Source organism: Glycine max, chromosome 8 (assembly GCF_000004515.6).
Source record: "Glycine max cultivar Williams 82 chromosome 8, Glycine_max_v4.0, whole genome shotgun sequence".
In the NCBI taxonomy this organism is placed as follows: Eukaryota; Viridiplantae; Streptophyta; class Magnoliopsida; order Fabales; family Fabaceae; genus Glycine; species Glycine max.
In genome coordinates, this window is record NC_038244.2 from 18,017,654 (window position 1) to 18,075,927 (window position 58,274).

Sequence of the window (58,274 nt, forward strand, 5' to 3'; positions counted from 1 at the left end):
AGTCCTAAGTACTCACTACTAACACGGCATATCAATATTTTTTTTTGAGAGAGAAAAATTGAATTTATTTTTAGGGGGGAAATGACAAGGAATAAGTGTACATACCGACCAAAATGGAGAAAATACCAACAATAAAAACATGGATCAAGCTATGATTAATTTCAGGGCTGCAAAAGCTATCGTCTACATAAGTAACAAAATGATTACAAGCATGAAAGTAGAAATAGTCGAGACAAAAACATAATGGACTCGTTTGGAGACGGCCACAAGTAGCATATTTTCTCGCCGTTTTTCCGTCCAAAAATGAGTTATGTATATATCTCTCATCTATTTGATAACTAGTAAGAAAAAAAACAAAGTTACAAAATACTGCTGTACGTAATTTAAGGAGATCGAAGACCTCACAAAACCTTCTTCACACAGTTAGCTGAAAAATATGGGCCCATTTATTCCATCAGAACGGGTGCTTTCACTGTCATTGTTCTCAACTACATCCATGTTCATGTTGCCAAGGAGTTTAGTATATATTCACTATTGTTTTTGTTTGGCAGATGAAGGTTGTGGTTGTGATTAGTAATTACCACTGATTTTAAAATTTATCATTTTTATTCCATCAACTTCTGGCCTTTTCTCTATATACACCTGTTGTTATTGATTTCCATTCTTGTTTGCTGATTACCGTTCAGTGGTGTATCATGACTTTGAGTTAAATGCGCAAATTATAATAACTGAAATTAGTCAGTTATGATATATAAAAATAGAGGGAATAAAATAAAAAAATATAAGATTTTACTTTGTAATTTTAAATCAAAATAAAATTTTATTTATGAATTTTTAAAAAATAAGGGAATGCATTTGTACACTTTTATTATGGTGATACTACTGATTCCGTTAGCTGGACTGACTGGTCAGGGTTCATGTGATCCCAATTACAAAAAAGAGAAGAGAGAAATATAAACATAATAGCATTGTATTTACTTAATTTTACCTATAAATATTTATAAGATAAAAATATATAAAAAGAAAATCACAAACTAAAATTAGTTTTATGTATAAGATGAAACTAAAAAAAAAGGGCTCACATATTAATTTATGTATAAATTAATTTTAGGTCATGAAAAAAGTTTATTTTAATTTTCTCTCTAAATACTTATGAAAAATTTATTGAAGCATAGCCTAAATGACATGATGTGAAAAAATATATATATATTAACGAAGTGTTTACTATAAGAGATCATTACTCTTTTCCCTCTTCTGGAGTGTCTACTCAACTGCCAACTGCTATACAACATCAACAGAAAAAAGGAAAATTTAAAATATTGTTATAGAGAAATAAAGGAATAGACCTACTTTTTCATTCTCCTCCACTATTTCTATATATTAATTAATGCCCTTCTTATTGGATGACTTGGTCGTATTTATATAACTCTCCGGGCCTTCACTCTTGAACTGTATGCGTGTGCAGTGCAGTGGTCCTCTCTCGTTTTTAATTTTCATGGCGAAGAAATCACAGAAAAGCCTCAAAAACAACAATAACAACAACACCACTAGGAAGCGCACACGCAAAAGCGTCCCAAGAGACTCACCTCCTCAACGAAGCTCAATCTATAGGGGTGTCACAAGGTTAATTAATAATTAAATCTCTGGATCTCATATATATATATATGTTCCTTCTTTCTTTTTCTCTGTTTTTCTTTCCCATGTTAATGTTTCTATGCATGTGGTTGTTTTAGGCATCGATGGACTGGTCGATACGAGGCTCATTTGTGGGATAAGAATTGCTGGAATGAATCACAGAGCAAGAAAGGAAGACAAGGTTTTCATTATTTTGCTCTCTATAATCTTTAGTTTAATTTTCTGATTTCCTTCGCTTTATATGATTTATTGTCATATTAATTATCTTGGGTTGGTTGACAATGGCAATGGAAAACAACTGGATGCAGTATATCTAGGTATGATTTGAGTGTTAATTAGTTTGCATAATTACATAAACCTTCATTATTTTGGCGTTGAGAATTTGAAAATACGTGCTAGTTGGATAGGATGGAGGACGATTTAATGATTGCATTAAACTTGGGTTTGTTAGGGGCATATGATGATGAAGAAGCCGCAGCACGTGCCTATGACTTGGCAGCATTGAAGTACTGGGGCCAAGATACCATTCTCAATTTTCCAGTAATTTCTCCCGTCTTCAATTCAAATTATTATATTTTTGCTAAAATGTGTTTATTCATAAATCAGATTTGATCTATATCACTTCATTATATATATGTTTTTGGTTCTAGTTATCAAATTATGAGGAGAAGCTCAAGGAGATGGAAGGCCAGTCAAAAGAAGAATATATTGGATCCTTGCGAAGGTTCATTTATTTTTAGTTATTAAATACATTTAGTTTTCATACATAATGCATAATATGGAGCTATTGAAGCCGTTTCTTATGATATTCAATTTTCATGAATAAATCGCAGAAAAAGCAGTGGGTTCTCTCGAGGAGTTTCAAAATACAGAGGCGTAGCAAGGTACTTGAACCCTGCTCTGTTCACTGCAAAATGCTAGGTTTTGCAATTTTTCAATCTGTTTTACGGTAGATCATCATGGTCAACAAAATAAACCATTGATATCTTTGTTGAATTCAGAAAGTGGGGCGTGCACGAATATATATATACACACACGAGTGTACGAAATGTTTTTAGAACATAAAATTGTGGTAAATTAAAAAGAAATTAAAGTAGTAGTTGATTTAATAACAAGTCAATTTAATAAGAGAGCTGAAAAGAGAAATTAGTGGTTTTTTTGGGGGGTATAGACTAGAGAATAGTTTAAATAATATAAAATATTTTTATTTATTTTGTGGCTTACAATAAATGAAATTTTAGGTTGTAGTTTGTCAGCAGAATCCAATATTCTGCGGAGCAATATTGAAAAAAAAAACTGAAAATGTATCCAAATGGACGGATTCGGATAGAGAGAAGAGAAATAGAAATAAATAAAAAAGTAGAGAGTAAAAAGGATAAATATAATAAAATGTGATAAAAAAGAAAAATAAAATAAATGTATGTATGTTTATATAATTATATCTTTCTGAATGATAAAAAAAAGTATGTTTATAATTGCTTCAGCAATATTTTAGGGAAAGAACTTTAGTCAGCCCTTACCTGTGTAGGTTCTTTCAAACCCATGAAATCCATAAGTTCGGTCATTAATGATGCACATTCATTGAATATGCATATTCTAAACAGTTCTGATGAAATTTGAGGTAACTATGATCAAACTGATAATTCTTTCAAAAAAAAAAATAATCAAACAACAAATTGGATGAAATTATAGTAGTAATAATATTTATTTAATAAGTTTTACTAAATCGAATCTTATCAGTTATCATGTTTCTGCATACTACAATATACTACAAGTTACTCAATGTCTCTAACTCTACAGTTCAATCCCATAGAAATTTGCATTTCCTCTCCATATATTTCTGTGTAAATAGTTAGTAGATTGGTGGAAAATGCTCTGAATTTTAGTTTTAAATGTTTAGACACCACCATAACGGAAGATGGGAAGCTCGAATTGGAAGGGTCTTTGGCAACAAATATCTATACCTTGGAACTTACGGTAATCTCATTGACTATGATCTAATGTAAAGAAGGCGCATGCATAGATGGATGTTATTTCTTATTGAAATTTTATGTGAATTTCGTTAAATAAAGAATAAATTTAGATTATTTAGTGTGACTCACATAAAATTTATATGGTAATAGAAAAAATGTGTGCAAAAAATATATTATTAACAGTTTTCAAAAGTAATTTTCCCGCATTACATTATTGTTATTCAAATCCCAAGATGCCTCAAAATAAGAATATTGTTCGTTATTTTAAATAAAAAAATTGAATACGTGATTTTAAAGTGTGCGTCTATACATATAGTTTGTCAATTATATAGTTCAGGGGACGAAATGTTTTTTAAAATCCTAATCAAAATGGTCGTTTTCTATCCATTTGATGTCCAATTCTCCTTAGACAGAAGCATATGGCCTTACCTTAGCATTTGAATGCATTTACATGCTTCATATATAGCATTTCACAATCATCATTTATACAGTACTTTGTTATATTTGCTACGAATCATAAGACATGCATGTGATATGGGTCTATGTCAGCACTCTAAAATAATGAACAAATTAAATTGTATGTTTTTGTATTGGTTGAAGATAAACGAATCAAACTAGCTAATATAGGTGTAGCGATGTTTAATTAATCAAGAGAGGATGTACCCATACCTGAAATTTTGAAAATGTATTTGACCATTCTTTCCAGTTCTAACAAGAAAGTACCTACTTGGTTTCAACATGGTCCCGCGGATCAAAATAGTAGGACAAATATAAAGGTCAACATATGCAATCAAATCACATTGGTTGCGATATAGATCACCAAACTCCAACTGCTAAATTAAGCTATTTAATAATGATATCATTCTTTTCTAGTCTTTTTAATATAAACCAAATCGGAAGAAGAAAAAGAGAAATCCTAGACCGACATATGAATACAATACAATTAAATTAAGTGTCCTTTGCATTTGCTTACAAGTGTATGTCCATATGTTATTATGTTGTATTGCAGCTACACAAGAAGAAGCAGCCGCAGCATATGACATGGCAGCAATAGAATACAGAGGACTTAACGCCGTTACAAACTTTGACCTGAGCCGTTATATCAATTGGCCACGTCCTAAAACAGAAGAAAATCATCAAAATACTCCTAGCAACCAAAATGTAAACTCTAATGCTGAACTCGAGCTAGGTTCGGCTAGTGACGAGATCACAGAAGAGGGCGTAGCACGATCTTCAGAGTCAGAGTCAAATCCTTCTCGTCGCACATTCCCTGAAGACATTCAAACAATTTTTGAAAATAATCAAGATTCAGGCATCTACATTGAAAATGATGATATCATTTTTGGTGACTTGGGCTCGTTTGGTGCACCAATTTTTCATTTCGAACTTGATGTTTAGAATTGGAGGACTTCTTCTGGCTAATAGGTTATTATTTTTCAACCAAAAAAGATGATAAAGAAATTAGGGGGGTAAGAGTAAACAACTTAGAGATCGAGTGGAAGATTCTTTAAAAGTAACATACGAGGGGGGGGAAAGGGATTGGATCATTTTATTTGTGATAGAACAAGATGCATGACATACAAGTACAACGTACTGCCTCATTTTAACAATTTAGTTTTATTATGTATGTCTCCACGAGCGTGGGTAGATGTCACAAAATTTAGTTTATTATAAGAAATAAGAATAATATTTTTTTAAAAGATAAATGTTAAGAATATAAATTATTGAATTATATTTTAATTTGTTAAGTTTTAAAGATAAATTTTTATATGATTAATTATTGTTTAACTTTTAACTTTAACTATTTCTCTATGCTTATATGATTGTATTATTCACACGTACACACACAATTTTTTTTAATTAATCATATGCATGATCACCAATTATTTTTTAATTTTGGTCACACAAAATTGTATTACAAACACATTTTGTCTTTTTTTATGCAAATCTGTAACGAAATAATTCATGTGTTTAAGGAATCAAACCCAAAACAAAACCAACATAGTTTTCTGTCACTTTAACATTAATTTACACACAGGCGCACAAAAGCTTGTTACTTTCATGTCACTTTAACATTAATTTTCATTTTTAACTATACATGTTTGTCTTTGTAATTATCAATCATAACAGCATTAATCCTTATTCAAGTGACAAATTACTGTCTTTTAACTAGATAATTAATGTGTTTAAGGGATTATACCCAAAACAAAAAAAACCAACAATTTTTTTTAATGAAAAGCTAGCATAGTTTCATTTTACTTTAACATTAATCTTCAAATTTTGTCTATAAACGTTTGTCTTGTAATTATGAATCATAAAACCATTAATCTTAACATTTAAGAAGTTGTTTTTGTTTTTTACCAAATCTTAAGGAGTTGGTTGAATAAATGACAACACGAGATTCAACATTCAAATCAATTAACATAAATTGTTTCAATTTTATCTGTTATTTTGAGTTAAAATTTTAAGTAAACAGTTGCATTAAATATTATAAAAAAATATTATTCTTAATAATTCTATCTAATTCGAGAAAAACACTTAATCATATAATTAAAAAAAAAATCAGAACATAAGGCTGCAGGATAAGTCAGCAGTGTGTTGGCAAAGGAGTCAGCTGATGTAGAATAAAATTTGATCCCTTCTGGAGCAATGTGAGAGTTTCACGGAGTTATGATTTTTACTATTACAGAAACTCTCAGTTGAGGAAAGGGCCAGAGCTATTATTACAAAAAAAAAAAAAATCAAAACTTTCATTTTCTTTCCTCTCATCCAAGAGAGCAAAAAATCATTTTAGATTTGGACTCTTTATATATATATTGTGTCAGACAAATATAACATCTTACAAATTCGATTTAAGCTCAAATTTTATTAGCCATCCGCTTACCCTTTTCAATATTTTTTTCTCGTACTTTTTTCACATCTAATGGCTCACGTCTTTTTGTGAAAACAAAAGAATCCTGCCAGAAAACATTTCTGCACCTCTTGAAAGAAAAAGAAAACGCAGGCACGCACACAGAATGCTCAATGCGAGACTATTTTCAAGCCATTCACTTTCACAGGTTAAAACAAAATATATATATATATATATATATATATATATATATATATATATATATATATATATATATATATATATATATAAACGTATTTGGCAAATATTTGTTAAGATGAGAAAAATAATAAGTAAATTAAATCAAAAGTATATTCCTAATACTAGTGTCAAAAAGTAATATAAAATACGAAGAAATAACCGAAAATAACAAGGAAAAATAATAGCGTTAGAGTGGAGACAACGAGAAGTGATAAGATGAAGCCATGAAGAGCCGTGAAAAAAGATAAAATAGAAAGAAATTAATAAGTATGGTGAGTTTTTTTTTTCGCTTAAATTTCACCTCTAAAATTAATCACGATCAATAGGAACGACAAGTTGCGTACGTAGGTTAAAAGTTGAGGAGATATATTGGCATATGCTTGTTGCTTCAATTCACGTACAGCCAGTATTCTGAATCAGCTCCGAATAAGGACAAGTAGAACGAACCCTCCAGCCCCCGATAAACAAATGATAAATTGAAACGTTGCTACCAGAATATTACACTTCAATTCATTAAAAATATTCAACGTATAATTTTGACAGGGATCTATCAGTAGATGGATGTATTGTGGAAGCTTCAACAACGTCACTGATCTTGGTTGTCAGAGTCTCTAACGTCCAAAATCCAAATACTTGATCAATATAGTAGAGGATAAATGTATCTAGAGACCAGGCGCCAGGAGGTGTCGTAGTTGGGAGAGTGGTTCATCAGAGAGGCTCAAGTTAGACATGTGTAAAGAATAAAATACACACTTCTTCACACAAAAATATGAAAAATCACACAATTAATGGCAAGACCACATTAATAGAAAGGATAACACAAATTCATTTTTTTGTTTAATGTTGTTGGATCACGTGTGTTGTGTATTCCAATTTTGTTTAACATGATTTAAGTTCTCATTCTTATATCTATAATCTCATTAAAAAAAATTTAGGTCAACTTGTTAAATCTTTCCTTCTTTCCTTCTCACTCTTGATACTCATCATAAAGTTGGACGTTTCTACTCATCTCTTTATCTTAAATGAAAAAATAAATTTTTAATTTACAAATAATACATTTAAATTCAAACAGTGCCCTAAAGATGATAAAATAATATTCTATAGATTTAAAATAAAAATTGAAATTATTTTCTAACTATTTCTTCCTCGATTAAAATTAAATTTTGAATATTAAACTCTTGATTATCACCGATGCTTGTAGTGGGTGCTTGGTAAGTTTTCCTATTTGTTTCATGAACATTAGAGATCCCATACGAATTTACCATCAACTTCTTCAAGATGAGAAATCACACAATTAAACAACACCATAAAAAATAGAAAATATTACGTAAATATGTGTCTAGTGTGGTTCGGATTTTCATCCTAACATCTACAACAATTTATTTAATTTGTTTTACATGATTCAACTCCTCATATCTACATAAACAATCACAATTTTATTTAATGTGTGTACATGATCCATAAATCTTACGTGACAAGAACGCAAACACCTGACTCTTAACAACTAGGCTTTTCAACACACCGATTATCTCTAATATAACTAATATTCAAATGAATTTGAATATCTTATTTATTGGTCGATATTAAATTATTTATAACGCACCACATTATCTATAAGGTATGATTATCTTCTACCTTTATCTATAATTCAAATGATTATCTCTAACATTATTTCTAAGCTTTTGACTATTATCTATAACTGGTTGGAAATGATCTATAAGATTATAACAGCTCCTACAAACAAGAACCAACAATCACGTTTGAACTACTATAAATATAAGTTCTATCGAACCCATTTACATGACCTGCTCACACACTTAGCACACGACAAAACAAGCATGTGCCTCTCTCTTGCTCATATAAGCACCATTACAACATACTTTTTACTCTCCCTACACACATTCTTACTTAAGCATCGGGATCCTTTGTTTTGCAGGTCACTCCTCCTGTCAAAGGTATTTCTCCAAGTTGTCATGTGAAGTTGGGGACCCCACTTAGCTATGTTCACCTGATGTGCTATGTTCCGAATTTTAGTAAGAACAATGTGTGTAACTCTTCAGCTTGGAGAAAGAAATTTTTTGTGATTGACAATGCTTGCTTGCAAGGGTGCAAGAGTAATTTTATAGGTTTATTTCTTTTAAATTAAACAAATCAACATTAAAGTTTATTTCCACTCTATTTTTTTAAATTATCTCTTTATTATTTGTATCTTCTCTATTCCTCTCTTCACAATCAAATAAACCATTACAAAAATGAAAATTGAATAATAAGTTAAACTTTTAATTGCTAATGAAAAGATAAAGAATAATAAGAATAAGAATTAGCAAAATTTGAAAATAAAAAATGTTTGTATTAGAAAAAATATATTGATATAAGCTTATTATATAAAAGTAAATTGAAATGAAAAATATTGATGGGAAAATGAGACATGGAAGATAAGACAGGATGAATATGCAAAATGATGAAGCGAAAACAAAATAATGGGAAAAGGAAAAAAGTAAAAGAAAACCACGAGGCGAATAAAAAATAAATATAAAACAGCAAAAATCGTAAACACTAATTTCACGTTTGATTGGTTATCGAAATTAGACGATTAAAATTGAAACACGAGAGTAACTAGAATAGAAATCACGATCAGTGGAAACGACAAGTCGTGTGGGCATGAAGAGAAATGTTGTGGTGGATAGAAGCTTCCCCAGTAACGAGTGGCTGGGAATATCGACAAACTCAGCTCAACAATTGTGTCTGCCCAAACAAACACGCTAGTAAAATGAACCATGTTGATGTTGTTCGCCGCCACTGAACACTGAACACTGATTACTCACTCCTTCATGGCCACTTCGCTGCTATCTTTCTCCATTTCGCCCACAACCTCAGCCTTCAGATTCAAAGCCTCCGCCATGGCTACCACCATCGCCGCCCCTGCTACCAAGGTGGCTCCCGCCGTCATTGTCGGCGGCGGAAGAGTGGGCAGGGCCTTGCAGGACATGGGCACCGGCCAAGACCTCCTCGTTCGCCGAGGAGAGTCCGTACCACTCAATTTCGAGGGCCCCATTTTTGTGTGCACGAGGAACGATGATCTTGAATCTGTGCTTCAATCTACACCTTCTTCTAGATGGGGTGGTAAGTAGTTTTTTTCCTCCATTGGGTTTGGTTGGACAATGCTGTCTGTATTAAGGAGTTGTTATTGGTCGTGCCTTAGATTTGGTGTTCTTCCAGAACGGAATGCTGGAGCCGTGGCTTGAGAGCAAAGGTTTGGAAGATGCAAACCAGGTGTTGGCTTATTTTGCTGTGTCCAAAATTGGAGAAACCCCTATTGATGGTAGGACTGATATCAATCCTGAAGGACTCACTGCTGCATATGGCAAGTGGGCTTCTATTGTAGCTGCTAGATTAAATGCTGGAGGCCTCTCTTGCAAGGTTTCTTCTTTTTACTGTCATACATACTAGTTAGCCCCTGGATTTACGTAAATCTTCATATTGAAATCCCTGCGGTTAACTTGGTTATGTATGTTTAAAAGCCAGGTTCTTGACAAGGAGGTGTTTCAAAAGCAGATGTTGGAGAAGCTTATATGGATTTGTTCCGTTATGCTTGTTGGAGCACGTCATGGAGGGGTTTCAGTAGGTGTCGTGGACAAGGAATTCCGCACTGAAGTAAGCTTTGCTATTGACATATTCTCGAAGTTAATATGCAATTCTGTTTGGATCAGCTTCTCTATAAATATTTATATAGGAGAATAAGATAACAAGCATAGAAGTTTATTCTGTAAGCTAAATTTAACTTGTGCATTAGTAAAATGAGCTTTTGGAGAAGTTAAAATTAGCATATTAATATTCTGTAACCTGCAGGGGATGGTTGGATTTTTTGTATTGGGTGATTGGTCCCATCTTGTATATAGGTTGGGGCACCCTTTGTGCCCTTCATATATAATACAAATAATTTGCTGAGTAAAAAAAACAAAATTGTTTGGCTTCTTCAAAAAGTTGATTTTAACTTATGGGAGAAAATTATTTCATTTTTTCTTTTCATTCTCTTCTCTTATAAGTGTTTATGGACAAACTTATCCAAACATGGTCTTAATCAATGATATTTTGTTTGATTGGAAAACAATATTACTTGTACATGATTTGATTAAAATTGGGTAGTTAATAGGATGGTTGGTGATTGCATCCGTATCCTCTTTCTCATATGTATATATATGATTTCTTCTTTTGGATCTTGAAGAGGTGTCTACTCAGTGGCCTTCCTCAATGAATAGGTAAATGGCTATGGCTGAGTCTTGGGTGAAATCAAGTTAACATGAAATATCTTCAAAGTTCAATTTATTTTTTTGTTAGATGTGGTATGCTTGAAGGGTTGATCCTGGACTAAAGGAGCTCTGTCCAAAATGGGTGACCTGACTTTGAACTTGATTTGTTGCCTTGAATGAAACCTACGAGCTACAAATTCTAGACAAACTATGTTTGCCATGCAAATTTGGGCCATAATAAGAGAAGGAAGAAAACGTAGAGATTTTTTGACAAACATCTTGAGCTAATATTGATAATGTATTTAACACTAAAAAAAATAACACTGCAATGAGAACTGACTGATGTTTGCACTTTCAGTTGTCCAGCCTTATAACAGAACTGGCATCAGCAGCATCAAGTGAAAAGGGGTTAACATTTGAAGAGGCCATGGAAGAGCGCTTATGTGCATATTCCCGAGCCGTAGCCCACTTTCCCACGGCAGTTAAGGAGGTAAATGATACAATTTAGTGGAATCAATATTGGATTCACTAGATATCTAGATATCTCTGATATACAAGTTCTTATCTTGGTTATACTTGCAGTTCAAATGGAGAAATGGTTGGTTTTATTCTCTCTCTGAGAAGGCTACGGCTCAAGGCAAGCCAGACCCATGCCCTTTGCATTCCCAATGGCTAAAAGAGTTGAGAATTGTATGAAGCTTAAGTCTTCAACCCTAGTGTGTGGTGTGTGATGTGTGGAGTGTTGTAATTTTAATGTTTATTTTAAAAGAATTTTTTATTATTATTAAAAAAATTAATTAAAAAATATTATAAATTATTGATAACTAACATAATTTGTTTTAAATATTGAAGATTTTGATAATTAAAGAATATTATAAATTATTTATAACTAACATCTTTCCATTATGAGTTCATATTTGTTTTAACTCACTAACATTCACCAACCACCAAGCATAACAACCCTTGTGCCCCACGATATCGCACCACATGTATTGCCAAACAGCCAATGGCACCACGTACACATAGTCATATTCCTTTGCCATTCTTTCCAAAAAAAAAAAAGTGCTTATTTGAGGGGAGGGTTGCGTGAAACACAGCGAATAATCCTATTAAGAGGGTTTGTGATTTTTTACTTCAGCACCAACATGCACCAGGGTACCAGCTTGTAAAAGTTATGTAGACTTAGGATGTGTTTTGATTTTTCATTTCATCCAACGTAATGCGAATTCAACTTTCCCCTTCCTTTTATTTATTGGTTTGGAATGTGTAAAACATCCGTCCACTAACGAGTGATATAGTTTCCTGAGTGTAAGTTTAATTTAGTTTATAATAAAGTCGAAATTTCATTTCCTTCCATTATATCGCTTCAAAACTACTGTGTACTCGAAATTTCATTTCCTTCCATTATATCGCTTCAAAACTATTGTGTTGACGTACACAGTTGAATCCATAAACAATTGACGCGTTTTTACTTATCTCTTTGAAAGGGAAATAAAAAAGATTTATAAACACGAGAGGTTTTATGATTTAAAAAAGCAAAGGGAAAAAGGAAGGGGCATAGTAAAAACGAACAATCAGACTATTGGTAACGGCTTATGTTACTACTTAGCAATTGTACAATACTATTTTTTTTTTGAAAAAATATAAATTATATTAAACCCAAAATGATACAACAATAAATGGGGCATATATTGTTTGTCTATACATAAGAAACTTAATCTTGCTAATAACCTCTATTACAGAAAATTGATAATATTTAAAAATCAGCTTGTTCCTAGACTGCCAGATGCAGTAGACTGTAATTGCTATAGTCAGACAACAAATTTTTCTTGAACACCTGATGTGGATCTCCCCCTAATTAAAGAGTCAGTAATGCGCTGCAAAGAAGTGAAACGCCTGCGAAAAGGAGCCAGATCACGAATGTGAACCCAAACTTGGAGAGATTTCCTGCAAGAAAAGAACAAATGAGCATTTGACTCAGGCTCAGTTGAACATAAAGGGCAGAGGGAACCCTTGTTCAAAAAAGCAACTTTGTCAAGGGTAAGCAGCCGGTTCTTTTTAGCAAGCCACAGAATGAAAGACATCTTAGGGGAGATTGCTAGGTTCCATATAACAGAACACCAACTAACAGTAGGCTTAACACCTCTAATGTATTCATAGACTTTGTCAATAAGCAATTGTTCATTGGTGCTCCAAGATTGAATTCTCTTTTTGGCCTCTTCCGTACTTAGCTCTTTGGAGATAATAAAGTCCCTTATTTGAATGATTTTCTTTATCAAAACTGAATCTGATGAAGAAGTATTGTAATTTCACACATTGCTCCCTCTGAAATAGTAATGGTGAACCCACCGAACCCATAGAGAATCTTTCTTACAATGAAAGTCCCACATGACATGGGAAAGAAGTACAATGTTCTAGTCCTTGAGATTAAAAAGGCCAAAATCCCCTTCTTTTTTCGGAGAACAAACTACTGACCAAGCAACCAATGGCTTATTTTTGCCAATATCCGATTTGCCCCACAGAAAATTACAGTACAAAGCGTTGATTCGGTCCATAATAGATTGAGGCAAAAGAAAAATCCTTATCTAGAAATTCACAATTCCTTGAATAACTGCTCTGATCAACTCTAACTTACCTGAATCAGGCCAGTAATCTTGGAAAGTAAGGGAGCATAGTGACATACATTTAACCTAGATGATAAAAGGGGAACACCCAAACATCTAAAAGGGAAGTCACCCAAATTGAATTTCATAAGCTGTTGAATATAAGAAAGTTCATGAGGTCTAATACTGGCTGAGTATATGACAGATTTATCATACTTTTTTTTTCGGGGGGAAAGGGGATGGAAACGGGTTTGGAAGACTAGATATTTAAAAAAAAAATTGATTAAGATTGATTTTGAAATTATGTAGTTATGTTTTGAGATTTTTATTTTGAAAATAAGTTTAATAGTATAATTTTTTTTATCCAATGTAGAAACTACTTTAAGTTTCGATCCCGAAACAATTTTGAATCAAGAATTATTTTTTCAATATAAAATTAAATATGTAAAACTTTATCTAAAATTGCATTGACAAAAACATGAATACGGAAACAAACTTGATAGTCTTGAAGAATTCAGACTATCTATCTTTAAATTGCAAGGATGTGATAATTCTTGGATTAGGCAACTACAATGACTAATTGAAAAATCTTTTTTGTTTCTTCTTGTGTTGGCTCTTGTCAATCGGTATTCCAATCCATTGTCAAGGATCTTTGGATTGATTGAACCTTGATAGCTTCCTATTATCAAACTTATATTTTAACGTGATTCTGAAGAATTTAACGTATACTAAATATGCACTTAATTATGTTCTTTATTCTTGTGAGACAACATTGTCTTCTGCCAAGATCATACTTTGTCCCCCCGGAATAGGCAATTACTTCCTGCACTTTTCATTTTGCATTCGGAATAATCGTTCGGTGCAGAAAAAAAAAAAGAAGAAAAAACACCCCAGATAATATTGTATCTTAGTTGCTTTGTAATGGTATTTAGGTCCAAGTGAACCAACTTGACTACATGTTAATGGACATATGTGTTGGACCAAAAATAAATTGGGCATGTGTGAAATTATCGGCCTCGAGTTCCTTCACCACCAATCAAGACAAGAGTTACTTGGCCACTTAGTTCAGCAATTCATTGTAATTGCCCATAGTAGATACGCTCAAGTGGATCCTTCTTAAAATAAAGTGTGTTTGTTTTTCTGAAAATTGGTTTTCTAGTATGATTTATATATTAAAAAAAAACAGTGTATGAAATAAAATTGAAAATCTTTGGATAGAATGATTCTCGAAACAATTTTGAAGAAAAAAAATCTTTGTGCAGAAAATTTTATTCCTTCTATCTTTTCTAAATATGTGACGTAAGTTCTTTATTTTTAATTAAGAAATTTTTTTCTTTTACTTTTAAAAAATTCACGATTTTAATTCTCCTATTTTTTAATTAAAACATTTGTTTTTCACTTTTAAAAAATTTATAATTTTAGTCCCCTTAATTAATTTTAGAATTGTTGATTGTGTATTTTTTTAAATTTTTTAACAATTAAATAATTTTAAAAAAAATGTCATGTGCATAATAAACAAATAATTGTTGGTCAATATTTACAAATGGATAAAATTGTAAATTTGGTCTCCCTATTTATCTCAGAATCCGATTTTGATTTTCTATAGTTTAATTCACGAATTTATTCTCTTAATTTTTTAGCATCCTCTTATTTTAGTTCCCATTTTCCAACTCCGAAATTAGAGGTTGACTGTCACATGTTTTGTTTTATTGGAGGTTAACTGTCACATATCATGCTTTTTATTGGATGTTAATTTCGTGTACCTAATTAATGTCAACATCTAATAAAATTAGCAATTAATGTTCAATAAAAGCCTGATGCGTGACAATTAAGGTAAACAATTCATAGTCAATGTCCAATCTTAGAAGTTGAAGATTGAAATAACATAATTAAAAAAAAAAGGACTAAATTGGTAAGTTAAACAATAGGGAGACCAAAATTGAATTATGAGATCAAATTTATAATTTTACCTTACAAATTATATAGATCAACGTTTAAAATTGATGACAAAAACTAAAATTATCGATTTTTTTAAAGTGGAAGACAAAATTGTCTTAATTGAAAAATGAAAAGATTAAAAATACAAATTTTAAAAAATAAAAGGAAAAAAATTATACTTTAACCATACAATTAAATAAAGGCTGTCGCCGCCAGGAGACATTGGCATGACAACTTAAAAACAATTTCAATGTGCGAATACAGGTTGGAATGGAATTGATTTTGATGAGATAAGATTGTAGGCGTAATATTATACATAGTAATAAGTTATTATAAATATAGAAATAGGATGAAGACTTGAAATCATAGCAACTGGAGATTTGAGTATATATTGAAATAGGATGAAAACGTTTATAATTGCAAATAAATAATTGATTTATTAATAACAAAATATTATTCTTTCTAGTTTTGATTTGAAAAAGGAACGATAAGTGTTTCATTTCATTTGTTTCCATTTTAATTTTTTCATGTATAAAATATATTTTTTAGTGTATCTAACTAATTCAAGCTAATGTATAATATATTAAATAATCATAAGTAATAAGTTATTGGTTAGAGTCACAATTCAATCCTTTTAATTAAGATGCCAAATTCGAGATGAAAAAAAAATTGAAAGTGAATCTCCACTAAAAGTAACCGGTATTATACAAAAGAAAATTGGTGTACTGTGAAAAGAACAAAATGCTAGATAGAAATCCGTGATTAGATAGAAAAGAAAAATAAGGGTAGTTTAAGTTTTAGGAAAGGTAGGGCCATGCCCGTGCACGTTGAAGAACAGAAAGGGAGTTTGCAATCTGTCGTATTGCATTTTGCATCCAAAATACATTGAAAATGTAAAATACATTATTGTCTAATATTAAATTATATATTATAATAATTATTTTAAAAATTATAATATTTTATTAAATAATGATATAAAATTATTATACGTTATATTAACCATTAAACTCATAGCTTCACTGTTCAGCTACATCATTATTATAATAATATTTACCAAAAAAAATCCTTAATATAATAGTAAATAATTAATAATATTATAATTTATAAATGAACATAACATTCATTTCCTTTTTTTTTTATTTGAATTAAATGGAAAATTTTGGTCAGTTTGGTAAACCAGACAAGGCACAAATTTGTTGGGGCTCTCGTCTGAACCTTTCACTCACCGCATTACAACCTTAAATTCTCCGAGCGAGCGAGAAACAGAAACCTATTTTTATTTTCTCTCTTTATATCACTGAGAGTGATAGTGAGAGTGGTAGCTTTTGTATCCATGATATGAATATGATGATTATTGATTTGATTATGCGTCCAGATTTTCAGTTCAGGTAGGTAGGTATGCTCTCTTTCTCTTTATAGATCCTTCTTTTCTCCCAAATGGCAATTTCGGCGTCTTCGTTTTCTACCGCTCCTCTTTTTCGTCAACGCTTGCTTGCTTCTGAACTCTTTCCATTTGTACTGTATTTTGGATTCTGATTTTGTTTGCTGAGAAAATGCCCCTGAAATTCAGAATAACGTTTTACTTTTACTATTACACACATTGCTTCTACCCAGCGTTGAGATCCCAATTTCATTCTCTAGATCTCTTGTTGCCTTTTCTCATCACTCTCCGCAGTAACATTTGACTTTTCTCCCGCAATGTGTATCACATCGGTGCTGTGTGTGAGTTTTCCCCCCGAAATCGTATGGTTCCCCTGCAAGTTTTCTTTTTCTGTATTTTTATGACTTTATTCCATGCTTGATTAGTGGCCAAAATAGTGGTGGAAGCTTCCTTTTTTCCAATAATATATTTGATTTGATTTTTCAATCCTGGGGTATTCTTTAATCTACCAAAAATTAAATGCCAGCTTGTTCTTGTGCATGACCTCATGCAATTTCCGTTTTTTAATTTGGAAAAATGGATCCAGGGTCTCTTGCTTCCTGGATTACAGATTGGCACAAGTTTGAAAAAAGTGGGGCTTGACTCTTATGAATGTTGACCTGCTTGTTACTCTTTCCTCCTAGTGTAGGGTTTTTTCGAGAAAACAAAATGGCGCTACAATTCATTGCTCCAGACTCCATACTACGGACGATTTCTCTTGCCTTCTTCTGCCCTAAAAACTGTTCCACTTCGGGAATTTTATCTTAGAATTTTAGTGTTAGCATTCCCTCATTCATTCATTTAAAATCACTGTACTTTTGGTTGGAAGATGCATGAAGTTTATGGGAGGACAGGAGATAAAAAAACTGTATAATTGAATGTGTGTGCATAAAAAGTTGTAGACATGCCCACTTATATAGGTCAGTAATTATTTAAGAATTTTGGGTGTTTCTTCATTCTATAGGTTCGTTGATCTTCTGGTAATGGCAATGGGGAGTTGATATGCTCTTTATCTTCATTTGGGTTGTGTGCATGCATTGAAGTATACTAGGAAGTTGACTATCATATACTTTGTTGGCTCTTTGTAATTATTTCTGGTTAAAGTGTGATATGTAGTACAAGATTTGCTTGCTCCATGTGGGAAATGGCTAGTTGTATACTTTGGTTGCCCATGCCACCTTTATGACATTGTGTTCCCTTGAGTGTGTTAATTTTAGACATGACACGTTATGTTCCCAAGGCCATGCTTGGCAATCCGCATAATATTTATGGCAACTAAGTATCTAAGGTGCTCTACTTTGTTCTAAACCTTATGCTCTCATCACTACATGTGCGTTTTGGTTATTCAGTCGTAATTGAGCTTTCCATTACTTTTTACTAGGCGACAAGGAAATTTATTGCAAACTGCTAATTTTGATTGAATAATAATTCCAATCCCTTTGGGAATTTCATTTTTTTGCAACTTTCAGGATCACTTTGACAGTTTGACTTGTCCAGCACCAATTTCTGGTATTACTGTTGTCTGAGTTCTCAAGAGTTCTTTCACAGAAGGTAGATGGGTTCTAGAATCCCATCTCATAAGCTTAGCAATGGCCTCTATGTATCAGGGCGGCCGGAGCAGCCCAAAGAAAGAACTCCAACAATGACATCAACAGCCGTGCCATATACCGGTGGAGACATAAAAAAGTCTGGAGAATTGGGGAAAATGTTTGATATTCCTGTTGATGGCTCTAAATCTAGGAAATCTGGACCAATAACAGGTGCTCCGTCACGGACAGGATCTTTTGGAGGAGCTGGTTCACATTCTGGACCTATCCAGCCTAATGCTGCTGCTCGAGCCGCCTATACTACTTCAGGTCCAATGACTTCTGGTGGCATGGCTGGTTCAACTTCAATGAAGAAATCGAATTCTGGGCCACTGAATAAGCATGGGGAACCTGTTAAAAAGTCGTCTGGTCCTCAGTCTGGTGGAGTTACACCAGTTGGGCGTCAAAATTCCGGACCTCTTGCTCCCGTTCTACCTACAACTGGTCTCATTACATCTGGGCCCATATCATCTGGCCCACTTAATTCTTCAGGGGCTCCTCGGAAAGTGTCTGGACCTTTAGAAGCGACAGGTTCAATGAAGCTTCAAGGTTCTGCTGCTGTTCACAATCAAGCTGTGACTGTTCTTAGTCAAGGTGATGATTCCTTCAGAAGGAATTTTCCGAAGGCGGTGTTATGGTTATTAATTCTGCTTTTTGTGATGGGTTTCATTGCTGGTGGTTTTATTCTTGGAGCAGTGCACAATGCTATTCTCCTTATTGTAGTTGTGGTTCTTTTTGGCCTAGTTGCTGCATCTTTCACTTGGAATACTTATTGGGGAAGAAGATCTATTATGGGCTTCGTTGCTCATTATCCAGACTCTGAGCTTAGAACTGCAAAAAATGGGCAATTTGTGAAGGTCTCCGGGGTATGTTTTGCTTGTCTTGCCAAATTTATTGGCTATTCTTGGAAAGTTCATCTCCACTTCTTGGGCTTATGATTATATTCTTTACATCAAATCATGCTGTACTTATTTCAAATGTTTTTCTTATTCACGTGTCTTTGCATCAGTCTGATTTTGCTTTTTATTATAAATTATAAATTGTTCTTCTCCCGCTTTAGAAGTATTTGGGGCTTGTCTTTTAATTTACAGGAGCTTTTCAAGAATGCGATTTTTTTTTTCATGAAGGAAAGATTGAAAATCTTAAAGCATACTTGATGTGTGAACCCTACTATTTTTTGTCAATTATAAAAACTTACATACGTCTAGTAAATAACCTTACCTGCATTAGGTTTACAGCTCGGATTTGTATCAGTTACTTCCACAAACATGATTTCTCTTTGGTTTAAATGAATGAGTCTGTTTAATATTGAAATTTCATTGTTTTAATTTTTTTCAAAGACATGACATCATTTGTAAGCAAAGCAAAATAAGAAAATAAGAGTAAAAATTGATCGTGGATGTAAAGCCTTTAAGTCATTCTTTATAGCTGTTTGAAATAATGCTATTTTCAATGAATGGGCTTTGGATGATACTTAGATGAGAGCATTTTGTTTCATCTTCCTTATTTTCATGCTATAAACATATGTTGTATCAGTAACACTACTATACTTGTGCCTTAATAGCAGTGTTTTCCCGGAGAAATAATTTCGCCATAAAAATCCAATTATGCAAATGAGAAATTTGCACTTGATTGATTTTTCATTCTATGCATCCTTTTTATAACTACAATACAAGCTTAAATGACTGTAATCAAATATGTTTTGCTGTGGTATATGAAGGTTGTTACCTGCGGTAATGTGCCTCTTGAGTCATCTTTCCAGAAAGTTCCCAGATGTGTATATACGTCAACAAGTTTATATGAGTATCGAGGATGGAACTCAAAAGCTGCCAATCCTACACACCGTCGGCTTACTTGGGGCCTTAGACTGCTGGAAGTAAGTTACTGACTATTTTTTCTGGGTTAGTTATTATGGAATTTAATACTTTACTCTGACATCCTTTGTACAATTTTACTTCTATTATTGCCCCCAAGAGCGTGGCAGTGAAGGACATGCTTCTTCTGATTAAATTTCAAGTTGAATTTATTGTTTTGAATTAATTTTACTATCATGTTCAGGAGAAGGGAAATTTTTCTTTTTAATATGATGCTATTTTCCTTCTTAGTAAATGATTCCAATTTACCTTGGACAAGATTTTGTTTACTAAGCAAAGGATGTATTCAGATGGGTGTTCTACCCTCAAGCCAGTTACAATGTATTGAGTATGAGTGTAAAATGGATGGTATAGATAAATTGAGTTGGATTAAAATTGTTGGGTTAGAATTAAACATCTAGTATTCTAGTCCATTTATGATCCATTAAAAGTGTATTGTAAAAAATTGATCCATCCATAACTTGTGTAAAAGATAACCATCCAACCTATCGATAAATAATTTTTCATGGATGGACATTCAATCCATCCATTTAAAATATATATATTCTTTACTTGTCAAAATAAATTCTTTCTCTAAAAATTTTCTCCTTATGAGAACTGTTTCTAGAAGACCCTTTAATGAGCCTCGGCTGCAATAACCATCATTGATCCAATATCTTGATCCATCTGGTTTAAAAAATATGATGTATCACCCCATTAATGGTTGATGATTCAATCCATCCAATCCATTAAGTTCTATTTTCTTGATTCAGTGGATTGGCTGAATTTATGCATGGATGGATTGAATGATGGATCCACCCCTTTGACATTTATTTTCAAGTCCTTTGATGGCACTCTAGGTTAAATTGACCTATTTATGTTGTTATACATGGTTACCTAATATTTGTATCCCCTTGATTGGTTACTGTACCATTTTTTTCTATTATTATATATTGTTTACTGAACTTAATTGTCTACATGAGCCTACATTTAGGACCGCTATTTCTTTCTTTTCTTTTTTTTTGTGGGGGGGGGGGGGGGGGAGGTGGTGGTCAAGAAAGTCCCATGGGGAGTCTGTGCTTAGGGACTGGTATTGCTATTGGTAACTTGTTTTTCACTTGATTGACTGGAATGCATGTAACATGACAGAGACGCGTGGTTGACTTCTACATCTCGGATTTCCAGTCTGGTTTAAGGGCACTGGTTAAGACTGGGCATGGAGCACGAGTGACCCCTTATGTTGATGACTCAGTCCTCATCAATGTAAATCCAACCAAAGAAGAGCTTCCACCAGAGTTTCTCCGGTGGTTGGAAGAGAGAAATCTTTCAAGTGATGACCGCATCATGCGTCTGGAAGAAGGGTAAAATTTATTATTTCTTGTTTTCCTGCATTTTGATCTTTTTGAATATACTAACCTGGGTTTGTCTTTGGATGGGTGTATAGAGTGTCAGCTTTGATTTGGGGGTTTCCCAACTAGACAAGTGTGAATTAAATTTTGTATACTGAGTGATTCAAATGTTTTAACCTGTTGATTTTATTTAGCATCGTAGCTATTTCTTTGATTTGAGAGATAATATAACTTGGTATTTGTATTCAGGTACATCAAAGAAGGAAGCACAGTAAGTGTAATGGGAATTGTTCAGAGGAATGAGAATGTTCTTATGATTGTTCCTCCGCCAGATCCAATCACTACTGGTTGCCAATGGACCAAATGCATTTTTCCAGCTAGTCTTGAGGGTATAGTTTTAAGATGTGAAGATGCATCCAAGAATGATGTGATACCAGTTTAACAGTATGTGCTATGAGAATGCTTGTAGCATCTTCTAATTGGTGTTCTTAGATAGTATTCTTTTCCCCTCCATTATTAGTGGTGGTGGAATATCATAGTGACAAATTATCATAGATTAAGATGGCAAAGTTGTGTGTGCGCGCGCCTTATTTTTCTCCTTTAAATTGTTGTATAGTTCTGGTTGTTTTGATGTTCTTCTAGGGTTTGTTAATGTTTGGTGCAGTAAAATTTCTTACTTGTACGAGCATATTGTGATTATGCTAACATGCTAAATAGAATACAATCTTTCTTGTGTTTGCAAATCTTTTCATCATGCACTGAATTTCTCTCTACCTTGTCGAGACAAATATATACGTTTTGGACAAATTGGCAATTACATTTACACTGGTAAGGTAAGGGACATACTGTAAGCACGTGAATTTGATGTGAATGTGGGCACATATGGCCTTTAGGCGCGGTCTCATTGCTTGCAACAATTCTGAACTTATTTTTTTTTAATAATATTCATTTTGCCTTTAAAAAAAGGATAAAAAAAATTATGCCTCATTGGAGTTAGATGATATTTAATGTGTATTTTCCCCTCTTTTTCATTATTATAAGTCACCACTTAACAAACAATATTTCATTCATTTGCACGGGAAGGAGAAATTATGAAATGCGCTTAGTGTGAAGATTATGCAACCCGGCCGTTGTTATAGTATTATTGAAGTTATTCAAAAATAGTTTTTTTATAATGTTTTGAAATTTTAGGCGAAATGGGGGTATCAAACACGAATTATAATTCGAAACTTCTTGAAGTGTTGACGTTCTAGAAGTTTATTGATTATTGTTGTGTATTCATGTAAGACACTGATTTATAAATTTGATTTATTAAACAAATGATCTCAAAATTTAAGTTTTAATTATATTTAAAATTTTCAATTATTTAGGTGCAAATATCAAAGCAATTTTTATTGTAGGAAATGCAACTTATTATCATGAGCAATTTACTATATATCATGGTGATAAAAAAGATGGAGAGATTCAATCAATCTACCGCAACACAATTTTAATATCATGATTTTCCTCTAAATAAATATATTATTTAGACTTATATCAAGATTTAATACCAGGATTCTAATATCTCCAAAATAAACGTATCATGATTTTAATACTTACGATTTAATATCACAATTTTAATTTCCTAAAATAAATTATTAATATTATAACCATGTTAATATATTTTTTAAACAATTATATACATATCTATAATATAATAATATATACTTATATAAATAATTGAAAGGTATGTTAAAAGATAATGTAAAAATTTATTCAATAAAAAAAGGATAATATAAAAAATTATAATTTATACGTGCTGATTGCACTAATACAATATAATCTCATGTAATCAATTATAATTGATAATTGATTGATATAAGATAACTGTTGAAGAGGAGAGGATTCTTTCTTCCTCACGTATAATCTGTTGATGGACTATCAATTATATAATGGTAACTGTTGAAGACCAGAGTATTCTTTCTTCCTCACGTATAGAATCCAAGTGACCATTCGTTATTTATTCTTATGCTTTATGTGCTTTCTTTCAGTGAACATAACAATATTGCAGCAGTCACCACCCTATATGCGGGCGCCCAGAAAAATAACTACCCATGAGGTTCAATGGGTACGCTACACTTTTTTATGTTATTGCCATTTGGCCTCTTCAATTTGTACTTCATAATTACTCTTTTCTTTTTTCTTTAAGAACATATATCATTTGTATAACCAGCCCCACCCCAATGCCATTACAAAATACACCCTCACTTTAGGACCTAACGTGTTACAATTGGTTGGTGTTCTACTACGATCACCCCGATGCTAGTGCAAGACTTTTTCATCAAGAAAATGTACTCGTATTTCACAGAATTGTTCATTAATTTGTCCTTTATCTTTTAGGCCTATTTTGAATTATTACATTGAATTTTTTCGATGTCTTTTCTTATCCTTGTAATGATTGTGACGTTAAGAATCAAGATGTTATAAACCTACATAGACTTCAAGAATGAAGATTTTAATTTGAATGGCCTGTTATGACACATTGCAGTATCTTGATGAGAACAAGAAGCTGATTGTAGCAATAATGGAAAATATGAAACTTGGGAAAATTGATAAATGTGCCGAGTAAGTGACCTCTTAATTGTATTTACATAGTGTTTTATATTTTATCAGTAATTATATGTGTTGACTTTTGGTTTGAATTAATTGGTAGTATTTAAATGCAATCTCTTTAATTTTTGGTAATTCAAGTATTACTAGTTGATAGAGACACTATTCATCCTATTATTCTTATTGTTTGCTTGATTTTAATCTTTATTTTGTGTGTTAATTAACTTGAATTTTTTTTGTTTGACATTTTAAGCTTGTTAAGCAATTCATATGAAAACATGATATTGTGCTGAAGTTAGGAGTTATTTTCTACAAATAACATTTGACATTATTTGTCCTCTACCAATTCTAGCTTAAAATCTTTCTGCAAGGCTAATTGTTGTCATATGCTTGTTTTTATGTTTTATTGAGATTATCTTCCACAAGTTTTATGTAATGAAGTGGTTGTGGATGCTTCGATGTCTTAGGTACCAAGAGAAAATTCAACAGAATTTAATGTATTTAGCTACAATTGCTGATTTGCAGCATTCACAAACACTAATCATGCCTCCACAGGTAAAAAAATTAGCATTTTTTTATCCTTTGTAGTCTATGATCAGCTGCTCCTAACCTTGCTTTGATTGCCTCATTTTGAATACTTGCAACAGATGATTCCACCACCCTCTAGGATGCAACCAGAATACTATATGCAACATCCTCAGGGTGTAGCAATGGTTCAGCAACAAGGGATTTTCCCTCCAAATATGCAATTGCAATTTGGTAATCCACAACAACAACTACACCAGCACGCCATTCAAGGGCAGATAACAAGGATAGGTAATGGAACGTATCCCATGCATAGTGAGAATGTTCTTGAAGGTGGCCATAGTGGTGGCTCAACTTCAACTGCAAGTCCAAATAATGCATGTGGTGGAAGCATGCAAGGAACTTCTGAAGATGGAGATGGTTAGGGCAACAACTCAACTGTTGTGCATAACCTTAAGAATGTTGTATCATCTGACTTGAAGGACTAAATTATTAGTTTCATTTTTAAGTTATTCCTATTAGTACATTATATTTTTCTGTTAACATTGGTTAAATTAGTAGCACTAAATAAAGTAGACCTTTTTTTATTAAGAAAATAATAATAATTAATGGAAACCCAAGTTGTGCCTGTGTGTGCATTTTAATTTTATGGTTCAATTTTTCTCATTATGTCGTGCTTATATATCTTCATTTTTATTGTATTAATTTCACAAAATTTATTTCTATATTAATTTTCAATTTAATATTTGTTTTCTAACATACACCATGTTTTGCTTCTTCCTGCTTAGAGTCGTATTTTTTCTTTAGAGTAAATTACCCTAACACTGCTCTCTGTACTTTTATCAAATTACAAATAACTCATTCTTTTTTATTTTCCTATACTAACTCATTATAAGTTTAAAAGTATCTTTTTGCAAATATAGCCTTTATTACTACTGATATTTGAACTCGATGCCAAACAATCTTTAGCCGTTGATTGTAGTATAATTAACAAAATGAATATTTCCGGGAATAAAAAAAAATACGGTTATTTTTTATCTAAATGTGTAGGATCATTAACAGAATAACAAAATAAATTTGTTAGGATTTTTTTATTTTTAGAAAATAAAATTTAATTTTTTTTACGAATTTATTTACGATTAGGATCGAAAATTACTATTTAACAAAAAAAATTGAACACAACCCATGAAATTGCTTGCTTTATTTATGAATTAGATTAGATTAGAAGAAAAGTTAGGGTGAAGGAAGACGCGTGCGTGGATAATATAGAGAATAGTAATGTAATGGCAGAGCAAAGTGGTGCAGAGTTGATTGATCGATGATTGATGATGGTTCGGGCGTCGGTGAAGGTGGGTTCCGCCAAGTTCGTAGTGATCTGCGTGGGGCTTTTAGGCTTCGCTCTCGTCGCCGACTTTCTATGGGCCTCTACCTCTTCCACTCTTCCCACCTCCACCAAACCCTCCGCATTTGTGGTTCCCTCCAACCACAATAAGAAGAAATATGAGAATGCCACTGCTTCTGGAAGATTCCTTGCCGCGGCTTACGCCGATTTGGATGCGCCGCAGCTCAAGTGGCAAAAGATGGCTCCTGCTCCCGTCCCTCGCCTTGACGGAGCCGCCATTCAGATTCGGGATCTCCTCTTTGTTTTCGCCGGCTACGGCACCATCGATTTCGTAACTACCTAACTACTTCGCCTTTTTTTCGCTTCCAATCTCAATTAATTGCAATTCGTAATATATGTAATATAAATTTGTCTTTTTTTGTTTGGTTGCATTGCAGGTTCATTCTCATGTTGATGTATATAATTTTACTGACAATACTTGGGGAGGAAGATTCGACATGCCGAAAGAGATGGCGCACTCGCATTTGGGAATGGTGACCGATGGAAGATACATCTATGTGGTGACTGGACAGTATGGCCCGCAATGCAGAGGTCCTACTGCTCATAACTTTGTGCTCGACACTCAAACTAGGAAATGGCGGGATCTACCTCCTTTGCCGGTACCTAGGTTTGTTTCCTTCTTTATGTTGTTGCTTCAGGGACTGCTGAAGCTATTTTATGTTGATCTCCCTTAGTTTACATGATGATTGTTGTATTTTGTAGCTTTGTGTTTCATTGCTATGGGGGATCCTATTATGTAAGCCGATGGGTTATTCATCATTTATTTGCATTAGTGCTTTTAAATGATTCACTAACCTATTGCTGCAATATGTATGGTTTGGCTGATTTATGTTCCTTGTACTTTTTATGGGTATATCTAGTACCCATTCTTAATGATATATATATATACTTGATTTGCCGATAAAAAATAAATCATGTTAAAAGAAATTGCAATGGGTAGAAGAAAATGATGTGCCCTGTAGTTGTTAGCATTAAACATAAACAACAGATTCAAAGGGAAGGGGAAGGATCTGGTCAAACTCACTTATTCCCACCTTCTTTCTTGGATGCTGGCTTCACTCTCTGCCTTTGTTGCTTTTGGATGCTCACTGTTTTTGGCTCTAAGAAAATCATGTATGTAATTTGTCTTCCCTGTATCATGGTTTTGGGGGAAGGTTATGACAAGTGACAATATTATTATATTCAGATATGCACCAGCAACTCAACTTTGGAGGGGTAGACTTCATGTGATGGGTGGCAGTAAGGAGAATCGACATACACCTGGATTAGAACACTGGAGTCTTGCTGTGAAGGATGGAAAAGCTTTAGAAAATGAGTGGAGGAGTGAGATACCCATTCCCCGTGGAGGACCTCACAGGTTTCTGAACTGATTCATACCCAATTTGATTGATTGAGCTAATGATTGGTGGTGTACTACTACATTATAGATATAACATGTTTGTTGTGCTACTGACTATTGAGTGTTGTTAGAGCCATAAAAATATTAATTGGAATTTGTAAATAATTGTATTTTTTTTCTCAAACCAGTGTTTTACCACTATTGTTATCCGAATGTTCTTTGATTAATTGTTTGTTTATTTTGCATTTCTAGGAAAGCCACATCTTGATAATTTTGAACCATTTGGGTCTCTTGGGTAGCCTTTGAGATTAGAGAAACTTCATTGCTTTCTCCTTTACCCTTCATTCATTTTAACTTCTCAATTGGATTTTATACTCCTAATTCTGTGCCCTTTATGATTTAAGTGTGGCCACATGGAAGCTTATTTTATTTTCTTGTCTTTTCTGACATTATCATTTTTCAATATGTGCTCTTTACTGTTATGATTCATATAAGTTTTAACTTGTATGCCGCAAAGTGCTGTAAACTTTGCTGCGTTGAAGAATGAAAAGTGATACAGTTTTTTGATGGTTTGGGGTTCCAACACATTATAATCTAGGTTTATTGAAATGCATTTTATTAAGTGTATATGCTACCTTCAATTTATTACATATTAATGTCTTCGTTCAGGGCTTGTGTTGTGGTTGATGATCGTCTTTATGTTCTTGGTGGTCAAGAAGGAGATTTTATGGCCAAACCTGGGTCACCTATTTTCAAGTGCTCACGCAGACAAGAGGTAAGCCAAGGATAAAATAGTTATTTTTCTTATCTTATTTGCTCAAATTATGGACAACTTAGGTATCCTTCTACTTGATATCAATTCTCTGAGCCGAAGATTTTTTTTTCTTGTGTGTTTTATTTCCTTTTCTCTAAATTGAATTGATATTACATATGATTAACCTCATAATTTTATTGATGATAAATTATGTTCTTCCACGATACTGACCCTTGGTTTGGCACTCTGACTCGTTGTTCATTCCCATGTCAGGTGGTTTATACTGATGTTTACATGTTGGATGATGATATGAAGTGGAAAACGCTGCCTCCAATGCCAAAAGCAAACTCACATATTGAATTTGCTTGGGCGCTTGTAAATAACTCCATTGTCATTGTTGGAGGCACAACAGAGAAGCACCCTATAACCAAGAAGATGGTTTTAAACGGAGAAGTAGTCCAGTTTAACTTGAATACTTTGGTAACAACTTCTTCTTTTTAAAGCACTTAGGAAATGAGTCTGCATTTCTGCATATTTGTTCATATTCAACCGTCATATACATTTACATTCTCATACGCATATTACTCTTTTATACATGACAAAGCAAATAAATGCTCCATTTTAGTAATTTCCTTGTGTTACCCTCCACTGGAATTGGGATTTGACAACAAAAACTTGGGTTCTCTTCCATTGCCATTATGTTTTTGTAATTTGATATTAAAGTAAACTCTTGTTTTTCACCTGTTGATTTTCCCTAGTTTTAAGATTGAGTTGTTGAAGTGAGATTGTGAAGTATCTGATGAAAAATGGGCTTGTATTCGAAAGAAAAATGGGCTTTGAAGTGTAGGATTCCACTGAATTCATATTGCTATTGTTAGAGGTTCTCGGATGCCTTTTTATTCTGTCATATTCACAGTGGAGTGTCAGGCTTTCTCGGCACCATTTTGCACATTTGGTGCGAATGGTTCTTCTGCAGCTTTAATTCCTTTTTAATGTTGTTTTCAAAAAAGCTCTTTTTTTTGTTTAATTCCTTTTATTTAACTAATGTAATTAATTATGATTTGTCGAATCAAACGTTTTTCTGCACCATATTTAGTGCATTATGTAACTGAAACGAGGAATAATCCGATTGGTATAATTCATTCTGACATACTGTACTAAAGTACCGTCAGTAATCTCCTTATGAAGGCAGCAATATAGATCTAATTGCAAGTAGGAGCTTTATGCTATGTTGTTACTGATTGTTTAATTTTCTTGTTATCAAATCTCAGAAGTGGTCAGTGATTGGAAAATTACCATACCGGGTGAAAACCACTCTAGTTGGATTTTGGAATGGATGGTTGTATTTCACTTCAGGACAGAGAGACAAGGGACCTGATGATCCATCACCAAAAAAGGTCATTGGGGAGATGTGGAGAACAAAATTAAAATTGAATGAGTGAGCAATTGCTGTAGAAGCGTCTTTCTCCTGAAGCAGAGGTGAAGAGGCCAAAATATTGCACATTCTTTGTCAGTACAATATTCATTGTTGTAATTCACTGAGAATGACTGTAATTTAATTCGACATTAACAGTTGTCACCGACTCTTGTATTTCTTTACCAATCGGCTTTTGTATTTCTTTCCCCGCATATTTTTAGCTTTTAGGTATCCATCTATTCAAGTAAATATTGACAGATGAACTTCGTTTATGTCAATTGTAATTCTTATAGGCTTATTATTAAAGAGAAGAATATGACATATGTTCATTCTACTTGGATCATCAAATAGGTTGGAAGAGTTCTTTCTCTTGAAGCAGGTATACTTAGTAAATTAATATTTTTTTTATTTGTGAAAATTGGAGACGAAGTCAGAAGATTTATAATAATTTATATACTTTTATCTCATCAACTGAGTTAAATCTCATTGACACTTACTAAATTAATATTGAGTTTAATTTAAAGTGTCTAATACATATCCTGTGTGACATTTAACTCAACTTTTGAGATTTATTTTAAAACCTTGTTTTATGAAAATAAATTATTGTAATTATAAAAAGTTGATATTAATTTAATTAATCTATTATAGAAAAAAATGCATAATAAAGGGAATTTTAGTAGTTTTATGTGATCATGATTTTGTGCATTTGTGTTGAGAAGAAACTTAGGCCTAAACAAAGGGAAATAGCATCTTAGTTTTCCAATCTCCGTCGAAAAAAAAAATCCAAGCTAATGGCCTAAACAAAATTTTGGCAAAATTTTCTCAGCGTTACATGCATAATAAATTTTAGTAGTTTTATGTGATCATGATTTTGTGCATTTGTGTTGAGAAGAAACTACGGCATCATTTTATGAATATTAACGGTTAAAGTATTTAGATTGTAGCGTTAAAAAACTATATTTAATGGCCAGCTGCAATTTTATTTTACAAGTTTATCATTTAAGTAATTATTAACAATCTACCTCCAACAAGTCATTCGTCATGTTAAATAAGGTCTTAGATTCAAATTTTGTGGATAAAAAATACATGAGTGAGAGAAATAAATGACAAAAAAGAACATTTATTTTTTCAAAATTATGTAAAATTTAAATTAATATTTCAAAAGGAATAAGTGGTAGTGCTTAATTTACGTCTTCTAAATTAAAGGTCGTATTCCATTGAAGTTATACAAAATTTTACGATTTCATTTTTTTTAATACGACTTTAAAGTCGTAAGAGATTTTTTTTTTCTCATGTATTTTTTCCATATAATTTAAAGTCATAATGGATTTTTTTTCTTTTTTAATTAAAGTTGTAAATAATTTTTTTCAGAATTTTTAATGAATTAATTTATTTTTTTAGTTTTATTTAATATTCTCTATATTTTTTTATTTTACGTTTACCATATTTTTAATATTGTTTTATTTTCTATATTTTATATTTTTATATTTTTTATTAATGTTAAGATTATTATTTATTTTGTAAATAAAAAAATAATGCAAAAGAAAATATTAATAAGGATTATTTCTTATTATGGTTTCTTCACACTGAACAAATAAAAATATAATTTAGCAATAAAAATATGAATTATTTACCGCATCTAGCATTAAATAAAAATATACCGAAAAGATCGTAAAAATGACTACACTGAAAAAATAAATAATAATTCTTAAAATTAGTATAAAAAAATTATTAAATAAAAGAATAAAAAAAATATATACAATATAAAATAAAATATATATTAATTCATTAAATAATTAAAATAAAAAATTATTTACGATTTTTAAAAAAAAAAATACTATGCAAAAGAAATTGAAGTCATAAAAATAATTTATGACTTCAATGGAAATGAAAAAAGAAAAAGAAACATTACAGCTTTAAATTTGTGTGGAAAAAAATCTCTTATGACTTTAAAGCCGTGTTAAAATTTACGTCTTCAATGAAAAAAAATCATAACACAATTTACAACTTTTAATTCAGATGTCTAGATTATCCTACAACATACCTCCATTTGATAATTAAAAAAAAATATATTCTTTCGGTTGTTGGCCCGATTGGATGAGGAAACTCTATTAAAGGTGTTCAGTTAAATTTTCTAACAGATAATAATTGTTAGTAAAATTGATGGATATTCCGGATCAATAGTGATAAAAGAAAAAAACCTTAACATAAATACATAATCTACCTCATTAAATAAAACATCAATAAAACAGTGCAAACGATTTGGTAATCTTCAGTCATACTATTGCTTTCTAATTATGTAGTCGCAGTTCATACAAGATATTGACACTGGCTGACCAATATAGCTGCTGCTATTTTACAGCAGCTAACACAATAATAGCAGCAGCAAAAGGCACTACACTATGACAAGATAATGGTATGTAGTTGGAAGATACTGTGCACAATACAACAGAATGAATGGTCTCAAAAAAGAGGCATTAACTAGCTAGAGGCTAGAGCTGAAGCACAAGCTCCACAAGAAAGAGCTCCCCATCAAACCTGAGTCCAGAAGGTTCAGCAGGCTGAAGAAAACCATCCACCATTCCACCAAATACATACAGATAACACCCTGATCGGTCTGCACACGCCCGGTGAAACGATCGAGAATTTGCCGCATGTCCACTTGATTTCCACCGTTTCCACATTCTTGTCAACACTTTCTTTGAGCTCACTGTGATTTGCTGAGTGATGCTGCAAGGAGGGTAAGGGATGGCACTGATATCTAACACCCAAAAATCATCTTTCCTGTGTCTGTATGAGTTTTCTCCTCCATAAATCAGCAACCTCCCTCCCAAAACCAATGTAGCTGTGTGACCAACTCTTGGAAGGGAAACACCATCTGGTATGCTTTGTAAATCATAAACTATTTGAACCCATTTCTGATAACCTTGGTATGTATCCAATAACCAAACATCATCAAGCACCTCGTAACCCAAGCCTCTTCCTCCAAATAGTATTGTCCTGCTTCTTCCAATGCATGTCAATGTGTGTCCTGAACGTGGTGGAGGTGAAGGGTGTGACACAATCTCATGCCAAGTACCAAAGCAATGACTATCTGAATCTGACATCTCCAAGACCCATGTGTCCCCCAAACGGAGGCCATTAAGCCCTATACCACCATGGATTATCATCCTCTTTTCATCAATGGAACATGCAGCATGAGCCCCTCTAGGAGGTGGTGCAACATTCCCCACAGCAAGCATTTTCCATGAAAATGTTACACCGTTGTTCTCACTGAACATGACATGCCCCAACCATGTATCGTTTTGACGGTTGCCACGGTCGTCGATTCCTCCAAAGAGAACAAGACAATCACCCATCTCCACACATGTATGCCCAAATCTCCCACTTGGAATGCCTGAATGGACTGTCTGCCATTTCAACATTCTTCGGAAATCATTGCCAATGTATGCCACCCATGTGTCATCAAGATGTCGTCCTAAACAGCAATAAGAACAAGGAACAAAGATATTACAAGGTAACACTTTAGTCAAGAGGCATAGAAACTTCCTATAAATGGAAAAATAAACAGTATTCAAGTAGAATGCTTCATTAAAGGGTTCTTCTGGCTTCTATCTGGCAGAGCAGAAATTGGGTTTTAAAAGCGAACAAGAACAAAATAAGCTTTTTTATACGCTAAAATCTTGAGTATAAGTTAAAAATCAGCTTTGGGAGAAACTAATATGAAAAGGTTTCTACAAATTAGCTTAGCTTATGCATAAGTTGATTTTAGTTTAGGAAGAAACTTATTTCATTTTTCTTTCTTATTTATTTCTCCTATGACAAGGAGAGGCTCTACAGAGTGGCAACAAATAGAATGTGGCCTATTAAATAGTGTTTGCTAAGTCAATAGTTCCCTTTCCCTAAAAATTTACTTATAGAATGAGACACCATTTCATTGATTTCTCCATCAAGCGGTCATAAAATGGAAGGCAGAAAAAGCAGTGCGAAGGGAGAGGGAGAATTCAAGTCAACCTTAAATATAAGGCAAATCACCTAAACAAGTACGAAGCAACTAAAATAGCGGAAGATGTAATGGTTAGATATGGCATAATAATAAAGCCGTACAAAAATGGGTTGGTGTTGAATTGGATTCCTTTTGTAGTGGAGGAAAGGACAGAAGTTGTCTCCCTTTTCTCCATATTGCGAACAGTAATCGAATCCAATTTTGTTGAAAGATGGAAAGAAAGAGAAAGTAACCAACCTCCCTCACAGCCGCCACCAAACAAGACAAGACAGTCGGAGACAAAGTTGAGAGAGTGAGAAGCTCTGGCTGCAGGGAAATCCAAATCTGACACCAATAGTTTATGACAGCAAACAGAATCCATCAAAGAGACTTGCTTGTAGAGCCTCATCCATGGGAAGTGATGATGCTGGTTGTTATTGGAAGAGTTGAGTAGTGAGTCAACACAAGTGGAACCAAAGTCCCTTTTGCACAAAGATCTCCATAGTGTGTGTGAGGAACTGAGAGCCCTGAATCTCTTGCAAGTCATGGATAGGGAGAGGATTGCATCTATGGGGAGGAGGAGGAGAATAGTAAAGAGGTAGTCTTGAGCCATGTTGCTGATTGCTGATCCACTGCTGCTGCTGCTGCTGCTGTAACTCTGATTATTCCCACTTCCACTCCCCTCAGACTCTTCCATACTTCTTGGATTGGAACAGAACAACCAAGTGATGTTATTTTATATGGATGCAGGGAGAGAGGAAGAGAAGGAAAGGGTTTGTTTGTTTAAGGCAAATGACATGCTGGTGAGTGTGTGTTAGAGAGACAATTGGTAATGGGTGATTGGTAAAATGAAAGATAAATAGGTAATTTGGTCCATAAAATCATGACACACGCATAAATTGGTCTGATGAAAATTTTAAATTTAATTTTTAAATATATAAAAAAATATGATAAATTACTCCATTTAATAACAAATTAATTTTTAAATTTTATAATTTAATGTCAAATTGATTCTTCAAAATATAACTTATTATTAAATTCATCCTTAAACATTATAACTTAATAATAATTTTTCATACTTTTTACCCACATAATAATTAAGTTTGTAATTTTCATCTAATCAATTTATTATCACATCATACTTTACAAAGAAATTTAACTATTTACGATAAATAAATGAATGTGTTTTGTTGTTTGTGTGATGGGTTGAAGTTGAAGGGAATGGTAAAAATGGTGATGTGGAAAGAGATTGATGGTGAGTGGGGTGCCCATTTGGTTTGTCGTGTATGTGAAATTATGAGCCTTGCTTTTTGTTTCTGTATGTTTTGGCTATCATATGCCATCTCATGTTTGTTATCTATCTGGACAAGACAACCAAAACGAAAGAATGAGTCAGAAGGATCTTCGTGCATAATAAATTAAAATATAATGGTAATGATCCAGGACACAGGCACAACAAGATCTTCGTGCATATTATTACTGCTACATAGGATTAGGAGGCTTTTGCTTCAACATAATTGTACAGAGTGTGGTTCGTTCAGTCAACTATACGTGTCCACTTTCTTTGTCTTCACTCTACATCTGAATGCATAACTAACTTCTACATTGTTCAGTTAACGGAACTGTGCTTCCCATCTATGTTACACATAATGTATATTCCTTCTTTTAAATACTCTATTTGGTTTGAAAAAGAAACGGGAAAGATAGTAGATTGAAGAAAAGGATATGAACAAAAAGAAAGTGACTAAAAAAGGAGTAAACTTTAAGAGTTATATTTAGTATAAAAGAAATATGAAATAAATAAATGAAAAGAAAAAATATATATGATTTTCTTCAATCCTAAATTATATTTTTTTATTAAAAAATGAATTGTAGATAACAGTAACTGTTTTAAGAAAGATGTACAAAAAAAAGTTAATTTTTATTACGATAATTCCTCTGTTTTCTCATTTATTCAACCATGACAAATTTTACTGTACTAAAACCAACGTTAATTTGTGTTACTCTCATGCAGCACCAAATGTAAGAAACGAAGGTTAACTGCGTAAATAGTGAACACAGTGAATTCGGATCAAGAAACAGACAGCTCCTGGACTCTACCCGGAAGAACTCTACTGTGAAATAAGAGAACAAAATCATTACAATCAGAAAAACCAAGGGGCGAAAATATTACTCTTTAACTAAAATAAAAATTGTGACACAATATAAGCAGATAATTTTAATCCGAAATCAAGAATGTGTCATGTGCATTTATCATGTTCGAATTTATTTTTCTGAAAACCAAAAAGAAATAATTTTCAAAAGATATTTTGAAGAAAAAAAAAACATAAAAAAATTCCAAACTTGAGCTACTTGTCTAACTCTAACCTTTTAAAAAAAATGTTTGTAACATTTAAGAAATTAGCGGAGTGTTTCATTTACAAACCTATGATGATTGTTTACTATCAGCTAATATAGCACGCAAACTTAAATAAAACTTGGCAAGCATTTTACAGTCCACGCATGGAAGGGAAATTCAAACAAAGAATTTAGAGAGAAAAAATCATAATCTATTATTAACGTTTAGATATATTTGTCATACTTTTTACACTTTCGATGACACATTGACATCTTATGACAATACCCCTATGTTGATAAATATGTCTCTATGCTAATAATTAGAGATGTCCAATTGAAAAATTTGTCCCTCTATATTTATTAACAGTAACGAACAGAATTTAATGATCGGTTATATTTGTTGCACATTTTACATTTTACGAGATTAAATTTTGTATTTTCATCCTTCAAAAACGCATTTGTCAGGAAATTATACATTCAGAAACAAAAGTAACTATTTAGCCTTTAAGAAATTACAGGTGTTTCATTTACAAACCTATGATGATGGTTTACTATCAGTTAATATAGCACGCAAACTTAAATAAAACTTGGCAAGCATTTTACAGTCCACGCATGGAAGGGGAATTCAAACGAAGAATTTAGAGGGGAAAAAATCATACTATTATTTCATGAGTTCTGATATATTATTTCTAGTTTGACTATGGTGGTATAGCCCACAATAAAGCCCACTCTTACCAAAATATGCTTTCAAATGCATGAATATAATACACTTTCTGGTGCATGTCAACCAGGCAAAAAAGTATAAAATTAACCATTCTAAAAAGGTCCCATTAGAAAGTCGCATGGTTCCATATATTGTCTACTCTATAGCCAAAAGGAGAAGAGGACATCCCATCCAGCATCTTATTTCTGCAAATTGTACACTTTTCCTTTGTGTATTAATTTCCGAAGAGCAGCTTTAGCTTCTTCCAATGTTTCTACACTCTGCCCTTCATCAAATGATATCCTCTGAATGTTGAACTGCATACAAGACATTAAATCATACAGACAGCAGCTACAAATATTAGTATTAGAAAGCCAAATCTAACTATTGTCAAAAATGCATACCTGAGCACCTTGACGGACCCTAATATCAGTTCCTTTGCTGTCTATAGATATGAGTGCAGCGTCATCTACCTCAGTCTCACTAGATAGAAGTTTCTTTAGGGGTTTTGAGAAGATAGCATTGAGTTCCTATTGTTTCAAACATAAAAACAAAGCAATTACGTGATATATAACTCTAGGAACCCCACAAAACCAACAACCCCAATTAAGACCTTGAATGTGCCACATGTTATACATCCGTCTTCAACTTCTAGGCCAAAAAAATTAGGATGCCCCATCCAAACCAATCCCATAAATTTCTTCTTCAAAGTGGGAGAAGAGAGTTTACGAGCATATAAAATTGTTTTTAAAATAATGTTGTTTACTTTTGCCCGCGCAAGTAAGATATTATTTCCTTTAACTCCCAGAGTAAGAAATCAGAAAATTCACCTTTAAATACTGTTCACCACCATCAACTGCAATCTTATCAGGTTGAAGGGTTTCATATTCCTTTACATCCACCCAAGCAACAGTACCAAAGCCTCCAATGAAATATATGTCACTGCCAATAATGAACTGATTAAATTAGCTATGCAGATTGATAATGATAGAACCAAACAATATGATGAATTTTAATTTCCCAATTCTTCATGGATTCTATTGTTCACAAGCACTACATTTTTGTCAAGGAATTTTTTATGGAAAATTCAAAAGGATACAAAAAGACATGGCCATGTTCTTGATGCTTTACCAAATACCCAAAATATGATTGTTTCGTAATTCAACAACAAAAAAGGAAAACTATTTGTCTTGCCAAAGTCTAGGATATTGGGTGCTTCGACTAATATTGACCTATATAAACTGGGCCCAGGTAAAATGCCCCAAAAATGTGCAATAGAGTTTGCTCAAAAGATTATTTGTTCATTACAATCAACTTGGCAGCGTCTGTTTGTGTGTGTTCAAGAGTGTATGCAATATATCAAAGGAGAGGGTCATTTCTATGTGAAAATGAAAGGAACAAATATTAAACTATTAAATCTTATAATGAATGATCAATGTTGAAACTCAAGTCATGTGATTTTTTAACAAGTCACATGACTCTAAGTGATCATGTGATTTTAGGTAGTCTTCAATCTTGACTACATATAAATAGCTGGAAAGGAGCCAACCTTATATTCTGCATCCTAAAATAGTAGAAGTTGCCCCACTGTTGAGAAGGACCCTGTTGATGTTTTGCAATATACTGCTTATGAGCCCATTCCTGTTAGTACAAATAGTCAAATAGATATCATGCCATGCACAAATAAACCTCTAATTCAGAAGTATCCCTATATGAACAATTAAAGGTACAAACAAGTGCACATTTGCTGATCCACAAAAACAAATTAATCAGCAAAACAACCTGTTGATCTTCTGGAAGTGGATAGACATCCCCAAAAAGAGTTACCCTTGCATTGGACAAGCCACTCCATCCAGGTATCTAGTAAATATAACTGTCAATAAAACCTAAGATGGAGAAAAACAAGAATCAGAAATCTAAAAGCTTAGATGAGAAATGTCAAATTGCAAACCTGGACAACCAGTGTGCATCTTGGGTCAGCCAACAAATTCCTTGTGTGAATTGCAAGAGGAGAAAATGAAAATATTGGATCTACAAATGAAGAATATAAGGCATGATTTATAGATAAACACTACAAACAGACAAGCAAACCAAAAGTGTTCCACAATTAACACTGTTCATCATGAGACAGACAATCAAGGAGCACTTTATAACACAAATCTTGAGGTGGACTGTGAATCTTTTATGTATTCTTTATTTTTTTTATGTTGATGTAGTATCAACAATTATCAATTAGATTGGAATGTTCTGTAATTCATGTTCATATTCCAACTAAGCAGGAACATGAATCTCATTCTCATTCCCCAGTACCCACAAACTCATAGCACATGTTTATGCTACCAAAAGAAAGATGGGCTAAATGGAAGTGATGAGCTGCATATGTAAGAAAGGAGAAGCAGGAGGGGAATTGGAGAAAATGGAAGAATGCCCACTGCAGGGAAGAGTCCAATAGAAGCACAGATTAAAAACAATAGACCAGCTGGTTCAGAAAACTGAGGGTATGAACTGGTTGTTTTGATTTTTTTAATTTTTAATCCAACCTTAAATACTTGTTTAGCCAAATAAGGTCCACTGGCAACATATAAAGGATGTTACTCATGTATGAATTGCTAGCTTTTCATTATCTTGCAAGACAAATAATACAGTCATTTTAAGCTAATTTAAAATTTTACCTGAACTGTGGAAAGGCTGTAACAACACAGATAGCTGTCACATGTTGAGTGGTGGTACCTGAACTGTGGGCATGAGGGTAAAGAGGGGGAAGGAAAAGTGTAAAAGTAAGAATTGAGTGAGGTTGAAAGGCTCGGGTGGGCTAAACTGATGAAGTATTCTGTTCTGCTGCACAATCTCCATAGTTATCTTCCTGTTTTCTTCCATATTTTAGTATTAACAGAGGGCTACTTCTGTTTGTAAGGTGCTTGGTCTTCCTATTTTATATCCTAATTTTCAGTTCCTACCATATTCTCACTCTTTTCTCAGCAAGGATCAAAACTAGATTGAAATCATCTGTAATGCATGCCCAATTTACAACAATTTAATTATCTCTACCCCATCAACTTAGCCGAGTCCATGAAATGCTTACTATCATGATTGTTACATATATGGACCTTGGGGCAGAACCCCTAACTTAATCTTCTATTTGAACCATGGATAAACAACTAGGCATTAAAATCCATAAGTAAATCAAATATTCATGACTGAATGGAAGAAACTAATCAAACAAATGAAGAATTGTTGACTTACGACCCGTTGAGTCTGGTGCAAAATCAACCAGAGAACCAAATGGATATCCTTCTCGTCGGTGGTGCATACGAGACATTACAGTGCACAAATGAGCAAATCTTGCCTTGAATAGTAGAAGGAAAAGGCAACCGAAAATTAATAAAGGGAATCCGAGAAGTCAATTGCACTAGATTCTGTTCTACAGTTGAAAATACAACAAGTAATTCAAAGTTTTGCCATAAACAAAGACCAGCAGCTTACCTGCTCCATCAAATTCCGTACTGCTAAAGCCGGTCTAGGTAAACCGTGAGCTGAGGTGGCACTCTGCACGCCACCAGAAATGGGTGTTCTGAAAAGTCCAGCCCTGGTGCCACCACCGGATCCACTTCCAGCTGGGGCTGTGATCGTTGACCACGACATGTCCATTTGTGGTGGAGCATCTTGATCATCTTCGGAACTCTCAGTCTCAGAATGGCTTAAATTTTCCTTCAGAATATGTTGATTATGATGCATAAGATAAGAACAAAAACTGAATAATGATCTCGTTTTGGAACAAGTTGATTAAAATGGGCAAGCAGAATAGAATAGTGGATAGGGTTGTAGAAGGAGAAAGAAAATAGTTACCTGAGGATGAGACGCTAAAGCGAAGTCGTTGGTGGGTTCATCGGCGTCGGGGTTAGGGAGGGCAAAAACGCGAAGACGGAGAAGGTGAGGCGAGTGAGAGTGTTGGGTGGTTTTGAAGAAAGCAAGTGGCGGCGGCGGAGTTCTGACAGACGAAGAGGAATATGAAGAAGGAGTGCGAAGGAGAAGAGAACAAGAGTCTTTGGGGATGATGAAGGAGAGTGCTTCCATGAAGAAGAAGCAAATTGGGTTTTGAGAAAAGGAAATAGAATCCGCCAATGCCCAATGAACCTTAATTAGCGTAGAGAGAGAGAGAGAGAGTTTGGTGTTGGTGACACTGACAACAATATATATATACAATTTCTGTACTAGAGTACATGCATCGTTGCAAATCCTATTCCTTTGATTGTCCGTCTGTTCCTTTGGAACCCAATTTTGTTTAGATTGATGACTCTCTCTGTGGGCTGAAGAATGAAGAATGAGATTGCGATGGCTTTTGCTTTGCCAACTCTCACTCCCCAATGGATCCCTAAACTTCGTTTATTTCTTAATTTTAAGATCCAGATCAGATTTCTTTATTAAAAAAACCATAAAACTGTTTTTTTTTTTTTTGAATTTGTAACAAATCACTCGATATTTTTCTATTTTATAATTTTTAAATAATTAAAAAATTAAAGATAGAAAGTCAAAAGTATAGGATAATATATACAGTATTTGTTGAAATATTTTATTGATTAAGTATGTATAGTTAAACTGATATTGCTGAAATATTCTTATCATCGAAAACTAATAATATAATAAATAAAAATCATTTAAATAGTAGTTACTTAAATAATATTATATTTTATTTAATTATAATCAATATTGGTATGAAATATATTTATTACGATTTAGTCTTTTTAGGAAATATTTAACCTTTTTTATGAGATTAGAAATTTAATCCAATATTGGTTATCAACAATAGATTAGTGGTAGGGACTAATTATTCTCATGAAAGATTTATAAGGGAAAAATATTAGGAAAAAGATAAACGTATTATCTTGTAATAGAAATAAACTTTTCTGTTTTTTTTATTTATCATTTACTTTTTCGTTTTAACCTTTTTCTTTATCAACTTTTTTGTTTTAACTAATCATATTTACATACTAAGAAAAAAATCATGAAATTTAAAAGGTTTTATAAGAATATAACAACTTATAAGATTTTTTAGAGGACTTTTACAATCTAAAATTTTATAGTTTGAATTTTAATAATTTATAATATAAGAATCATTAAATTGAGAAAATTTTATGGATTTATAAGATTTTAAAGGATTTTAATTTTTAAAAAACACTTAAAATTTTCACCGATAAAAAAAAACCATTCAAAGTTACTCGAATAATAACAAAGATAACTAATAAATAATAAGATTTAGATGATGATGATAATATATATATATATATATATATATATATATATATATATATATATATATATATATATATATATATTCGTGATAATCACACAAACCAATACACAAGCAAAGGTTAAGGCTGAAAAGGTGGAACTACACGTTGTATTAGGAATTATGGCAAACAGAAAGCAAGCATTTAACTGGAGTGAAAACAGTGAGTGCAGTCAATTCTTATTGCATTATCACAAAAACAAAAGAGATATGGCATTTGCAAATCAAATAGAAATACGGTCCTGAAAGTTGGAGACCTATATTTTGGAATCGTATGGAAAGTAAAAGGGTGACATAATCAGGCTTTGTGTAGGTTTCTGCGTTTCTTGCCTTTTCTTCCCAACGTTACCACCTTCAAAGAAGAGAGGAAAAATTTCACGTGTATTGAGTAAAAAGAAAAGTCTGGATCAAGATAAATACAAAAGTCTCAGGAGTTGATATTGTATTTATATTCACAACTAAAAAATCATATAAAATTCATTATAAAGAATAATTTATCAAAATTTATATGATTTTAAATATTAAATGACTTTTTTAAGCTAAAAAAAATTCAATTGAATATTATTGGATTTCGTTGTCCTCTAATTTTTTTTTGATAATCTTGATTAAATATTAAAGATTCTTTTTATCTTTTAAAAATTCCGATTGAATAAATTTTTTATATAAAAAAAAAACTTTTAAAATCCTTTAAAACTCCAATTAAATACAACCCCAATTCCTTAAAGTTTTGGTGGCCATGTACAGTGGTATCATTTAATTGCAACAAATTAAAGAACGTCATGTTGATATGATTTTGTCTATATGTGATTTCCATGCCATCCCTGCAATGCACGGACTTGCATTGAGTCTGAAATAATTTCAAATCAAATAAAATGTTAAGAATCAATCAAAGCGTAGAGTTCACCATTTTCTTCTTGAATCTTTTGTGGAAGGTTAACATGATGCTCGAACAAGTAGCATTAATTCAGTGAAACCAAAGAACAATAACGAAAGAACGGCATAGATAAATTGATAACAGCCAAAAAAAAAATAGCCATTTACCTTTGAATGAGATGGAGTGATCGACTAACATTTTATTAGTGGAAAAATTGTACATGTAAACTCCCTCTCATCACATACCATTTTCACTAATTTTTTCATCTCCAACGAACAAATGTTTCTTGTTTTCAGAAAGGGTCATAATAAAGCTTTCAAACTTGCAACCCTTCTTTTTGTTGCCTTCCATTTCAAGTTTTCAAACGTTAGGTACAGGTTTCAACATCCTTCACCTTTTTTCCATTCTTGATCACATTCACACCTTCTACACTGGTTTTTTACCTTACTCCTATCGCCTTTAAGTTGAATTATTGATCCTCATATTATCATTATAGATTTTTTTTTCTCAAATGTGCCTTAGTATCTGCCATCTTTATATTTGTTGGGATTCATTAGTATTTGAAGACTTCATCTATGCGTCCCCCAGATCGAAGTCAGATCAAAGGCAAATTTTGTTGCTGAAACTTCTTTCATATGAGATGAACTTCTTCATGGCAACCAAGTTGATCTGAATTTTAATCTTTCAAGAACCTCTCTTACATCCACTTCAATGAGAACATACAAATTTCCATGTAGGGGATTGGATTATCGTCTATGCCTTCTGATTTTAGCTGTATGTTTGGTGTTGTATGGAACAGTTTCAAGATTGAATACTCCAAATGTTTCTTACGTTACAATGTCTAAGTTACGGCACCTCAATCCTAAGCATGTTATATCAAAAGGAAAAGGGTACCCTCCTGTGCTTGCATATTGGATACTTGGCAAAGAGTAAGAAGATGTTGAGGCTGCTGAAGGCTTTATACCATCCAAGAAATCAGTACCTACTTCAGCTTGATGATCGTTCCTCTGAGTCTGAAAGGATGGATTTAGCTATCTCCGTTAAATCCATTAAGGTGTTTGAGGAATATGGAAATGTGAATGTCATTGGGAAAAGTTATGCCATCAATAGGATGGGATCTTCTGCTCTTTCTGCTCCTCTGCATGCTGCTGCTTTGCTTCTTAAACTCAACCCAGATTGGGAATGGTTCATCACCTTAACTGCTTCAGATTATCCTCTCATGACTCAGGATGGTAAGTGTCTTTGATGTAAATGTTTTATGTGCTATAAACTTGCGTTCTGAAGTTTTCTTTCTATTAATGGTACGCATCATGACTTGAGTTCCAAATTGAGGTCAATTTGATATATTAGATGACTCTGAATTCAATAACTCCAACCAAGTAAAAATAGCCGATTGCTAGAAATATTAGAATTGCCCTCTTCCAAGTTTGTGTAGTTATGTTGAGATCTAGAAAATTTGAACTATATCAAGGATGCTACAATGGCTTAACATATGCAACTGCTCATGATCTTCTTCTCGAAACCTACATATTAGTGTTTCAGAAATTGTGATAACCAACGCCTAAATCACTAATTTTAGAGCCTGAGTTCTATATCAATGTGCCTTCAATGGGATAACAATTCAACCGTGTTTTTATTTATTTCTGTGCAGATATCCTTCATGCTTTCACATTCTTGCCAAGATATGCCAACTTTATTCATTACACTAACAAGACAGTTCGCAACAAGTAATCCGCAAATTAAGGTCTGGCTTATTTCCTTATCTATATGCATATTATAAAGTTTTAATTAAATAATCATAGTGATAACTATAGCTGCTAAAATAATAAACTAGTTACCTTTATTTGTCATGTTTGAGTGGAGAGCCCTATATTACCTATCTGCAACAGAGAAATCATCTAATCCCAACTAATAATTGTGGCTGTCAAAGAGATATATGATATCAGGGTTTCTTTCTTTCCAAATTCAGTCATCATCTTTTCACTTGTTGGGGAGGACGAATAAAGAATACTATTACTGTTAATCATCCAAAGAAGCGTACATTATGATCTTAATGAAAATGTGTCCAACCCTTCGTGTTGGTAGCATACAATAAAGGAACAAGCCTTTTCAAATGTCTCCAGTATTCGTCTAAAGAGGTTTATAAAATGGTGCATGACCTGATGCAGGCAACGAGACATTAATCAAATTGTGGTAGACCAAGGTTTACACTACGAAAAGAATAGTCCACTTTTCTTTGCTGTGGAGTCCCGAGATACCCCAGATGCTTTTAAGCTATTTCGAGGTCAGTTTAATTTCAAACTTCATGCCTTGGTTTCCTAGTAAAACAAAATTGATCATTGAATTTTAAGAATAAAATTCACCATTTTTAGTTATTAGTTTCTCTTGTCTTTCATTTATTAGGTTCACCCTGGATGATTCTTACAAGATCCTTTATGGAGTAATGTGTTAGAGGATGGGACAATTTACCAAGAAAACTACTAATGTTCTTCAGCAATGTGGCTTATCCTCTGGGACACTGATCCATCTGAATCCCAATTGCTTGATATGTCACACTATGATACAATGCTGGAAACTGGAGCCGCATTTGCGCGCCCATTTGGCGAAGGTGATGTGGTTCTGGAGAAAATTGATGATTTGATTCTTAACCGATCATCTAATGGGTTGGTCCAAGGAGAGTGGTGTTCAAACTCAGAAATAAATAAGACTACAAAGGCTTCAGAAGCTGAGGAAGAGTTCTGCTCACAATCTAGCAATGTTGATGCTGTAAAGCCTGGGCCATTTGGCATCAAGCTTAAAACTCTACAAGCAGAAATTGTGAACTCGAGGAAATTCAGAACTAGCCAGTGCAAATCCTTTGAAAGGTGGTGACAGAATAGGATGTGGCTAAAACCACTTCATTTGAAAATAGATCCTTTTTTATCCATGCTAACTGAATCCAACTGGCTTTATGAAATTGCTCATTGATATTATTTAGGCCTTGGGAGTTTGGAACAGAAGATTCGAGATTGTGTTTGCTCAAAGCTGAGTTTGTTTCGATTTCTCTACACTCACAGCACAATCCTTTTTGTTCAAATGTAATTTTGTTCCTTTTGGTACTTTTTCCCATGAAAAAGTTTGGGATTGGTTTGGCTAAAAACTTACTACTAAAGGTAACATTTAAGCTGGGTCATTTGTAGTTTATCTCTTCATACTTACAGTTGAAGCAATCAAGCTCCTAGAGTAGTATGTGAATTGTATAAATCACAAACTATCTTTCTATTCTATTTAAATAGGAAAAAATTGCATGGACACCAAACTCTACTTAACTTAATATTAAGAGAGGGAAAGAGGTAAAAGAAAGATAAATGTAAGTATAATAGGTGATATGATTAGGAAAAAAAATATGCTAAAATATCCACATATCCTTAATTGTTTAATTAACTAACAAAATTCAACATATAATCTCAATCAGTCCACGTCATGCTCAAAATAAAGCAGAAATTGAAACTTAAAACTTGTACGATTTAGAATTTTTCTTCTTTTTCAGTTATGCCTAGTTGCCTACTTTAGGGAATCTAATCTGCCTCCTCTTCAACCCCCCATCCTAACCCCATTTATTGTCCATTTAATTCCCCACCCATAAATGAATTATCTCTCTAAAAGATTAATATTTTTTTATAAAAATAACTAATTTATCAATATCAATAAAAAATAATTTAATTAATTGTAATTAATGATATCAAATTTAAATTTTATTTTTAAAATATTTATAAAATTAAATAATTTAAGTAGTAGTTATACTTAATGACATTACTTGTAATTTAAGGCCTAATTCTTCCTTAAAAAATGACTGTGAATTTTATTGTTAATAAGCTTATGAATGTATTCACTTGCATGGAAAATGATTAAGTGCCTTGGTAATAGTTTTAAAACATCACATCATATATGATATCACATGCAACTTTTTTATATTTTTCTTAAAGATATTATGTTCGACATTTTGACCTTTCAAGCCAAAAACAAAAAAAAAGTAAAGACGTGCTTGATGTACACCATTTCAAAGATTGATTGGTTTAATGGAAATTACAATAAAGTAATTATGGATGCGTTTAAGTTAAAGTTAGTCTTGTATATTTTAACATTATATCTCTTGACTCTTGTAATGATTTTGGACAACTAAGGGACCTTGTTACTACTTACAGAATAGTAGGATATTTCAAGTTTCTTAAAAACCACTCCTCGATTAAGAATTGAGCCACTAAAAACTGCTTTAAATAACACGGAAAGATTATAGCCATTAGTTAATGAATATTTGAAGGATATCAAATTATGGTTAAGAATGAGCCATGAGAACAAAAGTAATGTTATGATTTTTTAAAAATTAAAAGTAAATGAAACATGTGGTTTAAACATAATGAAATCCCATTGGGGACAGAAAGAATCTAAAAACGCAAAAACCCAAGTATCACGCTCTCTGTCTTTCTTTCTCTTCGTAGGATTCTTGCAATAACTTTAAACAGCAACCACAATGGAAGTGCTTTGCTATTCATAGACCCTGACCCATCTCATGTGACACTTTTGAGAAGCACATTTAGACCTCACATCTATCTCTATTATAGTATCTATACTTGATTATGAGTGAAAAAGAACACCATCCATCCTTTTTGTGGTAGCTCAACCTCTTTATTTAACCGCTTGTTTTTTTTTTTTTCACACAGGTTGTTGACGTGCATTATTACTTGGCAGAATTTGTGGGTTCCAATTCCAAGTTGGGACCAAAAGCAGTAACGTACCAGACGTGTGGCTTTAAAATTTGGTACTCCCAGTTAGTATCTAACTATCTATGTGATACTACATCAATTATGGTTGGTGCCTGTTCAGAACCAAATGAATAATAATCTCAACAAAACCAAAGATCAAATTTGTTCGCAGAATTCAAATATTGGTTTTTCGATAATAAGTGGCACCTACCCATTAATGCCACTTTTTTATTTACTAGCCAGAGACTAGAGACGTGCAGGCATCAGCAACATGAATGATTTGTAAGGAATAATTTTGTTTAAGCCTGATGAAACAAAAATCGGGTAGACAACACAGTGATGATTGATGAATAGCACATTTAGATTAGATGCAACATCATGACCTCGTGTCGCGCATTTTGTGGTTCATTTTTCTTAGGCCACATATTTTGGTGAGTTTGTGCACGTTTGAATTAAAACTTCCAAGAGCCAAAAAAATAATTTCACCCTCAAATTAATAATTATTTTTTCTTTATTTGGTTTATTGGAATTAATTATATCCACAAAAGAACTTTCCACACATTAATAAAACATAACCTTTATTGTTAGCTATGTTTACTACTGTACGGGAATTACAGCTAAAATTAAAATTGTAAAACTCGTTATCATAAAAATTTTGTAACAATATAATGATTTTTTCAGATTTTTTCAAAAAAGAATTTATGGTTAGGATTTTGTAGCTTAAATTTTAATGGATTTACAAAATATAAATTGATAAGATTTGAAATAACATCATGAATTTTTAAAATTTTAAAAGATTTCATGAATTTTAAAAAAAAAATCAAAGTTATTGATAAAAATCTATAAATTTTACCTACCTAATACTTTAAATAAAATTATCTTATATAAAATAAAATCATAAACATGTCATATAACAAATCAATTTTTTCTAACATATTTTAAAATACAGTAGATTTATTCTCCTTCAATCATTAATCATGTTAATTATATAATAGTTATATATCATATGTTTGTCAGTGGTATAAATATTTGTAATTATTCTCATAATAACTATCCCACCAAACAAAAAATATGTTTAATAATTGTTTTCAAATCTTATTTATATATTCACATTTATTTATTTATATATATATATATATATATATATATATATATATATATATAAGTATGTAAATATTTCTCATATCATATGTTCTAAGATATGTTGATTATTGGTCAAAAAAATAAAATAAAAATTATGAACATCTATCGTTTTCAATAAAGAGATAGGAAATTATGTACAATAAGAAGAAAAAAAAACCATATCAATTTACGATAAAAGAAAGTCCCATGAAAATTTCAAGGATTTGAATGAGATTGTTTAATATGTATTTTTTCATAAAAGGTCTCGTGAAATTCATTAAAATTTATCTTCCACCAAAATTTATATGTTTTGGAATACTATAAAAAAAATTAATTAAATATCAAAGAACTTTATTAATTTTTTTATAAAATCATAATAATTTTAATTAAATATGAAGAGATTTATTTGTATTATTTAAATATCTTGATGGCAGAATGAGTTGCATGGCTGGCTGGCCTTTTCATGTATATTCGAATTTGTTGATCCAATTGGTAAACACATTAATGAACAAGGATTGGTAGAAGCGAAAAGCAAAGGAAACAAAAGTAAAATTTGAAATCCAGGCATTTGGTTTGGCTAATGAGACGATTACACATTGGAGCTAGCTAGGACTCGCCCCATCCTTCCTGCAATTCGCGGCGGTGCGTGAAGACACGTGCCAGGTCGCCATGTGCGGCCAGAATCAGCTTAACTGGCACTCCGGATATTGCCTCCAACCTCGCCAGATTCTGACACGAGGCCAGCCCTCTGTCCCCACAAAATCTCAGCCCCAACCAAAACGACGTCGCAGCAGCCACCCTGAACGGAAGCCACCTCCACTTTCCCAGGCACACACTCAGAGCGTTCGACGCCACGCGATTTCCGTTTACCCCTAACCCTAACCCTAACCCTATCTCTCTGCTCCATTTCTCAAACACCTCCTCCGATCCTCCACTCCTCTGCCGCTTCTTCGCCGCCGGAGATGCGTCGTCGGTCACGGAGGAACCCGACCAACTCCTCTTCTTCTCCACCTTAATCTGCTTCGTGGAGCAAGACTCGGAACTGGAGACGCAGGTAGAAGAGGAAGGGAGAGAATCGGAGTAGTCAGCGGAAGGATTCTCCGGGGAGCAAGAGCTGCAGGTGGACGAGAGGTGGCGGGATATAGCGCCGGAGGAGATGTGAAATCCGGCGAAACGGTTGCATTTGGAGCAGAGGAGGCGGCGGAGGTGACGAGCTACGAGAAAGTTGGCGGCGTGCACGGCGGCGTCGCAGTCGGAGCAGAGAAATGCGGAATCGGAGGGACAATAGAGAGAAGCTTGTTGATCACAAAGCTCGCAAGTCTTACCCTTCATCTTCGCCTGAACGTTAATTTCAAAAATTAAAAAAAGAAAATGATTCTTCTGATGTTTTGACTTGCTAAAAATTGAGGGAGTATGACAAAAACTCCACCCTCTTCTGTCTGGGATCAGAGGTAGAGTGAGTGCGTTGTGTTGTATTGCGTTATTCTTCCCTTGACTTAATAATGAGTTTGAGATGATGATGATCAAATACTACATACATGACTTTTATATTCTACAACTCTCTCATATTAATATGATACCATACTACCACTCGTGTCTTTCAACATTTTTAATCATTTTTAAAGTTTTTGTCTACTTTTAGTTTTTCATTTTTTTATTATTTAAAATTAATCTCAAATATAAAATAAATGAAGAATTAAAAATAGATCAAAACTATTTAAAAAAAGCTAAATTTCCTGATATAAAATTAATGAAGAATTAAGAGTTACAAAAAAAATTAAAACTAAAAGTTATAATGTATAAAAATTAAAAAACTACAAATTTAATTAACCATTTTAAATTCTAAGTAACGCAAGCAATGCAATAGCAATACTATGCCTTTTGCTTTTCAATGCTTATTTGTGTCCTTTTGTTTTATTTGTGGCTACGAATGTGAGGTCCTCAACTGCTCATCTCAAAACCGCGATGCAAAATTAAACACCATATATCATACTTGGTTTATACATACTAATATTTATGTGTGGCGTTGTGTGTAGGCGACATACTTTACTAAAAAATCCTTACAAATCTAACACTAGTATGATATTCATTTATCAACTTGAAATATTTTTAACCTTCTATAAACAATAAACTTGACTAATCAACTCATTATTTATCAAGTTGGTTCAATTTGGGATTGATAAGAAAAATTGACCAAATTTTAAATATTTTGATCAACTTGAATTACGTAATTAGTCAAATCTAGTATAAATCCAACTATGTACATCCCAACATGTCATTTCTTCCAATAAAATAACAAACATTTGTATATCACAAATTCACAATACTCTACGCACTAAAAAATAAAAAAAATAAAAAAACTTTCCATGTTGGAATAGAAATGAGCTGAAACAAAATAGATAAAGAAGGAAATAAAATAGAATCATTATATTTTTACTATTTATGTAAGAAACGAAATAGGAAGAAAAAAAATATTTCTGAGACTCAATCCAAAAAATTCTCTTTGAACTTGACATGCAATGGAAGAAAAAGTTTTTTTTTCATTTTTTAATTTCTTAAAAATGAAATTTTTTATAAAAAAAAGAAATAATTGAAACAATAATTATTATATTTTTATAATTTTATATTTCTAATTTTATATTAAGAAAATAATTAAGTAATATTTTAATTTCAATAAAATATACTTCATACAAATTATTTATTTATTTATTTAGACTCTTTCTTTACTTGTTAAAACAAAAAAAAAAACTGTAATTCTTTTTTTTTCTTATTGTATTCTCTAAATGGATACTTTTATTTTCTTGATTTCTACATTTTCTATTTCTTTAGTATGTACTTTAGTCTTAATGGAAAATGACTATAATAATACCAATCTTAATTAATATAAACTATTAAAGAACCAGTCGTGCTATTATAATTTTCTGAAACAGGAAAAGCATTATATGCCTAACACCCGTGGCTAAAAAAAGAAAAAACGCGAGGAAAAAATGTTTATATGCCTAATATAACAAAGCCATTGTACGAGCAATCTTCGTTTCCTGCACTAATAGTCTTTATTTTCGCTGAATGGTTGGGGCAAAAGACCCCCAAACCAACAAAAACATTCTTAGCATCTTATTTCATACAGTAACTAAAATTTTGTTAACATTAACTTTTTTGTACAATTTAATAACATGTTTTTCTGTTTGCGTCTTATAGATAACTAAATGTGTGTTATAATTAATAATATATTAAAATATTGGTGAACAATAATATAGTTGTACTAAGTAGCATTTTCTTAATAGGAATCACTGATATTTCTTCAAACAAATTAAATGTTTATCTTAAAAAATGTTTTATGTTAAATGCTACTATAAGTTATATAGTAAAAAGTGAAAATTAGATATAAATTAAAACGTGTAAAAAGGACAAATTGAGTAACAAAACTTAGATATTAATAAAAATCAAATTTGCATGACTGGTTTTTTAAAATAATGCGGTGTTCTTAGATATTATATTGATTTTTTTCGTTTTAATGACTTATAATTATCATAATCAACGATGCTGCAAAAACAAATAGTTGCAGAGTCAGATTTGATGTTATAACATTAATTAATTTGTAATGTTAGAGAGAGAGTGTGTAGTAGTGGTAGTTAAGGTAGAGTAATGTTTAAGAAAAGAAAATAGAAGTGGTTGTAATGTAAAGTAGAGATGGAGGTGGAAAATAAATATCATTACCACGTCACAACCCATCTCTACCATGACTTTAATCCATCAAGGATTCTGCTCCACGTGGCACCATTCACTTCTCCGTCGTCGCTTCAGCCACGTCACCAATCAAGATCAACAATGCTTACTTCAATCTAGGCTTGGGAACATTAAGTATATGTTTGGTAGTGAGAAAGAGAAGATATAAAAGTTTAAAAAATAAAATTGAGTTAAAGTAAAGAGAAATTATAAATTCACAATTTTTTGTTTCATCATCTGTCATTTCTATCAAATGAATCATAAGGATAGATTTGATAAAGAAAAAACATACGATAAAAGGAAATAAAATTTTTAAAAACTAATGAGTCACATATTTATTATTTTACTTTAATTTAAATATTTATTATTTTTTTCCACTCAACTAAATTTACCCTAAGTTTTGTGTTGGAAAAATTTGTCCCATCATTTGACAATTTTAAAATAAAACTAAACTGAGATGGATACTAATGCATGGAGTATTTTTTTATTTTTTTTATAAAAGTTTAATTTTCATGCTTTGTGAATAAGAAAAAAAAAATTACATTGTTAACTAATTAAGAATCATAATAAATAACCTTTAACATAATTATTGAAAAAATTAACAAATTTATTGTAAATTTGTGATTAAATGACAATATTAAACTTTTTACAATGTTTGTATATAAACTATTTCTTCTATGTTTTTATTTATACAATTTACTAATATTAATTAATTTTCTCATTTTCATTGGAATTATATATTATTTTTTAATATATTATCTATCTATCTCATTTATTACTTTAGCATTCCATATTTTTTTAATTTCTTTATAAATTTATAATTAAGATAATAATAATTAATTTTGTCTCATAATGTTAAAATTGTAGATAAATAATACAGAATAAATTCTAAAAAACAACATATATAAAGATATTTGTATTTTTCTTTAATAAAAAGTAAATAGGTCCTACCTATCAATTGTTGACAAAGAAAGAGATACATATGTGATTCAAACATCACCTTCTTTCGTTAACATTCAACACAAGAGCAATAATATTGTTCGACACATTTAATAAATAGTTGAATTTCTTAAATATATTAATCATCATTTTTTAGGGTATATAACTAGAATCTTATTAACTACTACTATATGAATGAAAAATTTAAGGATATTTTTTTTAGTAATTAATAGTCTTGTGACATTTACAATACTTAATAATTTTTAAGATAGTAAATTTTATAAATCCATTTTTTCTGTTTAAATTTATTTTAGTGTATTATATATTTTTAAGATATAAAAATGTTAAATATATATATATATATATATATATATATATATATATATATATGTGCGTGTGTATAAATATTACTTTATTTGAAAATGTATGGACAGCATAATACAATCAATATCACCTAATCAGAAATTAAATTATAATAATTAATTTTAGAAAAAGTTATTAAATAATGTAAATAAAACAAGACTTATTTCTAAAATAATTAGATTTGTTTTTCTAAAATCGTGCATATATATCATTATATGTCAAAGTATTAAGGTACTATACCATTATGATAATATCAAGAGTACGTCTTCCTTTCTATGAATTGAACAAAGGTTGAAGGGAAGATGAAATTGAAAAGAGTGGTTGGGTAGGATGCATAAAAATTAAAAAGAAGTAAGACTGCATCACCGTTCAATATTAAAAAAATCATAGAAGAAGTGGCAAAAATCAAGATCCGGAAGAACCGTAATAAATAAGCGAGCTATGTCAACCACATAATGGAATGCAGTGATAATTACCAGGCACCAAACAAAAAGTAATGTTCCTCTTCCCATTCTCGTGATTGTGTTGTACATTTGTATTGAATTACCTAGTGTGCTCAATGTTGATGGATTATGCCACTACTCACAAGTGAGGGGCCATCACTTCCTTTTTTTTTATTATGGTTAATGTGTTTGCCATTTTTGTCACGATAAGGCGTATATCAAATTTAATTATAATTTTATGAAGGGTTTAGCATGTGTAATTGATGACTAACAATTGTAATATTGAGTCTTTAAAAATATATTTAGTTTGTTGTCTATATAAACTATTTTTCAAACATGTTCTTGAGTTGTTTTGAAAAATAACAATTATAAATATTTTGTACCAAAAATGATGTTTATATAATTTGTGAATGAAATTTATTTTTTATTGGTGGTTGGTTGGCTCTTCTAAAGTGTGAGATGTTAGAATATATATATTTTATATTATTTCTTTGGGTACATGCTTAAATCACAAATAAATCCCTATTAGATTTTAGTTATAACTTCTCAAATAATGTTAACAAATGTTGCATTGCATGAGTAATTTTTAATTTAAGTAGAAAAATAATAAATTAATTAAATATAAAGTTTAGATTTTCAAAAGATTGAAAGAAATCAACTTTACCAATTGTTTTATTTTTCAGGTTTTAAAATTTTCAACTGTCAAATTTATGCATTTTATTAATAATAATCAATTGAAAGCAAATATATAAAAAAAAATTCACCACATTATGTTGAAGATTGAGACAACCACTCATAGACAAAAATATAAGTAATTAAAATTTGACATAAAATATTAATATAGAGAAATAAAAAAAAGTTTTAGATAAGAGAATTTTGTATTTTAAAAAAGTTAATTGTAACACGCCGATAATTTAAAATTAATTAGCTATCATTTAATTATAAATTACGTTACAAAAAAAATTATAAGTAAGGTGGCACATTAAAATAAAAGATCATATAAGATTTTAGTGGCCCTGCGTAGGCACAAGGGGTACCAGTGGGGACGCTTGATTAATATTTATAGGGCGTTAAAAAATGAAAAATAAATAATTATTGTGAGAGAGAATGAATTTACCTTTGTTTTTTGAACGGATAAGAAAGAAATTACCCTGGGGAAGAAATGAATGATATGATATGTGTTTCAAATGAGCGTGTCCTGGTGTGGCGAAAATTCAGATAGTGATGATTTAGTTTGAATTGAGTATTGTGTCAAAAATCCATCCAAAACCATGGTTAGTTACCATGTGTCACGTGCATTGGTACTTGACACACTTCTCAGGCTATTCTGAGATTTTAGGCATGGGACTACACTCACTTGTGGTCCTAACTCAACAATAAAATGAGTAATTTTGAATTCCTGAGTCCGCATGCATTATATATATTAGGAGTGTTTAGTTTGATTGTTTGTTTTTATTTTCATTGAAAATAAATAATGATAATAAAAATGTTTTTGGATAGATTTTTAAAAATATTTTAAGTAAAAATATTTTCTTAAATAAATCAAAAATTGAAAATAATAAAATCTCGTTCTAAGTTAAAATCAGAATCTTATTTTAACTAAAATGAAAATGCGATGACAATGAATATAATTTCAAGTAAATCTAAAAATACATTTTCTTTTCAGTGTTTTTATGAAATAAAAATAGAAAACAAAAATAATTAATTTAGTTAAACCAAATATTTTAGAATTCTAATCTTTTTAAAATTAAAACAGATCTAAGAAAATAAAATTTTTACTACTCGACATCTTAATTGGTTTGTTATTAATTTACATAAACTTCTTTCATTTCCTTTATTACAGTATTTATTATGAAAATATCACCTCTCTGTATATTTTTCTTTTGCACTGTAAATGTATTTTTTTAACGCATCTTGCAGCCTTTTTTCACCATGATGTTCTTGTTTTGGTTGAAAATACATTCTTTTTAAACGGGGAGCAATGACTTTGGTCAAGATGTTCGCATTGATACAAGTTACAAACTTTAGGCTTTATTTGATATTTTTTTATAACAATCACATTAAAATTTAAATTTATAATCACATACATATTATCCAAACTCTTCATAAGTCAACCCTAATGATCTAAGCTTTATGAATTTACGCTGATAAAAAAAATGAATTTACGAAATGAGTAGAAATGGATTCAAATATGATAAAATAAAATCATATTGGTTTTTATTTTTTATATTGTTTAAAATATGACATACGATAAAACATTATGTTTGTTCCATCCTTTGTTCATTTTTTACTCGTTAACTATTTTTTTAATCCAGGATTCTTTTTTTTTTATCAAAAGTTAAAAATTATTTTAAGAAGTTGACTTCTTATTTTGAATAACATAAAATGATTTACTTGTTCTTTTTATTGTTTAATTATATAATGATTTTCTTATTTTAACCTAACATTGTGCTTTTAGAATATTTCAAAAGATTCGTATCTTATATTTCTTGCTTTTTTTCTTATTTGTAAAAATAAAAAATGAATATTAAGATTACAATAACTTACAATCATGTTCAATCAATCGAATTTAATCCCTTAGATTTATATTATCTGATTTAGTCAACAAATAAGTATTTACATTTTAAACGTGTTTGCATTTAAATTAAACGCACATATTTTTTAGCTTGACATCCACATGTAATCTATTATCTATATCTATATTGTAAAACATATATAAAACAATGTACAAACAAAATTACAAAACTACTAGTATCGGTTTTTTTTTTCACAGAACTACCAATTTTAATTTTTTTTTACACCTGTCAAATATGAGGATAGCTTAGTCAATTTGTTTTATTGCTTTTTTTATTCATTTATCTGTAAAAGAGAACCTACTTATACATAATTTTTTCTTTATAATCAAATTATAAGTATAAATATTTATATTGTGATATTGAAATTTTTAATTAAAAATATTTTTAATTTAGTTAATTAATAATTTTATTGCCAACTACAATTTTGACTCAATGTTGAATAAATTCATATAAAAATTTTATCATTAAAAATATAAGTAAATGTCTCCAATTGTTCGGTAATGCCTCATTTTTTTAGAGGAATGTCTCATATGTTCTACCGTTTATTTATTTTTAAGTAAATAATTATATACATAAGTCAATTATGATGAAGAGGATAAATGAGATCATGTATTTCAAATTTTATCCCATTTGTCTTTTTATTTTTCTCTATAATACATTATATTTTAACTTCATTTATAGCTACTTCTATTTTGTACCGTATTGTTCATTTGCAAACGTTTTAATGTCACTATTTTCTTCTCATTAATCATAAATGTCAACAATACTTAGTGAGCCGTGTGATATCCAGGTTTTGTAACTCTCTTACTTTTTTACTTTCTTTCACTTTTTTTTGTTTTTTTATTTTTTATTCTATTGTCTATTTACTCTATATAAAAAATAACCACTTTATTATTTATCATACTCATTTTTCTTTATTTTTTTATATTCCTTTTCAGTTTTTTTATTTTATTTTAACATTTTTTTCATTTTGCATTTTTCTTTCCTTTTTCTATTTTTATTTTTATTTTATTATTTTAATATTTTCTTAAAATGTTTTTCTTTCCTTTTTTTCTTTTTATGTTATTTTTTTCTATTCTACATTTTATTTTATTCTTTAACATTTTTTAATTAAATAATATATGTTTACCAAAATAATAACATTTTGTTAATATATTTATTATAAAATAATAGTTTGATTCTTTGTTATAGGATGAACAAAGTTAATTAATTTAAAATACTTTATCAATAGTATCATGAATTAAAATACTTTAGAGACCAAAAATGTGATTCTCTAGAGTCAAACTTGTTCAAGATGTAGATGACAAAAGTTATTTCTTAACACAATTGCATAAAAAAACTCAACAAAATATATATATATATATATATATATATATATATATATATATATATATATTACTTTAAAATCCTATAAAATCGTTTTTACTTTATGAATTATTTTTTATATAAATAT

At 31.6% G+C, this 58,274-nt stretch overlaps 8 protein-coding genes and 1 pseudogene across 15 annotated transcripts; 6 read left to right on the forward strand and 3 right to left on the reverse strand.

Moving 5' to 3' along the window:
* Positions 1-1,410: 1,410 nt before the first annotated feature.
* LOC100819898 (AP2-like ethylene-responsive transcription factor) lies at positions 1,411-5,314 on the forward strand. 2 transcript variants are annotated; one of them, XM_003530302.5, is made up of 8 exons: positions 1,416-1,623; positions 1,734-1,816; positions 1,944-1,952; positions 2,087-2,175; positions 2,286-2,359; positions 2,469-2,519; positions 3,536-3,612; positions 4,618-5,314. In XM_003530302.5, exons 1-8 carry the CDS (start codon positions 1,454-1,456, stop codon positions 5,004-5,006), a joined length of 942 nt encoding a protein of 313 aa, XP_003530350.2. In that variant the 5' UTR covers positions 1,416-1,453; the 3' UTR covers positions 5,007-5,314. The 2 variants fall into 2 exon arrangements, with proteins under 2 accessions (XP_006585655.1, XP_003530350.2); XM_006585592.3 differs by lacking the exon at positions 1,944-1,952 and having other exon boundaries at positions 1,411-1,623.
* A 3,954-nt stretch (positions 5,315-9,268) lies between these two features.
* LOC100810662 (uncharacterized) lies at positions 9,269-12,302 on the forward strand. Its single transcript, XM_003531708.5, has 5 exons — positions 9,269-9,822; positions 9,902-10,119; positions 10,225-10,353; positions 11,308-11,439; positions 11,532-12,302. The coding sequence occupies exons 1-5, from the start codon at positions 9,531-9,533 to the stop codon at positions 11,643-11,645; spliced, it is 885 nt and encodes a 294-aa protein (XP_003531756.1). The 5' UTR covers positions 9,269-9,530; the 3' UTR covers positions 11,646-12,302.
* A 4,330-nt stretch (positions 12,303-16,632) lies between these two features.
* LOC100810132 (uncharacterized membrane protein At1g16860) lies at positions 16,633-22,435 on the forward strand. 7 transcript variants are annotated; one of them, XM_041018335.1, is made up of 6 exons: positions 16,658-16,886; positions 18,380-19,090; positions 19,241-19,362; positions 20,217-20,372; positions 21,499-21,710; positions 21,948-22,435. In XM_041018335.1, the coding sequence occupies exons 2-6, from the start codon at positions 18,466-18,468 to the stop codon at positions 22,138-22,140; spliced, it is 1,308 nt and encodes a 435-aa protein (XP_040874269.1). In that variant the 5' UTR covers positions 16,658-16,886; positions 18,380-18,465; the 3' UTR covers positions 22,141-22,435. The 7 variants fall into 7 exon arrangements, with proteins under 7 accessions (XP_003531755.1, XP_006585656.1, XP_040874269.1 ...); XM_041018336.1 differs by having other exon boundaries at positions 16,658-16,878; XM_041018337.1 differs by lacking the exon at positions 16,658-16,886 and adding an exon at positions 16,905-17,830.
* A 1,194-nt stretch (positions 22,436-23,629) lies between these two features.
* LOC100820433 (GRF1-interacting factor 3) lies at positions 23,630-25,279 on the forward strand. The gene is made up of 5 exons (XM_003530303.2): positions 23,630-23,651; positions 23,729-23,805; positions 24,226-24,302; positions 24,755-24,842; positions 24,935-25,279. Exons 1-5 carry the CDS (start codon positions 23,630-23,632, stop codon positions 25,235-25,237), a joined length of 567 nt encoding a protein of 188 aa, XP_003530351.1. The 3' UTR covers positions 25,238-25,279.
* Positions 25,280-26,002: 723 nt separating this feature from the next.
* Positions 26,003-29,922, forward strand: LOC100809598 (kelch repeat-containing protein At3g27220). Its single transcript, XM_003531706.5, has 6 exons — positions 26,003-26,485; positions 26,592-26,821; positions 27,401-27,571; positions 28,223-28,328; positions 28,581-28,787; positions 29,579-29,922. The coding sequence occupies exons 1-6, from the start codon at positions 26,138-26,140 to the stop codon at positions 29,747-29,749; spliced, it is 1,233 nt and encodes a 410-aa protein (XP_003531754.1). The 5' UTR covers positions 26,003-26,137; the 3' UTR covers positions 29,750-29,922.
* A 2,063-nt stretch (positions 29,923-31,985) lies between these two features.
* Positions 31,986-34,535, reverse strand: LOC100811203 (F-box/kelch-repeat protein At1g51550). The gene is made up of 2 exons (XM_041018338.1): positions 33,968-34,535; positions 31,986-33,202 (listed from the first exon to the last, which is right to left on the reverse strand). The coding sequence occupies exons 1-2, from the start codon at positions 34,404-34,406 to the stop codon at positions 32,217-32,219; spliced, it is 1,425 nt and encodes a 474-aa protein (XP_040874272.1). The 5' UTR covers positions 34,407-34,535; the 3' UTR covers positions 31,986-32,216.
* A 2,148-nt stretch (positions 34,536-36,683) lies between these two features.
* Positions 36,684-41,132, reverse strand: LOC100775527 (uncharacterized; the record flags this gene model as incomplete). The annotated part of the gene is made up of 9 exons (XM_014778430.1): positions 36,684-37,066; positions 37,154-37,279; positions 37,580-37,691; positions 38,299-38,390; positions 38,532-38,609; positions 38,701-38,780; positions 39,993-40,095; positions 40,233-40,457; positions 40,596-41,132. Coding segments are annotated over 9 exons (1,470 nt in total), but the record flags the coding sequence as incomplete, so codon positions are not given.
* Positions 41,133-42,931: 1,799 nt separating this feature from the next.
* On the forward strand, positions 42,932-46,082 carry LOC100776074 (beta-glucuronosyltransferase GlcAT14A-like; annotated as a pseudogene).
* A 3,077-nt stretch (positions 46,083-49,159) lies between these two features.
* On the reverse strand, positions 49,160-50,361 carry LOC102667703 (B-box zinc finger protein 32). The gene has a single exon (XM_006585596.4). The coding sequence runs from the start codon at positions 50,104-50,106 to the stop codon at positions 49,381-49,383; it is 726 nt and encodes a 241-aa protein (XP_006585659.1). The 5' UTR covers positions 50,107-50,361; the 3' UTR covers positions 49,160-49,380.
* Positions 50,362-58,274: the final 7,913 nt, after the last annotated feature.

What these genes read in the sequence shown, in the direction of transcription:
- LOC100810662 (XM_003531708.5), top strand. Translation starts at nt 9,531, where the DNA reads ATGGCCACTTCGCTGCTATCTTTCTCCATTTCGCCCACAACCTCAGCC. An exon ending in ACCTTCTTCTAGATGGGGTG is followed by an intron (nt 9,823 to 9,901) that starts GTAAGTAGTTTT and finishes GTCGTGCCTTAG; the next exon opens with ATTTGGTGTTCTTCCAGAAC. An exon ending in CTGGAGGCCTCTCTTGCAAG is followed by an intron (nt 10,120 to 10,224) that starts GTTTCTTCTTTT and finishes TTTAAAAGCCAG; the next exon opens with GTTCTTGACAAGGAGGTGTT.
- LOC102667703 (XM_006585596.4), bottom strand. Translation starts at nt 50,106, where the DNA reads ATGAAGGGTAAGACTTGCGAGCTTTGTGATCAACAAGCTTCTCTCTAT.
- LOC100819898 (XM_003530302.5), top strand. Translation starts at nt 1,454, where the DNA reads ATGCGTGTGCAGTGCAGTGGTCCTCTCTCGTTTTTAATTTTCATGGCG. An exon ending in ATCTATAGGGGTGTCACAAG is followed by an intron (nt 1,624 to 1,733) that starts GTTAATTAATAA and finishes TGGTTGTTTTAG; the next exon opens with GCATCGATGGACTGGTCGAT. An exon ending in TATATTGGATCCTTGCGAAG is followed by an intron (nt 2,360 to 2,468) that starts GTTCATTTATTT and finishes AATAAATCGCAG; the next exon opens with AAAAAGCAGTGGGTTCTCTC.
- LOC100810132 (XM_003531707.5), top strand. Translation starts at nt 18,466, where the DNA reads ATGGGTTCTAGAATCCCATCTCATAAGCTTAGCAATGGCCTCTATGTA. An exon ending in AATTTGTGAAGGTCTCCGGG is followed by an intron (nt 19,363 to 20,216) that starts GTATGTTTTGCT and finishes TGGTATATGAAG; the next exon opens with GTTGTTACCTGCGGTAATGT. An exon ending in ATCATGCGTCTGGAAGAAGG is followed by an intron (nt 21,711 to 21,947) that starts GTAAAATTTATT and finishes ATTTGTATTCAG; the next exon opens with GTACATCAAAGAAGGAAGCA.
- LOC100811203 (XM_041018338.1), bottom strand. Translation starts at nt 34,406, where the DNA reads ATGGAAGAGTCTGAGGGGAGTGGAAGTGGGAATAATCAGAGTTACAGC. An exon ending in TGGTGGCGGCTGTGAGGGAG is followed by an intron (nt 33,203 to 33,967) that starts GTTGGTTACTTT and finishes ATTGCTGTTTAG; the next exon opens with GACGACATCTTGATGACACA.
- LOC100820433 (XM_003530303.2), top strand. Translation starts at nt 23,630, where the DNA reads ATGGTAACTGTTGAAGACCAGA. An exon ending in CTACCCATGAGGTTCAATGG is followed by an intron (nt 23,806 to 24,225) that starts GTACGCTACACT and finishes GACACATTGCAG; the next exon opens with TATCTTGATGAGAACAAGAA. An exon ending in AAAATTGATAAATGTGCCGA is followed by an intron (nt 24,303 to 24,754) that starts GTAAGTGACCTC and finishes TCGATGTCTTAG; the next exon opens with GTACCAAGAGAAAATTCAAC.
- LOC100809598 (XM_003531706.5), top strand. Translation starts at nt 26,138, where the DNA reads ATGATGGTTCGGGCGTCGGTGAAGGTGGGTTCCGCCAAGTTCGTAGTG. An exon ending in CCCCGTGGAGGACCTCACAG is followed by an intron (nt 27,572 to 28,222) that starts GTTTCTGAACTG and finishes GTCTTCGTTCAG; the next exon opens with GGCTTGTGTTGTGGTTGATG. An exon ending in AGTGCTCACGCAGACAAGAG is followed by an intron (nt 28,329 to 28,580) that starts GTAAGCCAAGGA and finishes TTCCCATGTCAG; the next exon opens with GTGGTTTATACTGATGTTTA.